General features: G+C 42.3%; 3 protein-coding genes across 4 annotated transcripts; all 3 read left to right on the plus strand.

The window, feature by feature from the left end:
* Positions 1-9,984: 9,984 nt before the first annotated feature.
* Positions 9,985-24,160, plus strand: LOC130200272 (peroxisome proliferator-activated receptor alpha-like). 2 transcript variants are annotated; one of them, XM_056424414.1, is made up of 8 exons: positions 9,985-10,511; positions 16,218-16,449; positions 17,666-17,820; positions 20,628-20,766; positions 21,603-21,802; positions 21,898-22,164; positions 22,358-22,601; positions 22,696-24,160. In XM_056424414.1, the coding sequence occupies exons 2-8, from the start codon at positions 16,266-16,268 to the stop codon at positions 22,938-22,940; spliced, it is 1,434 nt and encodes a 477-aa protein (XP_056280389.1). In that variant the 5' UTR covers positions 9,985-10,511; positions 16,218-16,265; the 3' UTR covers positions 22,941-24,160. The 2 variants fall into 2 exon arrangements, with proteins under 2 accessions (XP_056280389.1, XP_056280388.1); XM_056424413.1 differs by lacking the exon at positions 9,985-10,511 and adding an exon at positions 11,611-11,733.
* Positions 24,161-24,242: 82 nt separating this feature from the next.
* cdpf1 (cysteine rich DPF motif domain containing 1) lies at positions 24,243-28,683 on the plus strand. The gene is made up of 4 exons (XM_056424415.1): positions 24,243-24,829; positions 25,017-25,128; positions 25,482-25,623; positions 26,570-28,683. The coding sequence occupies exons 1-3, from the start codon at positions 24,717-24,719 to the stop codon at positions 25,608-25,610; spliced, it is 354 nt and encodes a 117-aa protein (XP_056280390.1). The 5' UTR covers positions 24,243-24,716; the 3' UTR covers positions 25,611-25,623; positions 26,570-28,683.
* Positions 28,684-28,890: 207 nt separating this feature from the next.
* cdkn1ba (cyclin dependent kinase inhibitor 1Ba) lies at positions 28,891-31,750 on the plus strand. The gene is given in 4 exon segments (XM_056424934.1): positions 28,891-29,075; positions 29,078-29,605; positions 30,022-30,180; positions 30,530-31,750. Coding segments are annotated over 3 exon segments (711 nt in total). The 5' UTR covers positions 28,891-29,038; the 3' UTR covers positions 30,168-30,180; positions 30,530-31,750.
* Positions 31,751-72,089: the final 40,339 nt, after the last annotated feature.

Consider the following 72,089-nt stretch of genomic DNA (forward strand, 5'->3'; position numbering starts at 1 on the left):
CGGGTGGAGTTTGGAAGGGGCAGTGGGAGGCGGAGCCCTGACTCCTCTCCTCCCTGTCGAGTCCTCTGCATTATTCATATGCCCAGGCCAGTGCTGCAATCTAACTGGCTGCCTGGCTTAGCATTCAGCCGACATTCAGTGGCTCTGTTTGCTAACATTCCTCATTCAAAGCCTTGTTAACTGCCAGACGGGAGGAACACGCGACTCCATGGGAAACCCACATGGCCTCCTTATTGTGGCGGGCCCTGACAGTCTCAGACTAGGAGGTGGCCGACAGGGGAGAGCAAGCAGAGCTGGTTTTTCTAATATTAGAAAGCAGTTTGCTGAGTAGACGGGAAGAGACCCGAGGCTTCGACACGGCTTCATTGTAAGGTGGGCAGATTGACGGGGTAAAAGCCAGACAGATGGGCAGACAGACACATAGACGAGGCGTTGGAGCAGACAGGGAGGCTGGCACTTTCCGCGACTCTGAATGGGTCTCTCGGTGGCGTGCCCGCCTACTCCTTGCAGGGAGTGCAAAGCTGTGTGACTGAATCCGAGCTCCTTCTCTGCCCTTCTCCACAGAGAGGATATGTGGACGTACTCGGAGCAGCCGCAGAGGGATCCGGCACAATGAACAGCAGCGATTTCAGTGCTTTACCCAGGATGACCACGGCGTGTGTGTGCCACTTGCCTCCAAAATCTCAGTGGTAAGTCTGTGTGTGTGTGTGCGTGTGCGTGTATGTGTGGTTATATATTGGCAAAACGATGACGCACAAAGACAAAACAAATGTCACAGTGCGACTTTGACTGACCTGATCTCCAAGTTTGAAGTCTTACGGAGCTAAACGACTATCCGGAGAGGGCAGGCTAAACTAAATATAGGGAGACCAGGGGGTAAACGTGGCATGGCCTTTGAATCTCAGACAAAACCGAGCTAATCTCTCCCCGTGTGCGTTTTCATACCTGTAGTTTTGCGCTCCAGGTCGGCCTCGTGTGAGTGTGTGTAAAAGAGTAAAGGTTTTTGGAGGGAGCAGAGAGGCACCCGTGCTGTAACTTTGGGCCGAGGGCCAGACGAGGCCTGCTGCACAAGGCCCAGCCCCACCATATCGCTCCCTCTCCCCCCCTCTCTCTCTCTCTCTTTCTCACTCTGTGTCTCTCTCCCTTTCTCTCTCCTGGTCAGCTATGAGAAAACTATTCACAGCTATTATCAAATTGAGTTCTCTCAATAAAAACTCACCCGAGTGAATTTGGGGCGAGCTTTCTGGTTTGTAATAGAAGGTTAAACATTTGAAAATGGGTCGTTGCTGACACGTGGCCACACGTAGCTTTGATATGGCTCCAACAGGCCTGTTGGACATACCTGTTAATGCTTTATGGCAAACGTGGCTCATATGTGAAGCGTTCATTTACATTTTTATTATTTTTCCTTTGAGTTAACAATAAATATGCTTCAAAGCATTAAGCCGTAGATATTCATCCGTCGTTCGATTGTACGGTTTGAAGATTCGATTAAATCCAAAGCCTTGCAACCTCTGAACAGCATTTACATTTGTTTAATTAAATCGGAAAAGAGTGGAACGCTATATAAATAATTAATTCAAGTTATATTGTCATTAATATTAGGATCACACCTGCTTCGTCCCTCAGGAAGAATATCATCTCTATTTTAGTCTGTATTATATTTTCCACATAATTAAAAACCTTAATGTGCCACACCCATCACCGATACCTTCCAGTAAGGCATATTTTAATTATCGCACATCAATCACTTTTTTTGGCACGAATGCTAATTGAAAATTCTTCATTATTTCTCGGCACCGCGTGTCGACACGGCTTCACGTCGAACAACTCGTTTGAACAACGTGCGAGCCGATAGGTCGGAGTGGAGGCCGCCGTGAGTCATCGCAGACGGTCCTCCCACCTGCAGCCCACGTTAGACAGGCCTCTTCACTCTGGCTCTACAGGGTCATCGCCAACTCGCCCCCCTCCCGCGTTCGGTGCGTCCGGCGCCCGTCTTCTGAGACCCCCGGGCCGGGGACGGGCTCACGGCGTGCAGCAGAATCAGACGAAGGACGCGTTTTGGATTGTCGTCTGCTCTTCTTGTCCGTGTCTTTCTTTTCTACTGTGTTGCCTCTAACACTCTACGACACAGAGAAATAAATGGTAATATTTTGCAGCGAAGAAGATCAAACGCTCGACAGGGAAACGGGGAGGAACGCGCTTTAATACACGTTTCAGTACTTGGAAGCTGTTGATACTCTCATTAACTTTTGGTTGGTTATCTTTTTCCCTCTATGTTTTAAAGTGTCCTGTGCATACTTACACTGATCGGTCAGGTCTATTTATGTCATGCAGTTTATTCTTTAAAATATTGGCAGACTATTTCACTCCGAGAAGACAAGAAATAACATGACGTTGGAATAAAAAAAAAATATATATATAATTTCACACAACAGTCAGCTGTGCTTTATAATGAACCACTGAGGAGCCCGGTAGTTCCCAGCCGGGTTTCGAAAGAAAATCATGATTTGTGACGAAATGTTTGAAAACCGATAACTGAAGGGAATGTGAAATCTAAGCTAAAGACCATCACACCTTGAACCAGACACACAGGATGCACACACACACACACACACACACACACACACACACACACACACACACACACACACACACACACACACACACACACACACACACACACATACACACAGAGAGAGGCAAATACCCAGACACATTAGAAGCTATGTACCCCACAATGAACCCTGGCTCCTAAGATGAATGGGGTTCCCACGCCTCTCCCAAGGAGTGCAGGGCACAGCCTCCTCCTCTGAGCATACACACACACACACACACACACACACACACACACACACACACACACACACACACACACACAATGCACAAACTACAGATGGCCACATAATCTTATCCAATCACACATAGGTGCATTAGAATATAATAAACACACAAAGGCACAAAAACAAATATAGATTATTATTCAGAGCACTCAGTTATGATGAGCACGTCAGTTTTAAAGTTGTAGACACAGCTCTTATCTTTATTTTTATTGCTAGTGCTTCAGCAATTTAGCAAGCATTTCAGTCGGTCCTTGTGTGTGTGTGTGGATGTGTGTGTGTGTGTGTGTGTTTGTGTCATAAGGGTTTGTTTTGCAGGGAGAATTTAAATGAAGCAGAAACAAAAGTTCTTGGGGGACTAACATTTCCATATCTAAGGGTTGAGCAACACAAAGTCCTTGAATGTGTGTATGTTTTTTCTTTTTCACAAACACACACAAACCCGTGTATATATATATTATACATCGTATTTATATATAATTGTATATATATATTATACATCGTATTTATATATATATATATAAATACGATGTATAATAACAGGTCCCAAGCCAAATATATATATATATATATATATAGTTTCTGAAATTAAATCTTTTGATTAAACGAGGGATTTAGTTTTGTATTGGTTTTTTAAATAATGTTCTCAAATAAACTAGTCTGTTAAAAATAATTGTACAATATATTTTATATATATTGATTGTTTAAATTACGCTTTCTAAAAGTGTGTGTGTGTGTGTGTGTGTGTGTGTATGTGTGTGTGTGTGTGTGTGTGTGTGTGTGAGAGAGATAGAGACCCTAACCCTATGTGTAACTTTGCATAGTTTATTTTAGATGATTTGTAAAACAAAAGCCCATTTTATTTTTAGCTTTATTTGATGCTTGTTCGATTTTTCCATTATTTTTATTTTATATTTTCAACGTATTTAACACTTGCAATTTTATCATTTTATTTTTAGAAACTAATTAAATACAATCTAGATAGAGCTAATAAATAACATTGAGGAATGTAATTCCTGCTGGTAATTTTCGGAAGACAATACTTTATCTTAAGCTCCCTCAATAGTGGCCATTATATTGTAATATAGTTATCCACATTCAGCTGCAGGATCCTGAGCCATGATCCCTCGAACACATGTTACATCAACTTAATGATACAGTCAAGTAGCTGCTTGGCAGGTTTAGGACCTGAGGGCTACATGGACACCTTGGTGTGTGGGTTCTGTGAATGTATCTGCACAGGATTGTGTGTGTGTGTGTGCGTGTGTGCGTGTAGATGTGGATGTGTGTAATTATAACTATATTTAAGTGTCTGTTTTCTTTCATTTACAGGCTCATTATTTTGGAATTTGTCTCCTTTATTCTCCTGCTCACACTTCCCTGTCAAGGTGAGTTTCAAGATAAAAAAACAAAATGCCTATTTTCTAAGTATATATTTCCGACATACGTTTACTTCACCTTACCCTAAACCCGTGTCCCGGCTCGTATAACTGCGCGTGTGCACGCCACCGCACCGCTGACGGCTCTGTCGAAATCTTTGCGGTCAGCTCGACCTCTGAGAGCATGCGTCTTACGGGTTCCTGTTCCAGCGACCTGCAGGCACACAACTAAACATACAGTTTGTCGTTAGTTTGTTAAACACAATCCCACTCGCATTGTTCCCAGCACACAGCGGCGACCGTGGCGGCGAGTGACGCGTCCCGTCAAAAAAATTGACTGTCGGGTTGTGTGTGTCACGTCATCTGAATCAGTAAGTCTCTGGTTCGGCTCCAAGATAATCTCCTCAAAGGAAATTAGTCGGGGGGGTGGGGGGGGAAAGGGGGAAAGAAAAGCCGTCGGCCTAAAGGGCAAATGAAGATTAGAGGGAAACAGTACACGAGGGCACACCGGCTGGCACCCGGAACTGCACAAAGGCCTCATTGTCACGGGAGTCCTCGGCTCTCACTCCCCGTGTACTTGGGCAGACATGACACCTGTTGGTGGTTCTGATCAACTGCAGGCGGAGGGACAGGAGGGTGGTGGTGCTCACATTGATATATTTCCTAACCTACTTCCAAGGGGCATGAATGTGTTGGATGACTTCCAGATACGGTCACAGGTTTGACTCTTGGCCAAGAGTTTTTGCGACATGTTGAATCGTTTTTATCTTCAATTTCGGTCCATTGTCCAAAAAAAGAAATAAAAAAGCTTTGCTGATGAGACGGTTTGTTGTCAATCCTGCAGATGCACTTACTTCTAAGAGTTGAGTGTTTAATCTTAAATTATTTTACGAACAGTTTCACACCGTTTTGGTTGATGCCGTCATGTGTCCAAAAGTTTGACGAGTGCTCTTTTTTAAAAGTTGTGCTTACGGTCACGGCTGCAGGGAGTTCCTCCGTTACACCCTGGGGCGGACTGGGAGAAAGTGGCCCACTCAATGCACAGTGTGTTTCGACCAGTCAGTGGTCGACTAGGAATATACTCACATAATACAAAAATACACATAATACTCATACACGTAACATTATTTTGGCTCACGCTCAAAAACAACTGTGTCTGTGTCAGCGAGTGACGCAACTTTTGTGTCGTTTAGAGTGATTGACTTTAATAACACCTTAAACAAAGTTAGTCTGATGGAAGAGATTAGAGTAAAGAAGTTGAAAAATCACGAGTGTGAATACAAATTGGGAGGAGCAGTATGAATGTCAGTCAGTGATGATTGACTTTAGGTATATATTTAGATATTATATTTTAAAAACTAACAAGATACGAAGAGCAAAATATTATTTTAACCCTCTCCTAGCTTGTAGGTTCACACAAGTTATTAGAAATATTAGTTCAAATTTGTCACTTATCTCTAGTAGTTTTTAGAGTACATGTACTTCTAGTAGAGTACAGAAGAGGCCTTTTCCACAGACAACATTTGGACCTCCTATAGAAGGAAAATTATTTCTTATTATAAATTCTAAAAAGAATGATGGCTGCTGTGAGGAAGTTCTATCTATATACTATTTATTTTGGACAAAGCCGTTCCCATTCAAGCAGTTCCCAGTGAGGTCTGTGATTTATCCAGAGAAACGGTGACACAAAAGAGAAAGAGAAGAACGAGAACATGTGTTTTCTGTAATTTCAAGCCTTGCCGCATGTGAACCCGACACTGAACTTCACTCGTTAGCGGAGTACGTGTCGGAGATGCAGGTCCACTGTTCACCTTACGAGCTCGGCCATTAAGTAGCTCGTGTAGAGATGTGTGTGGCATTTATGGGATAACCCCGCTGCAATAAAAACAGCCGCAAGCTGCTGCGTGCGTGCCTCTGAGGCGTTAAGGCAGTGACTCACTTTTATAGGTTTGGCCCCAGTTCGCCGCCTCGCAGCCTCTCCTTGTCACTCAGGGAAGTCTGAAACAGATTCATGCTCATTGGCACCCAGATTTCCTGTGACATACACATGTTTGCTGGAAATGAAGACTGACGGATTATTCAGAGAATTTATCTGACTCGTTTTCAGTTAACGGTGCAGTGTATCCACTGCGTGTCATCGGCGGTGATGCAGCGAGTCCTCCAACCGATTTCCGTGTTTGCCGCGTTTCACATGTGATCGCGCGGGTTCTCGTGCACAGTGGAGCGCAGTCGTAACGGATGTGTAAGACGAGAGGCGAAAGTTTGACCTTTTGACCCCGGGCAGCAGCTCACTCTCCTCTCATTTGTCTTCATCAGGCCGTGGAAACCCGAGAGGAGGAGAGCTGACAGACCAATGAGCCTGAAGCTGCTTAGAGGAGGCGACCTGTCACCTATAAGTCACATCCATGAAGTATTCTGATGAAGGCATGAAGGCATGAGCTCAGTTTATGACATACAGGTAGATATCACTGCTCGGCTCTCACATCAAACTGGACTACATTTAAATATTAAATGTAGTAAAAGTTAATTAAAAACATAATTTTAAAAAACTTTTCAATTGCATTAATGCAGTGAACACTACTTACATTAGGTTAAGCAATTTAGATGATGAATGTGTATATAGATTGTACATTACAAAATACTGCAGCAGTTAAGTTAATATTTATGTTCATGCTCGCAGGGACACATCACATCCTGACAGGATTTTTATTTATTATATTTTATTTCTAAAATATCAACTTACAATAGAATAATACTGTAATGACACACGAGCATGTGGGTTTGTTCTTCATAAGACAATCTTAACTCACTTCTTAGCTTTCTTGTGTGTTTACAACTGTGACTCAAAGTCTTCATCAGTTGCGTGTTTCCCATTTCAACCGTCAAAAAAAGAGAAAGTATGTTGATTAGAACTTATGCTGGAAGCTGTTTCCCTTTGTTCTTCTGAGTTTGTTCCCTCAGATCGACCATCGATCGGTCCATGAGAGGCACCCGCGGGAGACAAACTGTCCTTTCTGGTGAGGTAGTAGGTTGTATAGTTTTAGGGTCATTCCAAGCTGTCAGATGACTATACAACTTACTGTCTTTCCTGAAGCGACTGTGATGGCATCATCATCGTCTTCTTCACCATCGGCACAAAGAAAAATACAACTTCACCACTGCAGATCTTTTTTTTAAATAAAAGTGTATATATATATATATATGAGAGCAATGTAATAAAAGACATACTATTCACAGTTCCAGACAGTTCCGATGGAGATAATGTGTTAAATTGGTGCTGAACATAATATTAAGAATAATTTCCTACTTTTTTTGTTCTGTAACATTCAGCGTGTCGGTTTTCCGTTTTGATTACCTGGCGTTCTTTGGAGTATATTTCTGAAATGTAGAAGGTTATTGGAATTTCAAACCGAACCGTTTCAATACAATTCCTCCATTAGCTGACAGTTGCGTCATATTTTTTATCCGTACTGAAAAGTATCCCTTTCTCTCCAAGTTATCGTAGCTAACCATGCTGTACATCACAACAGCAACACAGTCGCTCTCTCCATTCACACCGCCCACCTGGCTGACCTGACGGTGTCCATCCAGGGTGAGGTAGTAGGTTGTGTGGTTTCAGGGTTGTTATTTTACCCCATCAGGAGCTAACTAGACAATCTACTACCTTCCCTGCAGGGCAACAATACATCACATGACTTTGTCATCTTTTTACAAAGGGAGAAATTAATCTGGCTTTTGATTTCAAATAGGTGAGTGCTGCCAAATTACAATAAGCATTGTAATCTTTGCTCATTTCATTTTCAGTATCGTGCATTTTTTGATGTACTGTTTCATTAATACTTAAATAAAGACTGCATTGGAAATAATATAACAAACAATGACTTTGTGATGCTTTCAATTTATACTGAGTACTGAGGTGGAATAGTAAACATATAGTTAATATTGGAATAGTTTCTGTAATTATTGCCTTCTGTAATTTGTTTATTATATTTAAGAATATGAATCTTAAAATGCTCTGTAACTCAGGCTTTAACATCTGGATGTTCGGTTTTCAATAGAATGTTCTAGTTATTATTTGTCTTTTTATATTTAATTGTTTTACTTGTTTATGAAATAAGTTAATTACCTGGATCAATATGGACATGGTTACATTTTTTAAATATTTATTTCCAGATAACAGATAGGAGCAAAGTCAAAATTCAAAGTATATAAAAAAGAGTGCATTTTATTTGACAAATGTTCAGCATTCTGTAACATGCACAATGTAGTCATAGGTTTTAAAATGTTAGAGTTGCATCTCAGACTTCTTCAAAGCTCATATCTCATATCTGTATTCCACTTGATTAAACTTCAGAGTGTGAACAACCCTCCAGATGGAACAAGAGACCAGGTGCTGAGGTTCCCACATGAATCATAAATGATAACCTCCCACTCGTCTCCCGTGTGAAGAGAGTTTGGTTGTCTCTTCGCTGTGGAAGGATTCTGTTCTCAGGACGGAGGATTGAAACATCGCTGAGCAGTAGATGGCGCTAGATATTTCATGTTGGCCAGAGCATTTTTTGACCATGGGCAAAATATTTTATGACTGATTATATCAGTTTCATTGTGATTTATGTACTCTTGTTTACACAGTGGTGGAATTAGTATATCTTGATCCTTTACTTAAATTAAACACTGATTTAAGAATACACCCACGTTGCAATTAAAATCCCAGTATTGAAATTGTACTTAAATTATCAAAAATAAACATACATTTGTATTCCAAACGCATTCATGAGTAAGAATACTTGCACATTAGCAGTGTGTCTCGTTTTATAAGCACTGGGTGAGTACAATCTTAATCAGCCAATAAAGCGGTTAGACACAGTTATTGTCGTGGAGTAAAACGTAAAATAATTTAAATGTGAAGTAAAAGTACAAAGAAAATGTCTTAATTTGAGCTCAAATAGAAAAGAAAATGTCTTAATTTGAGCTCAAATAGAAGTGCACACCTTGAGTGAACACTACAGCGCTACGTAAAGTATGTTCAACACTCCTATCGGGCTCTGAATTCATAAAACATGCTATTATATATAATATATGATATTCAACAGGTAGTGCTAAATAAAGTATGTTCAACACTCCTATGGGGCTCTGCATTATATTAAACATACTATTATATTTAATATATGATATTCAACAGGTAGTGCTACATAAAGGATGTTCAACACTCCTATGGGGCTCTGCATTCTATTGAACATATTATTATATATAATATATGATATTAAACAGGTAGTGCTACATAAAGTATGTTCAACACACCTATGGGGCTCTGCATTATATTAAACATACTATTATATATAATATATGATATTCAACAGGTAGTGCTACATAAAGTATGTTCAACACACCTATGGGGCTCTGCATTATATTAAACATACTATTATATATAATATATGATATTCAACAGGTAGTGCTAAATAAAGTATGTTCAACACTTCTATGGGGCTCTGCATTATATTAAACATACTATTATATATAATATATGATATTCAACAGGTAGTGCTACATAAAGTATGTTCAACACACCTATGGGGCTCTGCATTAGATAAAACTGCTATTATATATAATATATGATATTCAACAGGTAGTGCAAAATAAAGTATGTTCAACACTTCTATGGGGCTCTGCATTATATTAAACATACTATTATATATAATATATGATATTAAACAGGTAGTTACATTACATTACATGTCATTTAGCAGACGCTTTTATCCAAAGCGACTTACAATAAGTGCATTACAACCTAGAGTACAAACTAAGAACAACAAGAATACAGGAAGTAACATTTCCTCAACATAGTCGAACTACAAAAGTACCATAAGTAAGTGCTATCTAAGTGCCACTGAAGTGCTAATCTGTGTTTTAATCCAGATATAGTCGGAAAAGGTGTGTTTTCAGTCTCCGACGGAAGATGTAGAGACTTTCTGCTGTCCTGATGTCAGTGGGGAGCTCGTTCCACCACTGAGGAGCCAGGACAGCAAACAGTCTGGATTTCGAGTGATTAGCTCGAGGTGCAGTAGTCACAAGTCGATTGGCTGTTGCCGAGCGGAGCGAACGTGCCGGGGTGTACGGTGTGACCATATCCCGGATGTAGACGGGGCCCGATCCGTCTAGAGCACGGTACGCCAGGACCAGTGTTTTGAAGCGGATGCGAGCAGCCACCGGTAACCAGTGGAGAGAGCGGAGGAGCGGAGTGGTGTGGGTGAATTTCGGGAGGCTGAAGACCAGTCGAGCTGTGCTACATAAAGTATGTTCAACACACCTATGGGGCTCTGCATTATATTAAACATACTATTATATATAATATATGATATTCAACAGGTAGTGCTAAATAAAGTATGTTCAACACTTCTATGGGGCTCTGCATTATATTAAACATACTATTATATATAATATATGATATTAAACAGGTAGTGCTACATAAAGTATGTTCAACACACCTATGGGGCTCTGCATTCTATTGAACATATTATTATATATAATATATGATATTCAACAGGTAGTGCTAAATAAAGTATGTTCAACACTCCTATGGGGCTCTGCATTATATTAAACATACTATTATATATAATATATGATATTAAACAGGTAGTGCTAAATAAAGTATGTTCAACACTCCTATCGGGCTCTGCATTAGATAAAACATACTATTATATATAATATATGATATTCAACAGGTAGTGCTACATAAAGTATGTTCAACACACCTATAGGGCTCTGCATTGTATTAAACATATTATTATATATAATATATGATATTAAACAGGTAGTGCTACATAAAGTATGTTCAACACTCCTATCGGGCTCTGCATTAGATAAAACATACTATTATATATAATATATGATATTCAACAGGTAGTGCTACATAAAGTATGTTCAACACTCCTATGGGGCTCTGCATTATATTAAACATACTATTATATATAATATATGATATTAAACAGGTAGTGCTACATAAAGTATGTTCAACACTCCTATCGGGCTCTGCATTACATAAAACATGCTATTATATATAATATATGATATTCCACAGGCAGACCCGTCTATGTTGTTTGACATTGTGAAACATGGCCGCTTTATTGATTGTTTCTGTAATCAATCCGCCATAACACGTGATTTATGAGAGTGATTAGCAGTAAATCACTGTACATGATTTAGGGGACAGTTGTGACATGGGTGGCCGGTTCACAGGCTCGTGACGTCCGGTGACGTCTCGAGCCACCGGGAAGTAATTGCCCCCCCCCAAAAGATAGATGGTCCGTTTTTAATTCTCCGCGTGCTCATTGGTTGAAACCAGAGGTGTGTCAGTGTGCACGCCGTCCGCCGCGGCGCTACTTCCTGCGGAGCCTGAGCGGATGTTGACGCCGGGAGGCGACGCGTAGAGTCTTTCAGCGGCGGAGCGTCCCGGGACGGAGCGGGTTCATGTCGTCAAGCAGCTTCCGGAAATACTTCGCATCGCGTCCTCCGAGGTAATTAATAAACTATCCTTGAAACTGGGCCGTTACGCAAACGGGACGACGCTTACTTTGCTGCTGTCAGAGGGGATTTAACCAACTTGTGTTGTTCAGGTCCGGCAGATGGGGTACGGCTCCATTTCGCCTGAGCAGAAAGTAATGTTAAGTGGATTGGGCTTTCTTAAAAGATTATGTAGCCCACTGCTACATTCTAGCAGTGGGCTTGCTTCATTCCCTGCATGAAGAAGAGTGATTGTTCCCGGTATATGTGGTGAATGAGCCACACGTAAACTTCCTGACTATTCAAGCCCGCACCTGCTTTTGTAATTACCCCCGTCGTGTCAAGAAACTCCTCTTCCTGAGAGTAATACACCTTTCTGTCGGCCATGAATTCCCCTTTCAGCCCCCAATAGACCTCCATTCCACTGTCTGTGCAGAATGGTGACAGTGCACACGACCCTCTGGGAATGCACGACTTGGAAGTTTGTTTTGGCCTCTAGTTTTACGACATTTGAGGCACACGGATGACCTTTGTTGTTGCAGAGACTTTAAAGGTCTTTGAAAGGTCGAACCAGCTGATCCCGAATAAGTGGTACTGAAGGAGGAATTTGGGGTGTACATTTTTCTTCTTTTTCTTCTCTCTTGATTGGCTGCTCCGTTACTGCTTCCCCTTCTCCTGTGACCTAAAGATAGAGCCTCGCTGGCTGGAATTTTAGTTCCTGTGGGAATTAAAACACAAGGTTGTTTGATGTGATGGGGAAACATGGGCTTGGCCAGAGTCCTCTATGAAAGAGCCAACGAAGTCATATCAACCCAGTTCAGAGTTGGTTTCAGCAAGGCTCCAGTATATCATGTGAATGAAACCGGCTCTGGTTACAGAGCAGGTTTCATTTTCTTCCAAAACACCCATTGATTATTGGACTTTGGTTTTGGCTCTGGGCTGTTGTCGTCCCCGGGGTCCCAGCGCGAGTGTGACTGGTTCCTCATGTGGAGCCCGGACCCTCTCGCCCTACAATTGATCCCATTCCCGTTGGGATGTCTGCAGCTGTCGGTGCTTAACACTAAACCTCATACCTCTTCTCCAACTGTCCGCTATCTCCACACTACTTCTTGCCACTAAAAGCTGCATGGCGTCATGTGGGATCATTTTCAAATCAGTCATTACTAATAAATTACTTTTCATTTATGAATTTGATTTTATATTCATCACCCGGACATGGCTCTCATTGGATAGTAGAGCAGGTGTTTTACCAGAACCTTTTGGACGATGGCCAGAAAGGATGTGGTTCACTGTAGCCGAGCATCATCTTTAGTGTTTTTTACATTTGTACGTTATGACATGGCTCCATTGACCAAGCGGTGATTTGACCTCGCAGAAGACGGGAGTTGCTGATCTACTGCTGCCTCAATCGGTTAATTAATTTGTGTTGTTGTTGTTTGACTTTAGGGAATCTGAAATGACCAAAGTCACACAATAGGACAAACGGACCAACAACTAAACCTGTAAATGCAAATTATCCCTTTTTTAAAAAGTGGAACATTCTGTCACTTCTGCTTGGTGGCTGATTTGCTGAAAATAAGCAAAGAGTTCTTCCCTAAAGCTAGGACAACTGCAGGGATCAGGCTTCTTCTAAAAAGCCCAGCTTCACATCATTAGATTCCTTGGTCTGATTGGTTCTTGACTCGATGGAGAACCACTGGGCTCGATGTCTTCCGGGCTGGATTCTGACCTTGCAGCACTGAGACTGCTCCTAAAGTTTTTATTGACGTACGATGAAACACAGACTCACATTTCTGCTCTTGGAACTCTGCTGCTTCGTTAACACGACTCATCATCAAATATTGCTTGGCAGAGTAAAGAAACTGGGTCTGTCTTTCAGGTACCGTCCTAGAGCCCAACAAGATCCAGATCTGAGAGGTCGAGCATTACATTTAACTTCACTATGTTCCAATAGTCTTGAAGCTTCAATGTGTTTTCCATTCCAACAGCTGGATGAACAATTGAACCAAAACCCCACGAGTCATCTCGATCAGGTTTCCTACCTGTTCCCCGACTCGGGATAAAACACGGTGAAGCTGCGTTTAGATATTATTGCACTGTTGGAACAAACTGCCAGAAGATCTCAGATTGCCACCAACTGTCAACTACTTTAAAACATGTTCTTACTATCCTTATTCTTTTTATTTGTTTTCATCCTCTTGTATTCCTCCTAGCAGCTTATTCCTAAACTTCCTTATTTATTTATGCACTTTTCTCCTACCTGTCATTTTTCTTCTTTGATCTTCCTGTGAATGAAATGTGCTCTGCAAATAGACGTGCATTGCCTTGGGCACGCCACATTCAGATATATTACTGAGTAATTTGGATATAACCCAAATATTTCGTGAACACGACGATAAGAATACAAATAATGTAAAAACGGCGGTTTTCCTGTCCATGTGTAGGCGTACGATCAAACACTCAAACATCTCATTTCAAAGTTCCTAGTCATGTTAAAGTGACATCCATGGCTGGAGATGCAGTGGGAGCTTAACGGGTTTAAGGATGAACTCAATGCACTGGCGTATAAATGATAGTCAGTGCGCTGCAAAATGAAACGCATTTTCACAACCTGCCCCTTTTGATGAAGAATAATATTTTTGTTTTTATTGCAACGCAGCTCGACAGACCAGTCAGACATATGCTGGATGCTGCCGTCTGTATGGTCTCTGCAGTGAACTCGTACGGCACGACGTACTGTAGCGACGAGGGTTTTGACACTGTGATTTCCCCCCGAGGCCTAAACGACTGTGGCACACTGTCCAGACCTGTCCTCTGAGAAGCTGCCACCCTCAGACTGTAAACGTGAACAAACAGGCTTCGATCGTTCACCTCTTCGCGGCCTGTATGCACAGATTCGGAGAGCAAATTGTCGTGTTCAACCACTTAAAGTCTGAGTTCTCAACGGCGATAGTTTGAAGTTGCACAATCTCATGGCAGCCAGTGTTCTCTTTTTTTCTTCCCATGCCGGCCTTCCAGATGTAAGCAGCTGTGTAAACTGAGATTTGACTTTGAGGTCTGGGAGGCCGCCAGCCGGATAGCTCTGTACATTAGATCAGAGATCTATGTCTGCATAGATAGGATCACTTTGTTTGGATCAATGAACAATTAATCTGTCCTACTGCACAATCACCTCCGCGTGTGTGTGTGTGTGTGTGTGTGTGTGTATATACACACATGTATACGTGCAGTGTACATAGTAGCTAAATGTTTATGCTTACTTGTTCTACTTTAGTTTCTTACTGTCTTTTCTCTTTCTGTGTGTCTGTACATTGAGACAAATTCCTTATATGCAAATGGATAAATGGCCATAAAGCTGAAATCCTGTCTTTATTTTCTTTTTAAAAGGCAGATTCCAGTTAGTCTGTTTTTTTACCTTCACGTTCCCACCATTACCAAACCAGGGAGGATTTACAGCATGTGTTAAATCCTAGTCTATAATCTATCGAACAACATCTGCCGCGATGAGTTTCTAGAAGTTGGGGGAAGCGTTATTGAACACGAGCACTGGTGGTGGGACGGCTCAACCGGATGTCCTTCGCCCCGCTGTGAGCCCCCCCCCCCCCCCCCACACACACACACACACACATACTTTAAGAGATAGATGGACACTTAACTCTTTGTCAAAAGAAATGTAACGGAGAGGGAGAGTCCCTCAAAGCTTTGATGCACAGTATCTACTCGCTGAGTCTCTGGAGCACCTTATTCAGTTAATAAAACAGATCCAGAGCTTTGGACCGAACTGCAGATTGTGTACGTTGGCTGGAAAGGTTGGAATTTAATCTGTGAATAATGGGCCACTGCTGACTCTATGGGCATTGTTCACTTATTAAAAAAGCACCTTCACATGATGAACTTACCTCTTGCGTTAGATGCACAGTAGTTGTCCCCGTTGCATGACGGCCCGCGATTCGTGCTTTCATGACATTTAACTTCGATGCATTCATGTTTGTGATGTTTTATCTGAAAGAGGATAAACGAGGCCCAAGCAAGGCAAACGGATATGTTAAACCTCGTGATGCACATGCTGCTGGTGCTGAAATCTTTACACATGTTAAAGAACATCAGGCCGTCACACATAGGGAGTTTAGAGTTAAGTGTGTAGAAGTTACATGGCTTGTTCTCGGAAAAGCTCCCGACTGAGCAGACATATGTAATCATTTCCCAAAAGCATCATTAGCCTGGTCCACACGAGGAATGTGGATACGTTGGACACAGCCAGTGGTAAAAAAGGAACTGATGGTAAGACGAAATGTAAACCGTCCAGAGTTCTACATTTCAGGTCAACATTTGTTGGACTTTAATGATTTGCGTAGGAATTTTTCAACCAATCTCCGGGGTTTTCAGAGCTGGGCATTGTTCTTAAAAACATGCAGCCAATGTAATGGCTGCCTCAAGATCTCCAATCTCATTATCACCCATTGTCCTCGTCCTTATTCTCTCTCATTTCTGATCACAGTCCGGTGAGTGAGGGTCCGTTCCTCCCAGGTTTGGCCTGATCTCCACCATGGCCAGGGATCTCTTCAGCCCCCCGTCCCCTCTCGGGGATTCCCTGCTCGACAGTCCGCTGTGTGGAGACCTGATGGAGGATCTTCGTGACATCTCCCAGTCTATTGGAGGAGACACTCTGGAATTTGATTTCCCGGTGTACCAGAGCACTGACTCGGGGTCCGAGAGCTCCATTGCACTGGGTGAGTCGTCAAGTCGCCTCATGGGTGGAAGAAGGGGAAGACGTTGTCGCTGGGTACGTGATCAGTCATGTTAAAAAGTTCCAACACTGACCTTTTGAGCCTTTGGCTCCATTGTGCCTAAAGAGGCATTTTGTAAGAGACTGCATGTCTGATTACAGAAGATTGGATTCCTTTCTCTCCATGATGTCGTCTCCAAATTCCTGAGCAACATTCCTGTGATTTCATGGAGACACAAACTAAAAAGGCCTCATTACTTATTGCCCAATAGTCTCAAGTGGCCTGTTTGACACAAATCCTCAGTTTCCATCAAGGAAAACAAATGAATTCATCCTGATCTATTGAACAGATATTTGTTTTTTTGCCATCATTGTGATGGTTAATTTGGTTGTTAAGAGTCCAATATCAAAATAGTTCTGATTGGTTTTAAATGCCCGTTGTTATAATAATAATAATAATTTAGTCTTGTATAGTGCTTTTCTAGTACACAAAGACGCTTATAAGATGTTATAATGCTGTATGCAACAATAGATCAGTAGTTTGTGTCCTTTTTGTTGTTCAATATGTTTTCTTTGTATTACAAATGTTTGTAACGCAAATAAAATAGTTATTCTTAGAGCCACAGTAACTGTCATAGTTGCCGTCAAAAATAATCAAGGTAGACAAATCATGCTTGGCCTTTTTAATTTCGCAAGACCGTGATATTGAGACTTGTAAGAAAACAGTGCAGGTTGATTTAGTTTAGCTATAATATAGAAGAGTATCTTTAAGGAAATATTTGGCTTTTAGGGGAATACTCTTATTCACTTTCTTGCCACGTGTTTGAGGAGAAGTTTAAAGGCCACTTCTATATTCGTATGCTGCTACACGTATGAATCTAACCTGACAGCCGGTTAGTTTAGCTTAGTTTAGAGACTGGAAAAGCTAGCTGACAGTGAACACCTAAATCTAAAGTTCACTAACTAACATGTTATGTCTCTTTGAATCCATACAATACATTAGCTTCTGTTAAGCTAAGCTAACTGGTTGTTGGTTTGTTGCGAGTCATACTGAATGTGTGGTATCAATCTTCACATCTAATTATGTGATTAAGCACATTTCCCCAAAACTTCAACTATGCCTAAAGCAGAATATTTCACCAACATGTGTCAGCATTGATCTGTCTGACTGTGTTCAAAGGTTAGCCCAGTGAAGTCACTCTGTGTGTTGCTCTCTCTAGACACCTTGACCCCAGCCTCCAGTCCGTCGTCGGGGGTGTGCGCGGCAGCTCCGAGTTCAGAGGAGAGCTCCGGACCCCTCAACCTGGAGTGCCGGGTGTGCTCCGACAAGGCCTCGGGCTTCCACTACGGGGTGCACGCCTGTGAGGGCTGCAAGGTGAGACGTGTGGCACTAAAGCGGGCGTAGCGCTGCGTGTGCGTGTGTGTGTGTATATCAACGCGCACGCACCCAAAACAAGCTCGGCATGTGGAGGCGCCTGACCTGGCGCCAGTGGAAAGTTTCTGAGACACGCAGCCAGGTCATGTGAGGTCGGGGACGTTGTGCCGTGACTTTCCACCCCTGAGTGACGTTCGTGCGCACCAGCTCTGGCACACGGAGCCCCGCTGTGCTCGGTACTAAATCATTACTGTCGACTTTTGGATTTGATGAGAGATTTAGTTTGAGAAAATATGCAAACCAAAAAACATGTTTCAATCCTAGTAAAGGTATTGACCGACTGGACTTGAGATGTTATGGAGTACAGCGATGTCCGACTTGTAACTGAGACCACCGGGTGTGTTAAACGCATAAAGGATCATCACTGCCACGTCATGTGAGCTTGTGGCCGTCTCACACTTCTCTCAGCCGGCGGCAGGTTGCCGCTGCTAATCTGAGCCTTTGTTTGCTATTTATGTATGACTTTGTCGCATGTGACTGTGCCTGCTTGCGTTCTCCCTGGACAGGCAATGTGCCTTGATTTCACTCTAATCCTTCGGAGACCTTTTGGACGATCTGAAATGGTCCTTCCGTTGCACAATGCACACATGTTGTCTCCCTGCAGGCTTTGAGTTTTACGGGCCACAGATCGTTCATCAGAACCGACACAAACTACTGTAAATCCTGTCGGCCGCTCTAAAGTAGGGACACTGAAACTGTTGGACGCTGCACATGTGAGGAGAGTAGTTTGACACTCTGTTCCAAAAATGCTCTGACTGATGATATTGTGACGTCATGGAAAAATCTGCCTTCTGATGTGCAGCAGTCGCAGCGCACACTCCGCGTATCACTTCCAACACCTCGCGTCAAGAGGAGAATGTGGCTGGAATGTGCTGTCGTACGACGGTGCGAGGGCTTGAATCTGAAGGGATGGCGGTCGATCATTTGTATTGGGATGTCTAGAGGGCACGGGGGTGTAGTGGCTAGCACTGTTACCTCACAGCAAGAGGGCAATGGGTTCGGATCCCATTCTGGGCGGTCCTTCTGGGTGGAGTTTGCATCTTCTCCCCGTGTTGGCATGGCTTCCCTCCAGCTTCTTGAGCAGGACGATCAAAGAAAGCCTTCAGTGATGGGAAGGTTAATCACAACACCTCAACCTGCCTACTAGATGGAAGTTAGTTTTGAATTGGTGCGCCACAAAGATCCCTGAATTAACTTTTCTTTGTTTCACTAAAAGACATGTGCCCTAAAGAAAGCCTTGCACAAAACCTCTCTTTGCTTCTGTCTTTACTCGCAGCGATATATCAAAGCAAAGTACTGGTTGTGTCACCGTCTGTACACCCGTACACAGACGAGCAAAGACATGCACGCTGCACACATCTGGTTTCCCCTCCTTGTTGTTTTGTGAAGTATTTTTGATGACTATCAAATGCCGGGCCCTGCCCATTTCTTCCCTCTGCGTTTCCACGATTATCACATCCAGCGCTCGCCGCAAAACTAGATATTTCTTTCATGGTTTAAAACACCACAAACAGTGATGTGAGGCGTATAATAACCACGTGTCTTCAACATGAAGGCAGATGAGCCCTTTTTATAATGATGGCTGGCGTATTGCGTGACCATGTGCCTCCAGATATTTTGCCAGAACATCTGTATTGCCTTCTCGATGGAGGGGAGGAATGTTCTGACTGAAACTTTAGTGATGCACATAGGTGTGTGTGTGGGTCAAAGGATTATATGTTTTTGGCATGCGTCAGTTTGACATCTGTAAGCATCTGTTGGCCCACTGCCCTGTAGCCATCCCAGTGTGAGTCGCAGGGCTGCAAGATGTCTTGTCCTTTTAGAAAGGGAAGAGAATACTATACAACCTGAAGCATATCGCGCTTTAAATATCGATGTCATTCCACGACAGTCAACTCTAGATGTGGTGTAATGACACCCGTCCTACCAGGGTTTAAAATGTAAAGTGCACGTAGAGTAAGATGTAGGCTGGCTCCGATAACAACTGGTGGTGTACGTTGCTTAAACATTCTCCTTGCACTGTGAAGTAGAAAACCAGTTATTCTCCAACGTGATGTTTAAAGATGCTAAATTCCAAATTCAGAGCATAGCTATGATTGAAGGGGCTTGCCTCCACACGGTGTCGGCTCGCAGCAAACGGCGTCACCAGAATAACAGGTTTTACCTGACCGCAACGCTTCCACGACAACGGCCTGGGTCGGCATGGCGTGAACAGCGATAAGCGCCGTATGGGCTCAGTGCAGAGCGGTGACGGCCTCCCACGGGGACTCGCATGCACGCTCTGTGAGACTGAGAGTGACTTCATTCTCTGCTCAGGTAGACATTAACCATATCTTTACATCTCTCATAGTAGTTTGCTGCTATATTAATGCTCCTTTTTAATGTTGACAATAAAGCCAAAGGGGAGTGTACAAATCATAGATACTCATCAGGAGGGTTGACCTTATGGGCTGAAGTACCACAATAATTAGTTTTTGGGCTTTTTGTCGACTTGAATCTGATCATATCAGAATCAGGTTTTATTGGCCAAGTAAGTTTTCACAAACAAGGAATTTGACTTGGTAAAGTGACTCTGTGTGCTTACACAAAATATACATTACAACACAATACAATACAAAACAGTGCAAAACAGTGCAACGGTCTAAGAAGTTTAAGAAAGTGACTTAAGAAAGTATATGCAAGAGAAAGTGACTTAAGAAAGTATATACAATATCACCAAATGACCGCATGTGTTGTGTCTTCACCAGGGTTTCTTCCGGAGGACCATCAGGCTGAAGCTGGAGTACGATAAGTGTGAACGCAACTGCAAAATCCAAAAGAAGAACCGCAACAAGTGCCAGTACTGCCGCTTCCACAAGTGCCTCTCTGCGGGCATGTCCCACAATGGTAAACCTGCAACTTAGTTTCAAGCATCTCTGTGTAATGTTTGCTTAACAGCCTCAAGTGACAGTTGCAGGATGAGGATAGTGGCCCAGCAGAGGATGTACAGTAAATGTACTGCAACAGGAGCACAAGCAGCGTCATGAAGATTAGCTGCACAGCGTTATCTTGCTGCGGGTCATTAGTCATTAGTTATTATCTCGCAGAAAAACCACTGGGTATACATATTTGAGAAGTGTGTTTTTATTTCTTCTGAATGCAACTTTTAATTAAGAGATAGAAAAAATATATGTGTACATTATCTTTCAGAAAAGCCTTGCTTTTAAAGTGTGTGTTTGTGTAGAGGCTCAATTGACGATAGCCGATGAAGTTGCAAGTATGTGTCATGAGTGTAGTTCCATAAAACGCTGCTCACCACGTCTTCAGTCGACACCACGGTCCGTGTCCTAATGTGGTTTGGCTCCAATCAATGTGCTTCTACATTGAAGGCTTTTTTTTTCTTTTCTCGAACAATGTCCTGCTCCTGCTTGACACTGACAAAGCACAGGCCCCATAGCTCCACATCTGGCCAGTCAACTGCACTGACTGCCGAAGGGTCATCGGGTTTGATGCAATGGCCTCCCACCGCAGACCGAGCATTCAGAAACCTGAGAAGAGGACGACATGTTGTCCTCTATAGAGAGGAAAGAGAACGTAATGCACCAGATCTGTTGGAGGCAAATAGTTGTGCGTGTCAGAGCTGACATGCATGTTTGCCGTCATGTCAGATGTCTGAATTAGACGGCTGCTATTTTGAAAAATGTTCTACCCATTGCTAATAATGAATGTTTCTACGCACACAGCCATCCGGTTTGGTCGCATGCCTCAGGCGGAGAAGCTGAAGTTAAAGGCAGAATGCAAGATGGTGGAGAAAGAGGTGGCGAGCCCCATGCTGACCGACCACAAGACTCTGGTGGGGCAGATCCACGAAGCCTACATGAAGAACTTCAACATGAACAAGGCGAAAGCCCGGCTTATACTCACCGGGAAGACCAGCAAGCCGGTAAAGTAAAAACAAAAAAGTTATTTATTATGCATCTCCACTAGATGGAATAACCTCGCCGACTGGCATTTTCTCCTCTGGCTTCCCCCCCGCAGCCTTTCATCATTCACGACATGGAGACCTTCCAGCTGGCGGAGAGGACGCTAGCGGCCCAGGTGCTAAACGGTGACAGTCCGGAGCCCGAGAGCGGCCCTCAAGCTGGGGAGGTGGTTCTGGCCACCGGGTGTGTGGAACTCCAGCAGTGTGAGGATGAAGCCCGGCTCTTCCACTGCTGCCAGAGCACCTCGGTGGAGACGGTCACTGAGCTGACGGAGTTCGCCAAGGCGGTGCCGGGTTTCCAAAACCTGGATCTGAATGACCAGGTGAGTTCAGTGGTGCTGTATCTGTCTGCCAAGATTCCATGTGATAAGTGGGTTCAAAAAAGTCTTTACTGAACGTCAATCAAGGAGTTTCTATGTTTATGTTGGAATTTGATGTGGAAAAAGTAGTTGGACACAGAACCACTGTTGGAGGCACATCTGAGTCCTGCTGTGGCCTTCTTACCTGCACGTTTAGGTGACTCTCTTGAAGTATGGCGTTTATGAAGCACTCTTCACCCTCCTGGCCTCCTGCATGAACAAAGACGGCCTCCTGGTGGCCCGTGGAGGAGGCTTCATCACCCGAGAGTTCCTCAAGAGCCGCCGGCGGCCATTTAGCGACATGATGGAGCCCAAATTCCAGTTTGCTACACGCTTCAACTCCCTGGAGCTGGACGACAGTGACCTGGCCCTTTTCGTGGCTGCCATAATCTGCTGCGGAGGTAACTGACGATCATTTAGAAGTGCACAAAGGGTGTAAATTTGCACAAATCAATCTGAATCCTCCTCCACGTTTCTTTTATCCCTTCCCTCCAGATCGCCCAGGCCTGGTGGACGTGCCTCTTGTAGAGCAGCTGCAGGAAAGCATTGTTCAGGCACTCGGGCTCCACCTGCTGGCCAACCACCCGGACGACAACTTCCTCTTCCCTAGACTGCTGCAGAAACTGGCCGACCTCCGGGAGCTGGTCACCGAGCATGCTCAGTTGGTGCAGCAAATCAAGATGACGGAGGACACGTCGCTGCACCCGCTCCTGCAAGAGATATACAGGGACATGTACTGAGTACATGGTACAGGGTCATAAATGGGGACATGTATTTGAATATTTATGTACGCCACTCAAAACTGGGTGTCCATAAATATTTACTGATACTATCTTGGACATCACTGTCCTGTAAATAGCATATTGTGCAGCTCCTGAGGGTGCACACGGCTGTGATCTGCAGTGAAAAGGCAGCTTTTGTAGGTGGCGTGGCTGTTTCGATGAGGACACTGGGGAACTAACTTTTTGATCTTACGCCATAGCTGTGTAGAGATATTTTTTTATTGCATTGATTTGAGAATGCACAATTGCTACGGATTGGGTCCTGGATGCCAGTTTTTATTTTTTTCAGACTAATCAAAGGCTAAATAGCACTTTTCAAGTTTGCATAACATTTAAAATGGATGTACACATATTCTAGATACCTGGACATGGCTGCTGCAGTCATGCTAAATATTAATATTGAACATAAGTTTAATTGTGGCAAAAGTTAAAAGTTGTACCAATTTAATCCTTTAGGTAACTGAAATGTTGCATAATATTTCTGTTTTGGATAATTAGTGCATGTGATGTGTTAATTCAACTCTATTGGATTAGGTTCAGCTTTGTTATGTACTTTCATTGTGTAAAAGTACCTTTTTTAAATCAGCCAAGTAGCTGTTTAAGAAACACCTGCATCAGTATTCACAATGTGCCATAATGTTTCAATGCTGGATTTTGATATTTCCTCTACGCTGAACACAACTTATACATTTACACAACTAAACAAACATCTGTTTAGTGTTGGATCAGGGAATGTTCTCACATCATGAATCATGAACAAGGATGCATTTAAAGCCTGGAATTTACTAAAATCACCTGTATTCTACTCAAAGCAGACATCATTTGAAAATATTATAATTTCATGTGTATTATATTTATTGTAATCCTTAACCTACTGCTAAAAAACATGATAGCACAGCACTCCTTACCTAGGGGGTTTCTTGTACAAATCGTGCAGTTAAGACTCATTGGCCAGTGAATATTTTGACAAACACAATCATGTTCAACTGGTTTCTGTGCTATTTTGTAAATATCAAAAAATTGTAGTTGCCACAATGAAAGTGTCTGCTGACAGTAAAACAGGCCTCAAGAGGAGCTAATTGCCTCATTTTCTGTGTTACACTTCACCTCCCGATGTAGTATTGAAAGACTTGTTTCTTGTCAGAATAAAAATATATTTGCTGGTTCTATTAAATTAATTATTTGATGTGGTTTATTATTATATATGTGTATGTTTACATATATATATACACACTAATTTGTTTGTAATACCCTGGTTTATTGACCAACCTAATATTTGTTCAACTTCATTAGCTAAACATATTCTGAGACGTCATTGCAGGAAAAGCACAGGTGAAACTAATAATACTAATGACAGCTTTAAGTGTCCTAATAGCCAGTAATGTAATTATTACACCTGTGCGTTTTCCTTTAACGGCACCTTGAGGTCTGCTGTAAAAATCGGGTTATCTAAGGATAATATTGTACCTATGCAAACAACGCATGCTACTAATTTCGGCTGGTTCACTACACTTTCATATGTTCAATAAGAATATATATCAACCCAAGTTCGTTTGACGCATCCCAATACTGTGATGTGATCAATTGAATTGATATGCAGTATCCACCTGAAGCAGTCTCGACATGTTGCAGCCCCGGTCCACTAGATGGCGCTAAAACGTCATAAAACAACATGGCCGGACGCCACACCAAAACCCGGAAGTGACCCTTTTTTCCGTTCCTCTGCGTTGAAAAATGGATCGAGCTACAAGCGAGCCGTGTCAAAAAACATTCACATGCCAGCTGTGTGATTTAAGCAGCCCGTTTACTTACTACGGCCAGAAACCACCAAACACCAGAGCCATTGTGTGAGTGGACATGTAGCACGCGCTCCTCGTCGTGCTCTGGAGCTAGCTGTGCTAAACCTAACGCTGCTAGCTCGTTGACACGTTTCCTACGACGTTACACTCACTAACCTACAGCTATTCCCCCCGTTACAAGTTTAGCACGTGAGGTGTGCGTCCATTTCAATGTCTGCCTGTCTCGTCCAAACAGGTTGCTCGAGGAGTGTTTCGTGACTCAGGACCCCTTCAGTCCGGACCGGGAGAAGTTCCTTGTTTTGGGCTCTACCTGCAGCCTGTGCAACAGGTGTGTTTGTGTCGGATCGGTAAGTTGTTTTCTCATTGAGTTACTTCGGTCTGTTTTTGCACCATTATGTGATCAAATGTGCGTCCTCATCTACAGCGTGCTCATTATTTAGAGTTGCATGTGCATTTCGGATTTGACACCCACACTGAGCTCCCGTGACTGCCTGCCACTTGTAGGCCACTGGCTGTATGTTCTCCTCAAATGACTCTCCAATCTTGTGACATGTATACGTGCTGGGTGAACTTCATGACCCATGTCGCTGAAATCCGCTGCTCCAGCTTCTCTAATAGTCTTTCCATCGTGCATTAAATGTGACTAAACCTCCATTGTGCAATCCGAGCGTTGATGCTGGCCTCTTGTCTCTTCGCTCAGGACTGCAGCATCTTCTACACCAAGAGGTTCTGCATGCACTGTGTGAACAAGCACTTGCAGCAGTTCCCACCTCAGATCCAGTCTGAGCTGTCGAAGAAGAAGCAGAACTGCAAGTCTGCCACCTCGTGACATCGACAACAAGGTCAGAAAGCTTTGTTGGTAGAGAGCAGATTAATGCTGTGTTGTTTTTCTGCAATTAAACTTATTTTTTGTGTCTCGTTGTGATTTAATAGCCTTACAGTTGTAATTGAATATTTTCAAAAACTCAGGAGCGTGCTTATTGGTTAGAACTGCATGTGCATTTCAGTTTTGAACCCCACGGTATAGCCCTGCACAAGGAGAGCTTACTATTAGCTGACTATTGAAAATGCATCATTCAGTTATCTCGGATTCCTATGCAGCTCTGTTTCTGGCAAATGCTGCAGAGGAATGCAGAGCGACATTCGCCGTAGAGTTCGAGTTGGGACATCGTGAACTCCTGGGCACGAGGAGCGCTTACTATTGAAGATGCATTCACTCAGTTAGCTCACATTCATATGCAGCTCTGGGATGCAAAGGAAATCAATTTGATAACTGAAGTGTTGGAAAGAACACAGAATACACTCTGAAGTCAATAATTGTTACGATGCAAACTTGAAACCCCACAAGAGGGAAATGGTGGCGCACTTCAAGGTGTATTTTTTTTTTTCTTTTGTAGCTGCACCACTCTTTGTTCTCCTTTTTTAGTCTAAGCGTGCACACACAAGTAATTACAAGCAGTGATGCACACAAATCACCTCTGGCACCACTTGCAGTCTGACAGCGATAGGCACCGTGCCAACGATGACGGGAGGCTTTCTGCTAAAGAGCTGATGTCATTGGATGCCAGGAGGCAGATGTGTGCCTTTATGTGTTTTCTTGCGTAAGACCTCATTTGATTGTTGTTGTCCTTCAATAGCCTTGAAAGTTTAACAATGTATTTACAAGCGTCATGTGCATTCGGCCTCGAAACACAAACTTTATACGTGCCGGGTGAACGTCATGTGACTAAACGGCCATTGCTTCTGTGGAAATCGAGTGTTGATGGACTCTGATGTCTCTTCTCTCAGGACTGCAGCCTTTTCTACGCCGTGAGGTTCTGCATGCACTGTGTGAACAAGCACTTGCAGCAGTTCCCACCTCAGCTCCAGTCTGAGCCGGCCAAGAAGAAGCAGGTCTGCAAGTCTGCCACCTCGTGACATCGGACAAGAAGAGGTCCATAATGCGCTTCACCGGCACTGTTCATCAAACTCATCCTGAACGACGCTGCAGAGACAGCATATGGAGAAGAAGAAAAAGACCAGCACCCATTGGAACAATACAAGTTAATGCTTTTGTCCAGTAAAATGAGGTTGCTGTTTTAGCCTCCAAGGTGTTATCATTTATTTCCAAGTCTTTTTATTCAGCAAGTGAAAAAGGCTAAGAATTTAAACTTTAGTTCTCATGTACAAGCACAGTTTCCCCGACAGTAGCTCTAAATGTCCTGTTAAACCCCCAAAACTGTTAAAATGTTTGCTAATGATCACGGATGTATATGATGTTCCTTTTGGCCCAATGGTTGCTGAGCCCAATTCACCCTACAAACGTTTAAACCTCCCATTAAAGCTCAAGATGAGATGTGGAAGTAATTGCATTATCCAAGACCAGTTTCCGGGTAGATTAAAAAACGATTCATTTCTCCACTGCTCTTGCAATGTGAAAAATTAATTAAGTCACCTAGAATTTATCTTTTGACTTGATGAATAATTCCTATTTTGCAATATTCAAACACCTATTTGTTTTTACGGACAATACATGTGTATTACTTTTCAGCATATGGTAACATCCACAGGACAAATGATCTCCCTGTTCTCCCTCTCTGTGTCCATGGTCAGATGGTGCACTGCTAACTTCTGTGAAGTCAAAAAATAGTTTGTCTGTGTAATCTTAAACATTATTTTTCAGAAGATACACACAATGACCTCTCTTTCTCTGTTATTTGTGACTGTTAATTCTTGGATCAAAGTCAATGTGTAACTAATGTTCGCTTTAGTGACAGAATCTGCTACAGTTGCATAATTTGCTGTGTTAAACAGTTACTCCCAATTGGTCGTTTAAAAAAAAAATAAGCACACCGTATGCTGACCCAAGTGGTCTCTCTCGTGCCCCCTCTTCTACACTGGTCATTGAATCGTTTGGGTCAAACTCAGTTTTAATCCCCGGGATGCCTCATGAGCACCGTGCACAGTTTGCAGCAGCATAAACACATTATGGAATAAGTGTGATCCGGGCGATAACATTGCTATAACGGATGGCCTCGCGGTTTTCATCATGAGATGTTTGACGTTTCGAGGCCTAATTGAAACAGCGTGGCCTTTAAGGCCCAGTGATTTTCTGTTTCTGGCAAATGGTGCAGAGGAATGCAGAGCGACGTTCGCCGTAGAGTTTAAGTTGGGACATCGTGAACTCCTGGGCACGAGGAGGGCTTTCTATTGAAGATGCATTCACTCAGTTTGTTAGCTCGGATTCTTATGCAGCTCTGGGATGCACAGGAAACCAATTTGATAAGTCAATATTTGTGAGGATGCAAACCCCACCAGAAGGTGTATTTGTTCTTCCTTTAAAGCTGCACTAATTTGTTCCTCTTTATATTCCCACCGCACACAAGCAAGTACAAACAGTGATGCACACAAACTGGCCCCGCTGGCAAAGTCTGACAGCGATAGGCACCGTGCCAACGATGACCGGAGGCTTTCTGCTCTGGCGCCGACGTCATTGGATGCCAGGAGGCAGATGTGGGCCTTTTCTTTCTGTTGTGGGTTTCTTGCATAAGACCTCATTTTAGTTTCTCATTGTGCTCCAATGGCCTTGAAAGTGTTACTGAATGTATTCACACTCCATTCATGTTGCTATGATGTGACACTAAATGGGATCATGCAGTGATATCTGTCTGCGCTCTCACGATCATTTGACGACGAATTCCTGTGATAGTGTTACCAGCCTGGAGCAAGACCTCCCAGTAAACTCCTGCAGTGAGATGAAGCTGTTTCCACCATTGTCAGTTTAAAAAAAAGTGTTTTTATCCATGATAAGTTACGCTGCATTAACACATACAAACAAATGACTGGAATCCAATGATGTGTTTGACCTGTAGGTGTGCAGTTATTGTCTAACCTAATGAAAATAAACACATTTACAACTACAACCTCTGCTATTTCTCTTCTTTAAGTATTTAACTAATCAAACTGATTAATTGGGTCATGTTCATGTGCAGAGGTAATGTAATCCAGCGCCGTGTTGCCCCTGTTTGATTTGAAGAGATCTCAGTGGGCGGTCCTTGTGCGCAGACCAATGAATCGCCTCCTCTGTTTAAATAGTCCTTGATGTTAACTTTTCTTCTTCACTCATTGCTCCCATCTAACGCCATGTTGGTTGTTATGACTTGACTTGTTGTTTTCATCAGCGTTACTACGGACTTGACAGGAGTGGCTCTCTTAAACGCCCCTGCGCCCTTGGAGACGCTCTATATCCATTTTCTGTTTTGCGCGGACGTGTTTTGGATGATACGCGCGGACTATGCACGCATCACCCCCGTGACTGCGATTTAAAGGATTACTACTTAGGAAATAGTAGTTTTTTTTTAAAGGGGCTTTGCTTGTTGTCTGTGTATCACCCCCCACCCCCTCACCCCCCACCCACCCTCCCCTTGTCATATATGTGCAACAAAATGTCAGAAGTTCGCCTTTCCAACGCGAGCCCGACGGTGGAGAGGGTGGAGGCGCGGCAGCCGGACGCCGCCAGACCGGCGGTCCGCAGAAACCTTTTCGGCCGACCCGACCCGGAGGAGATACGGAGTTATGCGGAGGCTTTGATACGGGAGGATGTGCAGGGTTTTAAGGACACGTATAACTTCGACCCCGTCGCCGAAAGACCGCTCTCTCCGCGCAATTACGACTGGCAGGAGGACCGCGACGCACCGGAGTTTTACGTCAGACCGCCGCACGGGAGACTGCGGCCCCGGCGAGAGGACGGTGACGACCGGCAGGATGCCGCCGGGGAGAGGCGCGAACGGCGGGCGGCTCAACCAAACCGCGACGGGACGAGGAAAAGGGGCTCGGGAGCTTCAGGTATTTATTTTTATTTGTTGTTGTTGCCTCGACTCACTGGGGCTGCGACGCACGGGTCGTGTCAGGGGTTCAACCGCGGCGACGACCGGTGGAACCCCCAAATATAAGTGTGCAGGAGCACAGTGTGTGTGAGTGTGTGGGGTGGGGAGGGAGGGGGTGATTTCATTACAGACGTTAAAGTCATTTAATGTCGTTAATACGGAGGCTGGCAATGCACGTCGCGCTCAGTAATGACACTGTTGTTGTCACTTATTATTGTTGAACTCGGGCTGCTGTGCTATAATTCTGTCTGCAGAGGATATCAGGTGCTTTTTTTTAAAGGGCACGTGCAGCTCTACATACACAACAGCCCGACGACCTTTTTCTATTTGCTTATTTTTTTAATATGTATCTATGTGTGTGTTATTGTCCGCCAGGATCCTGCTCCAGCGAGTCTCAGAGTAAAAGGTCGCATGCCAGCGATGATGGTGATGATGATGAAGACCACGGTGCAGGAAGTCAGGCGGTAAAAGCCGCGGAGGAGAGTCCCAGCAGGCCGGACAAGGGCGCGGAGGTCCAGTGAAAAACAGTGCTAGGTTAGAAAATCACTACTTTCTCACTTCTCCACCAGCCGCTGCTAGGAAGTCATCTGAATGGCTAGTGATGACGTTTCCAACGTGTTATTTTGGACACGCATAGTGTGTGTTGCAATAACACACTGCTGCCCGTGCATGGCACTTACACGTCATCAGCCCTTCAAGCTTGTATCTCGTATTTTAAAATACTAAAGCCCTTCGTGCTATGACTGTTCACCCTCTGTGTGTGTGCGCGCGTGTGTGTGCGTGTGTGTGCGCGTGTGTGTGTCTGCATGAGGGATATCAAGCATGAGCAACTGCTTTTTCAATTGCACCATTCAACAGCCTGTTTCCTCTTCATGTCCCACAGAGCGGGGAGACCTGTTGCTGGTGGAATACTGTAGCCGTTCTCGCCGTCTGACAGATGGGAGAGAACATATAAAAGCAGTCTTTTCCTCTAGAAGGGAGGAGGAGAGGCTGCACAAGCACTGAATATGTACACTATCAAGTTTTGGCACTCATTTTTAATTAAATTGCCTCAGAAGCAGCAGACAATGTAGCAGTGTGCAAATGGATTTTTGCTCATTTTTCTTTCTTCTTTTTATCTACTACCTATGTTTCAGATGTAGCACATAAACAACAAAGCATAATATGCTTTTCATACTTTTGTTAAATGTATTTTGATAAGTGTGTGAATTTGACTCGGGAACTTGCAGTGCAATTTCCGACAGAGAAATATTATTTTGTTAAAGTGGTCATATTGTGTCATTCATTCAGGTAATTGATGTAAGTTAAAAATGCAGATTTCAGAAGTCAGGGTTGTGTGGAAACAAAATGTCTTTTTCTACGGCTTTATTTGTCCCAGTGTTATATATCTGGTTTTTGAAGGCTCAGATGGCCACACTGTAAGTTGAGGCTCCATCTAACTGCGAACAGCCATGACAGATAAAGTTTACATGCACATCCCCCTCCCAATTTGTATTTGACTATTTTTATAATTTTTTAGTAAAAAAGAAGAAGCTCGTTTTGTTTTTTTTAACCAAAGTGTTTGCCTTTTGTTCGGGGGTTAGGGGAAGGAGGTGGGTGGCAAAACTGCTGAGCAATATCCAACCAAATTTTAACAGTATTTGCTAATAATCCTAAGAATTAGCTTTTATTTTTTGAATTAGGTAAATTCCTATTTGTGTGCCTTTTGGGTCACATAATCTGCCCCATGTAATAAATGGTGTAGCCCAGGTTAACATAGATAAAAAAATAATGTTAAAACTACAGGGCTACTTATTATGCAAATATGTGAATCAAAGATGTGTGGTGTGGAATTCATGTGGAACATGTAATTGCACTATTTTTAATTTCTCCTTTTTGAGGGCAGAAAAAAGAAAGTGACACTGCCTCATTTGGTGTAAAACGTTGAAGTGTACCTGTGTGCCTTTTTTCCCTCTTTTTTTTTCAAAAACACTGAAAAAATTATACTAACTTATTTATGTTGTGCTTTTTGTTGTGGGTGTATGTATAGCTTCCCAAAGCAACATTTTTGTAAATATATATTTTCATTATTGTTTTTAAGAGAAATAAACTGTTGCAAAACTGAGCCTAATAATCAATTTTATATCCTGTGTTTTGTACTTTTTCTCTTCAATGGGCAAGTTGATTGATTAAAGGCAACGCTGGTGTAATAAATGCATGAGCTCACTATTTTTCATAGTAAGAGCACACAACCACTCCACTCTTACCAAACACATAGGTTTAAAGTGATCCGCCCATGTAAACTGGTAGACGGCAAAAATAATCTCTATGATCATGGAGTGATTATTACTGCTTACACAAAGAGCTGATGGAGATACACCACCTTTATTAAAGCGTTTTAATGACTTCTTCAGTCTGAGGAATGACACAGCACCGATAAGACCGGTAACTAGTCCATAACTTATCCACAGTCTAATCGCACACATAATATAATTAAAGAAAACATAATGTCTGTCATGTTTTACATTGAGGTTCAAGTGAGGTTCATTTTAAAAAGTGATACATTTAAAAAAATTCAATCCAGCTGAGAATTTATTACTGAAAACCAAACTACCAAAAGCATTTATACACCACTCCCATACGTTGTGAATAGGAACTATATTTCCTACTAATATTTCCTACTTAGTATTATTTATTCAAATAATAAAATGATGTATGTGTGTGGCTGGACTAATTGTACGTCTTGAGTGCAAACACAGCAGCAGAGAGCAGGCTTTGACTGTGCTGGTTGGTCTCAGCCAGCTCTGCCTCCAAAGTTGAAAACAACAAGAGTATGTCCTGAGGAAAAAGATGGGGGGGGGGGAGTTTTTAGTTATTGGCTTTCCCTGGATCCAATCACAGCAGATAGAAGAAAAGCAGACCACGCAGGAGCCAGCCAGTCAGAGAGTAGTGGGAGGGAGCTCGGCTCAGTACAGGCTGTTCTTTTCATAAACCACACACCACCCAATTAGTTTCATTGGCTGCCTCTTTCCTGTTGATACCGATGTGTAGGAGTCAAATACAGAGTGAGGAGGGAGAGGGAGCTATTCCTATAATATCTCATACTGGCTTTGACTCCATCTGCAGTAATTAACAGTGAGCTCATGCCCTTTTTATACACTTTAAGAGAGGATTGCAAAAAAATGTGTAACACATCATTGGTCTCTTTAAAAAAAAACATGCATTACATGTATGACCTTTCAACACAGGACGTGTGCATAGTGCTGACATGTGTCACCATTAGCATAACGCTATCTTGGAAGATACTGCACATGTGTGTTGTCAGATGTTGTATCTCATCTCTTCCTCTTAAATGTGCCTTGTTTTGTGCACTGCTTCATGAAAGAGTTTAATCAAATTTAGAGGAAACAAATCCTTAATTTTTTTTGCTGATCTGAATGCAATAGCGCCACCATGTGGGATTTTATGAAGCACTTTAGTGATCTTGGAAAGGTAGAAGCCCCCACACTTCTACTCTGTCAAGCTCTTAGATCCACCATGGAGCCCTAACTGCACTCCCTGCATCAATATGATATTCATTTTGGAAAAATCAAAAACAACAACAATAAAAAGAGACAGAAGTGTTTACAATATGATTCTGAAGGATTTATCCATGATGTCAAACGGATTCAGCAGCGAAAACAGATCCCAGTCACCTGGCGGTCGAGGTGGAAGTCAATGAAATTAAGGAACAACACTGTTCCTGTAAAGTCGTGAAACTAAATGTCTGTTCACTCAATAACAATTTCCAAATAAGCGACACCAATGGGATCGCTGGGAAGTGAGGTTTAAAAACGTATACCTGCAATTACCGGTTATCGGAAAAGAGAGAAAAATGTAAAGCTTCGCGTTTGTAACTTTTAAATATACTTACATCGTCGATTTCGATTTTAACCAAATGTTATATTACAAGAACAAAATGTGGGAAAAATGCATGTTTGCTTTTTTTCTCGGCCCGAAAAAACAGGAAATCCTGGAGTCTCCACTGGTTGCCATCAGGCGAACTCAGATGGCGACAAGGAAGTCTAGGAAGTCACTGCCACAAGCCCAAAAACCTTCCGGCACGTACCCTCCTGTAACACACTCAGCATGTGGTTTTTACACTGTAATTTGTAATTAAACAGATACAACCTGTTATTTAGTGAACTGTCCAGGTGTTGGGAGGCAGCTGTTGTTACCTTTGTATGGAGCCAGCTTTCCCAACCTCTCTTTCACACCATGGGCATACGTCTAATTTCAGTAGAGACTATAATTAAGAGGCATAAAACTGCCTACATGTGCTGTCATCATCTCTCACATGATATTTGTTTAACAGGCTTGGGCAGGGTCAGCACACACTGAAGCAATCGATACTACGCTACCGGGAATCTGGAGCGACATCCTTGTCACGCAAAGCAACACACCCTGTGTGACTCGACCATATCTTTACATAAATCATTAGCACAGTTGTTTACTGATATAATAATGTTTTGATTCCTTTATAAAGAAACTTTTAGAAATGAAACTGTTTTATTGCAACGTGTCCATCGTTGCCATTCTTCATGACCCGTTGGTAAAAGCAATAGCTCACTTCAGGTCGTGATATGTTGATATTACATCAGAGCCACCTGCACATCACATGCATGTGATGCCAATTTAGAGTTAGAGTTGTAGAGTTAGCCGAAAGTGTTCTTTATTTAAATGTTTACAAATCTATTAAAACTAGCCTCTTGGTTCACTACATTTACAGCAAGCACACTAACCCTGCAAACCAAATAAACAAAAAGGTAAAAGGAAAGCCTCCGGATACATTTCCATTCAGTCACACAGGTCAGGAATCAGACACAGTAAAATGGCCTGTAGAGTATATTAAATTAACAAATTATGAGCCTCTCTTGTCCAGTTAAAGAAAGGCTTTCTCTCAAAGGAGAAGTCTTCCACGATTAACGGACTTAGTTGATGTTTGTTGCAAGTGACAGTAAGTTCTGGTCATTGAAATGCCAATTTCCTCTGAATATTCTCCGGTTACCAGCTCCACTATAATGAAAACAAAAGCAAAAACAGTTTCACAAAGTCAAACCAGCTGAGTGGCTACAAAGATGCAACTACCAAGAATAATATCACCAATGTCAGATGTTGTTTTGTTTGGTAACACTCACGTATGTTTGTGATAAAACGATCTTTTCTGAATCCTGTACCGCAGCAAAAAAATGGGACAATGGCGTCCAGCTGGCCGTTTGTGTCTGATGGGGCTCAAAATGTTCATGTGGTTACAATCACAGCTCGTGATTGGTGTTCAGGTGAAGGCCAACGTCCTGGTCAACAGTCCTAGTTACACAGAATGGCACAGCTCAGCTGATGTGTTTATGGTTAATAAGGTGCTGAAAAGATGGAAGAAGCAATGCTGGGTGTTCATTAAAAGAAGGAACAAGATAATAACCTCTCACTGTCTGTGAAATGTCTGAAATAATCCTTAATTCAGGAGTTATGACCCCATTTAAACTGCCTCCATACTATTGGTTCACCCACACAGCTGTGTTTACTCAGTCTACCCAATGAGACCTCTTGGTGCAGACATGATTGACATCTCCCTGATTAGGGAGAAGGCAGATTACAAGTGTGAATGAGCAGAGGCTTTAAAAAAAGGAACACCACGTGCTTTATTTGTCGCCCATTGCGAACCACTTTTCCAAAGTTCCCACTTTGGAAAAGTCTTCCATGACACATGCATGTTCTGGACGGATATTAAGCGTTTCACCAACATCAGTAGATGATTTAGAGAAGGAGAGATCCATCAGGGTTTTATTTTTTTAAACTTTGACATCAAGGTAACTCAAGCGGCAGTAACTCTAACCAAATGTGAAAACGCCACTTTCAGAGAGCTGTGCCAGTCGTGACCTCAGAACCACCGACAATAGACAGTGTGCGTTACCCCAGGATGACCTGTTCATCATTATCATCTAGCTTGGTGTGAAAAGCACAACCACCCACGTACGCATGCACACATACACGCATTCACGCGAAGCCGCAGCCACATGTTGACTTTTAATTATTGTATTCTACATTTCAAGGCGTATGAAGCATTATCCCCCCGTACACACGGGTTCATTTTGAGCCGACCCAAGTTTTCCTTCCAAGTCAGGAAAACACTTCAATGTTTCCAGCGTTAATTTCGCGGGCCCCCGAAATGTTGCTGCAGATAACGAGAGGAGAAATGGGTCATAAAAGTCAGACATCTTGGAGCTGACGCTATGAATAGATATTCAACAGAGGGCCTGCAAAGTATGAGCTCATAGCTTGGCAAAATCCAACGGGGGTGGAAAGTTTTTTTTTTTGCGCTTGTCTTGTTTTATTTTGGAAATACAACTTCCCCATCTGTTTGGTGTTGTAATTAATGTTTCTGATTCTTTTAAACTTCATTTACATTTTCTTTACAGGGGCAGGGCTGCGATATTTTTCCACTTCGCTCTGCCTCATGGTCATGCGCTCTTGGCAGCGGTGAGAGATGAAGTGGAGATAGTCAGGAGGAGGGGAAAAGAAAGAAAACAAAGGAAAGAGGCAGCGAAGGGCCGAGTTAAAGGGAGGAAAGAGAAGACGGGCTTGTTGGCTGTGTTCTGCTGCAGCGTGGCCAAATCACATCGAGTGCCGGATGTAAACAAACTAATCTGCCAACGTGAAGTTTTTACACGTTTGGGTTTTTTGCTCGGTGTGACTCATGCGGCCTCAGATGCCGACTGGCCTGCTGCTACGGCGCTGGACTGTTTAGTTGGTCTTGCAGAAGGGGTCACCAACACATTACAGGCCCGCTGTGTGTTCTACCAACGCAGACTCAGAACATTACTTTCAAAAGATGTTGAAAATGACGATGTGAGTTGTCTCTGCAGACGGACAGAGGTGAACATGCAGTTTAAAGATGTTATTGTTCTACATTGAGAGGATTTTGCAACGGCTGAGTCTGCTGCTTGCAGCTAACAGCGACCAAAATACAGAGAAGCCCGAAACACACCCAGAGGGAGTGTGGCTTCATTCTCTGCTCAGGTTCGACATTACTGAGGTGGCACCTGTGGTGAGTGTTGGTAACAGCAAGGTGGGGGTGGGGGGGTTACAGCAAACCCTCCTTCGGCAGCTACTTTGTCAGAAATACAAGACATGAGCAGCAAGTGTATCCGATGATTGATGACCCCACTGTATTAATGTAATGGAAACAAGCTGTTTCATGAACTCAGGGCCAATTGAATATTCCCTGGAGTTTAAAGACCTATACACACACACACACACACACACACACACGCACGGACACACCATCGCCGCCCCTTTTCCATCCCTCTGCAGATCACATGCCTTTGATTTCTTTCCTCCGGCCCTGAGGGTTCATGGAACGTGTGCCTGAAGGGAGAGGCGGAAGAACAACCCGGTTGAATTAAGTCAACGATCATCCGCTGAGGTGACTCGTGACTCTTGTCTTTCGACTTTATTCATCCAGGTTCACAGCAGCTGTGAGACGGATGTTGAGCCTCGGGCAGATAGCAACACAGCCACAGTATTACTCACGCGTGTGTGTGTGTGTGTGTTTTTGTGCAAACAGGCTCGTATTTGTCAAAGTATGAAGTGGGATTCACTGACGTCCATACTTGCTGCTTATTCTCTGGCTATGGTAAGAGATAGTTGTATTTGGAGGGCTATTAAATGCTGCCAAGATAGATGTGTAGGTGAATATTATGCAATATATCTGTCAGTGTATCGCCTCAACGACATATTAACAAGAGTGTTTGCAACTTGCGAAAAAAGTCAACCGCTTTAAAATTAAATCTGTCTGTGGATGATCTCTGAGCAGTTGACCCCAAAGCTGTTTTTATTTTCAATGAGTAATGTTTGACCTGAGAGCAGACGTGTGGCTACAGGAAGTATCAGCACTCACAGGTCAGGGCGAGGGCACAGCAAACGCCTCTAATGTGTGTGTGTGTTGGTGTGATTGGTGCTGTGATAGGGTGAGTTTGGGTCACGACCTTCTGCCGGGGCACTTGTTAAAGGCTGAATCCCGACATGAAGGCTGCAGGGAGTTTTCTTCTTCAAGAGAGTTTGGGAGGCTCAAAAATCAGTCGACAGATATAGTATGTTTTTTAAGTTGAATATGCTTCTTTCTTTTCACCAAATTGTTCATTTTTACCTTCGCATTGAAAATGCGGAAGGTTATGTTTTGATCGCCGTGTATTTATTTATTAATTTATTTGTATGCGTGTTATTCGCGTAACAAAAAAAGATTTAAACCGAATCGCATGAAATTTGGTGGGATGATTGGTTATTATCCGGGGACCATTTGATTCGATTTTGGGATCGATCGGGTCAAAGGTCAAGGTCATGAAAAGGTCAACATCTTCTTTTTACCATAGCTCGGTCAATTTGTATCCAATTGGCATGCAACTAATGCCAACATGTTCATAATTCAATGCCCAATCTTGTGATATGCGAAGGTATGCACTCTACCGAGTGCCCGTTCTAGTTTAACATGTTTTGAGTCATCTCAGAGCAGCTTAAAATATGCAAACACTTGACCCGGTCCCGTCAAATCACTTATGTTTCATATTAGGCTACTAACCATTGTCCAAAGCCTCTAGTGTGAAAATACATCACAATATACACCGATATTTTTGTTTCGAGCCCAGTTAGTAGAATGGGCCTGCTGAAAAACGATAAAAGTCATCCATGATGTTGGAGTGAATGTGTGAAAAGACGTGTTTGAATGGAGTACTTTCTCACATGGGGTTGTCGGCCTACTGGCCTAAACTGGTGCTTGGAGCTAAATGCTAACGTTTGTCAATCTTAGTTTAGTGTGCTAGCATGCTAACATGAGCTCATTCCCACTAAACGCAACACAAGGGCAGCTGAGGCTCATGGGAATGCCGTTCGTTTGGCAGATCAAACCACGAAGGTGTTCCTTGTTAAGCTAAAGGATCCCATAAGTTGCCACAACTTTAATCTCCAGTTGAGGATCTAACAGCATTGTGAACAGAAAATAACTCAGTAAATGTTCATACTTGCAACTCTATTGCTTCTAAGAAAAGTTACGCCTCCCATGAAGAACTTCCTTTGACTGTAAAGGCTTAGCAGTCCGTAAGCACAACCCCGGCCTTAGCGTGTAACCTTTACCCATCTGAACACTCTGTTGTTGATGGGATGGAACCTGCAGGTTGTATAATTACCGGGCTGTCCCGCTGTGCCTCGTGTATAGCACAGTGTATGAAGAGAGATTTTTAGCATGTGGCTGTGATCATCACAGCTTCTGCCGAGGTGGTGAATAAATAATAAACAGGCAGCAGATAACAAAATGTCATGTGTGGTACATTTCTTGACATTTCATCCAATAGTCGGCGAGGCAGTTAAATTATTTAAGAAACTAATTTTCCAGCTAAAAAAGTGAAAACATTGACCATCATATTTGGCGACTCATTCAGAGTAGATATCTTACACTGTCAACGAGACAGTAGCTTAAAACACAACCATATCTCAAACAACATATTGATGGTAAACAACTTCTCACTCTTTGTGGGACTTTCTTTTTCTCTGGAAAATGTTTTCACTCCCTCAACCAAGAATACTCTCTGACCTTCGTTTAGTTAGGCCTATACACAGACACACACACACACACACACACACACACACACACAACTGGGAGCTGCCCAGTGCCACCGCAACCACAGTTGGGAGTCCAGTTCGGCGAGAGGGAATCGCATCCCGTTCACTTCCACTGCCCACATTCATCCTGGCTGTCTCAGTTTACCCGTAGAGATGATTTACAGATGTGAAAAGCCCACATTTGCAGCTTCAGCTTCATGCTGCTGTTGATTTTTGTCAGCATTTTTCTGAGAGAGATGATAAGCATTAGTCATTGTGACTGGTTGGCTAAGGTGAACATAGACATTGTAGGCCATTCTCTTGAAGTCTAATAAACCGCAGCAGGAGGTGAGATGAGGGAGACTAAGGTAGTTTTTACTGAAACTTTATCTGATGCTTTTAAAATATATTTGTTATCAATTATTATCAGATGATGGCTGAGCAAATCTGTCTGTTGCAGGAATTAGACGTGAAACATTGTATTAAAAGTGTAGTCCTGGCCACCTTGCAATCTACAGGTTATTAGCTCATCATGCCTTGCTGTGTGCCACGAGTCGACTGCAAGTTGAGAGATGAACAGACGGATATGAAGTCTTCTGAGGGTGTGAGACAAATACAGAGAGAACTAGAACGGGCACTCGGTAGAGCGCATACCTTCACATATCACAAGATTGGGCATTGAATTATGAACGTTTTGGCATTAGTTGCATGCAAATTGGATAAAAATTGACCGCGCTATGGTAAAAAGAAGATTTTGACCTTTTCATGACCTTGACCTTTGACCCGATCGATCCCAAAATCGAATCAAATGGTCCCCGGATAATAACCAATCATCCCACAAAATTTCATGCGATTCGGTTTAATACTTTTTTAGTTATGCGAGTAACACGCATACAAATAAATAAATAAATAAATAAATAAATACACTGCGATCAAAACATAACCTTCCGCATTTTCAATGCGAAGGTAAATAGTGAAGTCAGTGTCCATAAACTGTTTTTAAAATTTATTTCTGTGGCAGGGTCACTGATGGCCCACACAGGCCTGTGCACTTTCATGTTCATGCACAAACACACACACACACACACACACACACACACACGCACACACACACACACACACACACACGGCCTAAACCTACTACCTCCCACACACTTTCACTCTTGAAGCAGCTCTTTTATCTGGTTTGTAGTTCATAACTAACATTTAGAACCATGCAACACATACAAAGGGGACATCCAACGAATTTTGGCATCACTCAACAAAGCAAAACCAGCACTAGGCCTTGCACCAGTGAAGCACTGTGTGTGTGTGTGTTTGTGTGTATGAGTGCGAGAGAGAGAGAGATAGAGGAAACAACAAGTTCTAACAGAAAACAACATGTCTGTCTCCTGCAAAACCACAAGTGAATGTCACATCACGTACATCACGGTGGAAAGGAAAACCACTGAACCAAGATCTCTTTCTCACAAATAAACAGATATCTTTCACTCATTGGAAATTCATAATTTCTGGTTCCCTGAAAAAAAAAGGGTGAGATAAATATATTTTCAGTAAGCATTGTTTTATATTATATCACTATCAAACCAGCCACCTATCTGCCCTCTGCACATCAACCACCTGTTCACACAGTCCACAGTGAAACAACCTGTTTGCATTTGAGCCCGATCCAAAAGCATGACCCCATTTCTTTTATGACTGATGATCATGCATCTAGACCGATAAGCTGTAATGTGGCTGGATTGGTCGATCATTAACTGTAATTAAACTGTAGGGTCACACGTAGGCAAATGTACTTTGGGTTTGCTTCAAGTGCACCGGCACAAAGGTCACACTGCTGAGCACAATCAACTGACAGATGGACCACGAATCCCACTGCACGCTATTTTGGGCAAGTTCAAGGTTCATGTATAAATTGCAGCAAACTGTTTCTCTGCTTGAATTTGCCTTTTCATTTCCATTAAATCCAAGATACTCTTCAATGTGTAATCATTGTTTTTGGTTTGTATGTGATTGATATCTTATTATATCTAAAAATATATATTTATGTCGGAAAATGTTTCAAATGAAACTCTTCATGTATGACTCTATGTTTATTTATGTCTTCACACATTCTGCATCACGATATCCAATGTTGATTTATTACCACTGACTACACTTTTGGTGTTTTTTTCTACTTTCAGCTGCAAATGTTCACAGTGTGTTCTTTTGCAGAAGCGAGTATATGGACTTATCAGTAGCAATGACCATTCGTAATCTAACTATATAAAATTTGCTATAATTTATCGACATTCAATAACAATTTGTTGAGCAATTATGATAGTTGCTTGTGAAGTAGTTATCATATTCATTTTAAATGGCTTTTGATTGTAGCCTGAGTGACGTGTTCTGTATTGTTCTAGTCGTAACTCGAGCTGTGTTTGTACCGCTCAAGATAAAAGCAACCGTTTTCAGTTCTGATGCTGTTTTAAATTCCTTTAACTTATATTTGCTCACTCTTTGGAAGATCTCTCTGACAGATCTCTTATCTGTTCTCTGTGAGTAGGCCTGTTGTTTTTAGAGGGAAGCTTACTTGACTACTAAAAGCAACGCGGTCAGATGGGTTACAGCTGTCACTCACCAAATGTTGTTTCTGGCAGTTTTCTTTGCCTAAATGATAAACATCTTACAATATTATTTATTTGTCGTATTGTCCACCAATCCCACCAATCATCAAAACAAACAATGTGTTAGTCTGATCTTCTTAATCCAGACTCTGTAACCTCCCAAATCCGTCCAAGCCCATTTATTTCTAATCTGGTTCCAAATATTGAATTTATTTTAAAGAAAGATTTTCAAATGCATTAGTCCACTGTAATTTTCAGCCAGCTCAATCGTCAGTACAAATGTTGGAATGGTCCATTTTAGCAATAAACAGATGTGTTAAATGTGGAGGTATTTATAAAAGCATTCAGGCAGAGCAAGTGACATATTCTATGATCAATATTATAGTTATTATACGTGGTATAATAATGAGTATCAAGAGTGAGAAACTCCTCAAAGGCTGGGTTCAACAAACACAGGACTTTCACCCAGTAGACCATGTTGAGCCATGTGAAACCAAAAGTAAACGTTGACTTTACGCTTGTTACATAATGGTGTTGCGCTTGTTACGTATACATAACGACGTCCACTAAGGCAGTTGTTATTGATTTAAGCTATTTACACATTGTTACACTACGCTGCTGATTTTGCACAAACCGTCACATTCTTTCTAATCTTATAAAAGTAGTTTGACGCCTAAACCAAAATTATCAAATTGTGTGTTTCTGACAGCGTGATTCGAGGCTGATATGAAACGTATTCATGAACCAAATGTTTTGCTTCATACACGTCAACGTTCAACCTCTCCGTGGTTTGCAGCAACGTACAATGCCAACATATTTTTCTGATGACTGGGCTGTTTTTAGAACATATTGCACTGGACTTGTGACGTGTGTAATTAGCGGGGGGGGGGGGGGGCATTACTATAAAGAAAGCGTTGCTCCTATATGAGTTAAGTGTTTTGCTGATGGACGATGACTGTTGTAGGCATCAGACCTCTGATTTGGCTTGTGTCTAAATACCTTAGTTGTCACTGACATTGGTATTGGAGACAATAGTAAGACATTGTTTTGTCTCCAGTCGACAGTGGTTGGTGAATCTTAAAGTGTTACAGACACTATTTTCCAAGCTAACCAATCAGACCAATATCTGATATTCAGTATGTATATATTTGAAAAAGGGATCGGGGCAAAACTTACAGGCCACATCAACAATTTCACCATCATTTCCCAACCTGTCTGTCACTTAGGCCATTTCTGCAACAGAGTGAATTCTGATCTTCCTCTACGGCTCCAAAGAGGCCCATAAAACGAGCCATAATTGTTATGGAGATGAGCGATGAGGTTATGTCCTCGGGTGTATAAATATATCTTTATATGAGAGCATGGTAGGTAATGAGCAGTCATTATGATAGGGGGCTGTCTTAGACTGCACACTGAGTCACATCCCAAGCGACACACACACACACACACACACACACACACACACACACACACACACACACACACACACACACACACACACACACACACACACACACAGACACACAGTGCTGGCAGTTTTTCTCTCTGGCTCACAAATGAATGGAAGTAAAAGCAAGAGAGGCTGGAGCTTGTCACTGGTCGGACACAGAAAGGGAGATAAATGGAGAGGAGCGAGACACAGACAGAAAGAAAAGGCAGAGGAAGAAATAGAGAAATCCTACCACACAACTACAGGAATGTCTTGGCTTTTAAGCGAGAGAGAGGGAGGGCTGGTGCGTTTGGCAGCAACAGCCTCTAAATCAAACACGAGCTAGAGAGAGGGGAAACCACAGCGAGGAAACCGTGAATTAGATTCTGCTGTTATCGGTGTCAGCTCTCCTATCTTGTGCTCCACTACTGGAGTTTCTGTGCCAGTGATCTTACATTTACACACTTCTCTGGAGCCTGATAAAACCAGAAGGCCACAGTTATAATTTCCACCACCACCACCACAGCACACACACACACACACACACACACACACACAAACGCAGATTAACAGAGCAGTCGCGCCTCTACTCACGAAAACTCACAGCAAGCAGACACCACAGAGCACACTCTGAACCCTCAACCACATTCACTCTTCTACCAAAAATAGTTAGAAGAACAAATAATCCAAGTTGGTCTGTTTCTGTAAATTGTGTTTTCCTGCATTTTGCCGTCTTTGCATAAGTGTTGCATAACCACTGTACATGCAAAGTCTGCAACAAGAAAAGGGTTGCAATTAAAAGTGCATTCGTCAATTTGTTCACAATAACGATCGTTTAAATTTGAAGTGATTATCATGGTAATGATTTGGCTTCCAGCCACAGAAGGGAGCTTTCTCTAAACTCTGATCAACTGTAGAGACCCAGTTAGCGGCGAACGAACAAAGCGGAGCATTTAGCTGCTGCCGAGCCAGATCTCTCCCTCAGGAGTTGATGGAGGCCAACATTATGTCAACTAGCGTGTTACATGTGATTAAATTAAGACTACAACACAGCTACCATTGAATTGAACAGTACTTTTGTTGTGTTACGCTTTGTTACAATTTTCATGTGTTTAAACCACGGGTTTAAAACTGAAACTTTAATCCGGGCAAAAATATGATTCCCTGGAAATGTAATCAAGAATGCAGTGTAGTTGTACGTGCACTTTCTTTTGTAATTTCTTTTGGACAGGGTTGGGTTTGGAGGGCACGTTTCCTTCAGCAAGTAATGCAGATGAGTAATTTGTGCAAGCCATAAAACACAAAGAAAAACAGGAGACATTATGACATTTTTCCTGACTAGAAACATCTAATCAGTCGTGTGCGTCAATTGCTCAACTTAATGGTAAATAATTAACTGACATTTACAGCATAGACTAGCCATATCTGTGAAATGGCATGATTTAAAAGCTTGTCTCAACTTCACTTTACTTTCAGTCATATTTTGGACTGTGTCGTCGTTCAAGATTTAAAGAAAAGCCACAAAAACATGACATATAGGAGGACTACGAATGCCTTATTGGTATATACTCATGGTCAGTCATCTGAGACGTTTTCTCATGAAGCCACCTTTTCATCACGTTCTTCGCCCTAAGGGAGGCCGTTCTCTCATCTGGGTCAATCCATAAAAGGAGGGAGTAGTTTTATCACTGCCCTCTCTAATGTCCAGTGTTGTTAAAAAAAAAACTATCCACCTCTCGGGGGATTATTGGTCCACTTCAAAGGTCTTGGAGTAGCGCGAGGTCAGTGGTCAACCTGTTAGTCTTTCTCTCATCACGGGTGCAGTCAGTGGTCCGTGGAGAAGGTAGATGGAGGGGGGAGATAGGTGGAGATCGTATCAGGGCTGTGCTTGTTTTGTTAAAGGGGAAACTCAATCTACACTCTCGCATGTGACCATGCGGAGACAATATGGCACACGTTTGTGAAAGAGACTTGCTGTGTGTGTGTGTGACATCTGGTGACCTGTTTCTATTAAATAATTAACACTGGACTAGATTACTGATTGGGTTCTTGTTAGAAGGGAGAAAGATGTGCCATTGATTGCTAAATTCGATATTCAGAGCATTTCTATTGCCACCACATGGCTAAGGACATGGTGACGCCCCCAGTCGGCCTAACAGTGAAAACATTGCAGTTCAACAGTTCAAACGACTGTCAGAGTTTACAGTGTTTACCTGAGGGGGAGCCGGAGGTTGGGCGCCAAGCTTCAGCCGACGCCGTCGCCGGCATCAGTCGGGACGGCGCTATTAGCACAGTACCCGCTACGTAGACGCCATGAGCCATTAGCCATTAACCATGAGCTAGCCAAAGGTCAGCAACACACATGGACGCTCAGATTATAACACACAGAGGGAGAGCAACTTCATGATGCTCAGGCGGACATTACTTCACTATATCTTCACATAGTTGTTTGCTTCCAAATTAACGCTCTGAATATTGTACAGAGAAGCTCTGTTTTGGTCTCCACCAACTCATGAGGACAATGTCTGGCTCTTTCACTATGTTCACCAACTAGTCGCTAACTTCGAACGTCTGTCGTTTGTTTCTGAGCTAGTATTGCGCAATGGGCGTTTGGAGCGTCTTGAGTGAAACACAGCTGCAAGAGACGCAGTGGGAGTGAACCGAAGCAGGGAAGTTGCAGGTTGGAAAATCCACAGATGTTTCGCCTCTTCGGGTTCATCACTACGAGCAACCACTTTCACATTATGCATCGTAATTTGATCCATTGTTGTTTTTAAAATATTTATTATAGCTTTAGGGATACATCTTGATGACTTGCAGAATTCATGTCTTACCAGCTGTCGAGATGTGTTTCATGAATCCATACATTTAACCTTGACTGCACTTTATGACTCCACACGTGTCTTCTATGTTTTTTATGTCCAATGTGTATTTTTTATTCAGCACTTTCGGGGACTCTCAAGGTGAATGCAGAAAACAGAGCTGAGGACACAAACAAGGCATCTATCCTAAGCTGACAATCATATTCATCCAGGGTCAAACAAGGGGAAATGAAAAACAACAGATGGAACCTGTCGTGCACTGCATTAACAAACGCTGAATAACCATGAAGTTTTCTTTATTCTTATTTTTCAACTCAAGCTAAAGTGGAACTGAACCGCTTGTCAGGCTGCTGTGAGATTATCTCCAAATAGTTGAATATGTCTTTCAAAAGGTCATCACAACTTAAAATACAAACAAAAACACGTGAACTAGTTCACCACATGTTGATGATTGCTTGACAAAATGATCATTGGATGGTTTAAAAAAAAATCTTGGGATGACTGATGAGCATCAAGGTAATGTTTCAACCCTAAATCTGAGACCCGAACATTTTTGGGAGTGAGCCCCTCGTATGCTCCGACCACCATAAGTCATCGAATGGAAGGAAATCGTGGAGAGTATTGGGGCCCAAATTCATTTCTTGTCAAAACAGGACATACTACAGCGGCCATTAAATTGGGAGGAATGTTGGGAGCGCGTCTCGTAATTTTTCTCTCTGTCTCTCTTGGCATCCACCTCTCTCGTTTGCTTTTGGAAAGGCAAAATGAAAGACAGGCGCTGGTTTGCGTGCTTCCCGCACTGATCCCTGAGGGCAAAAGTGTGTGCGTGTCTATGTGTGTGTGTGTGTGTGTGTGTGTGTGTGAGTGTTCTTGAAGGGCATTTGGAGGGGGCAATATATTTCACAGGCGAAACAGATCAAAGAGTGACATTATGGCTCTCTCTCTTTACATTTGTCTATGTACCTTTAATTGCTGTTTGTTTGGGGCGACTAATAAAGTCTACTAATCCAATTAAGGCCTGCTTAGAGAGATGCAGTGGAGCCTCATGAAAAGAAAGAGCCAGAAAATAAGGCAAGGCTGGACAATATCCAGCTTTAAGTGTGGAATAAAGAGCTTTTTTTCGGTCATTGTTTCTCCTCTCACCTCTCATCTTCGCTGTTTGACAGGCGCCCCCGGCATGAGGACAAGATCTCTGACAGCTGTCTCTTCTCGGTCTGCAAGGTTTGCCATAAAAATAATTCAACGTGAAGTCGAACAGGCACGAGACGAAGACAGCCGGAGATAAGGGGTGAGACGAAAGATGAGACTTCAACCTGAGATTCAAATTAAAAGGATGAGGAATAATCCACATTTTGAGTTTCATGACAATCTTTGGATAGGCAGTGGACTTTTTTTTTGCACAAAGGGAGACGTGCGAGCTATTTGATTTCCTGCCAGAAAATATGCAAACGCCTGAATATTTTCCACACTGAGCAGCCACATATGGCTGATTAATAATGGAGCCGGGGTTGGCACGCACGTTCGCTCCACATGTATGCAATATGTTCAACATTCAGCCAATTTCTCCATCACTCTTAACTTCTTCTTGACACTTTTCACTTGAAGCCAGAGCCGGCCTAAGGCATATAAGGTGATGATAGGAGTGCCATCCAAACTATACGTAAAAAGGTATCATTTTTTAAATATTAGTGACTTTTTTTAAAACTATGAGCAAAAACTCACAACCACACAACTATATAGCCTATTTAATATTCCATAATAATAGCTAATCAATAGCTAGCATGACTCAGTTACTTCCAACTTACATTCTTCAAGTGGAAGTCGGACTGTTTAGGTGTTATAACCTTCGACATATCACCGTTTTTCTTTAAAGTGTGATCTGCAATGCTCAATCCCAAATTGAGAAAGCTAAACTCCGCGAGTGTGTGAACACAATGATTGGTGGTGGAATTGACTGCATTGGAAAGCTAAAATATTGTCTTGGGCACAAAACTGGTCGGGGCCAGTTCTGCTCAAAGCCCTTGACTGTATCTAAACTGTGTGAGCTATTAAATTACCACGTGAGCGAAGGCGTGAAAATGACTCAAACCCAAAAGCTGATAATGTGGGACACATTGTCATCTTTCCACCGCAGGTTCGCTGGAGCAGTTGGCTTTTGTTTGGGTTGCGCTATAATGATGTGTGTGATTTTACTACGACAAGGGTGTGGCTGTGTTTAACTTCACCACACATGCTCACGCACACACCGAGCAGTGCCATTCGGCTCCAGAGAGCCAGTCTAGTCATGAAAATGTGGAACTCACGAAAGCAGATCCTGCTCTGTGCTCCTCTTTAATCTGCGTAGCAGCTGGCGACTGACAGAGTAAAAAAATAGATTTCACAATTACTGCATAATTAGGAATAAAACAGAGATGATTAGTGAGAATGTTTTCTTATAAAACTCCTGCTTGTTGCACCACAGTATATTAATCAATGAAATACATTTTATTATGTATATATATTGTTATAGAGTTCTGTTTTTGCATTTCTCGTAACAAAAACAGCTGTTGTCTTAGATATCAGCATGTTATTTATATGCATTATTAAACACGTTTCTTTTAGTCCTCTTTGCTGACCAAATGAGGCCTAATACCATTATGTCGACCATTTAACAGATTAAGTTTTACTAGATTTATTTTTGGCTTTGGTTTGTGGAATCTAGAAATGTGGGTCTTTAAATGAGAGAACACATGTACACCAACACATCACGGGAACACATTTCACAACTCACTAACACCCAAACTGGTCCAACCAGCAACTCCACTACTTCCAAACCTGCTGGGCGGAGACGCAGGTGCAAAGGCTGTTGGCCCTTTGCCCGCTCTGCAGTCAGGGAACATTTCAAAACAGACAGAGGTACTTTTCCAACCCGACTGCGAGCTTTGTCCGGGAGGCTAAACCACTACTGGAATCTGTGCCAGTGTTTTCTTCGCATTCCTCGAGAAGACGTATGGCATAGAGAAGCTGTAGCAGAGAGGCACTAATGAGAAACAGTGCTTCAGGCTTTTATTACTGCCTGACTGGATGCAAATTGAAATAAATGAATAAAAATAAAAAAACAGACCTGCACCCACTCAACAGGAGCCTGGAGTGTGTATGCACAAGTATGTGTATAGTGCAAGTGCATGGTAAACGGGGTGTACTGTGTAACTACAGTATGTGAGTGTAAGAAAATGATTATGTATAGAGGTGGTGCTTAAAGGGTGTGCCATCGCTCTCACCCTCAGAAAGTGTAAGCTCAATATGCATATAACCTGTGCGTGCTAGAAGTGTAAAGTTTACAGCAATACCCATAAATCAAGCCCTGCAGGTAGTGATTAAATCTGCATTATGGTCAATAAACTACAGCCCTCAGTCGGAATTTTCCTCAGTCAGCAGCGATACCACGAACACAGATTACCTTATTACTTATTCATGTATTTTATGAATTTACTGCTAAACTGATATAATGATTACTCTTTAACTCGGTGTTGTTAATAAGTGAGACTTCCCTCTTGTGTTAATCTACCTGAAAGTCAACTTCCTTTTTAGTGTAGATATATTGTATTTCTCTTTGTTCACACACATTTTCTGAAACAATTAATCTGCAATCATTTGCTTCAAATATTAAATTTGTGTTTAATTCAGAAATAATCCTCCCAGTGGGATCACTTTAACACAAATTAAATGTTGCTTTATACTTCAAGACAACCAAAAGTGTACAGATTTGTGTCAGTAAGACATTGCAATAAAATTGTTTCACTCATTCATTTAAAGCTGCACCAATCGATATTTTATATCAACAGTGGATCAAATGTCTGCGTGTAAAGAGAAAAGAGTCGCTCGAAGTAAAGAGTCCTCACTCTGCAGTTCCCCTCCGCTCAAGTGCGTTAGCATCTTTCCGCTCATTGTTTTGTTTCACTCTGCCTGCACTGATGAATGTTGTATAGTTAGCTTTCATTGGGTTAATTAACACACTGAAAGCTAGCTATTTTTTCAAAAAGGACCAGTACATGTTGACAAATGAATGCTAATGTTGCTTTGCTCAAGGCAATGAGAGTTAATGTCATAAGTAGGGCTTGTTCTTCTGCCCCCTAGTGGCCACACATGTATTGCTGCCTAACTCTATACCGTCCACCAGGTTCAACAATCATTTTTAATTACTTCACGTATATAAAACCCATAGGAGTCAGCTTGACTATTCCTGGCTTACGATAAAGAACTCCACCTCCCACATGTGCATGCTAGCTGGCCACTGCGATACACAAGCCGAGATAAGATGACCCCCTCACACTCGCTGCCTGTCCTCCCTTGCTCCTCTGCACTTTACGCGGCCTTCCTCCATTCTCTCTATATACCTCACCTTACCGCCTCCGTCTACTGTAACTCCCCCGTACACACACACACACACACACACACACACACGTACGCACGTACACCCTCCCCCCTTGAACATAAACTGCAGAGTGCTCCGGTTCTCCCCGCCTGGTCATCAGGAACACCATACCTCATCATACTGTACTTCTCCTTATCTTTTTCTTTCTGTTCTTACTCTCTCGTCACACCTCTTTTATCTCGCTCGGTCTGGTTCATGCAGGGTTAATGCATGAATTCCACAGCCCCATTTAAGGCACACATGATCATGGATGTCCTGTGCATAATAAAGGTCCGTCTTTGGGTATTCAGAAAAGCGCTATATAAGTTAGAATTATTATTATTATTAGTATATTTTATTTTCACTATCAATTTATTACTATTTGACAAAGAAAGTAGATTGTAGCCTACGTGTGATCTAGAACATGCGACAGAGTATGCGATGAAATCTGCAGTAAATGCATAACATGTCAGGAATGAACTAGATAACCTTGATTCTGATTAGTCATCCAACAAATCCCTGATGTTACTGTGAAGTATGTGGGGCATTTAGGTGGCATGAAGGATTGCTGGGTTGGAAGAGATGATGTTTGACCATCTGGCACAGTGCCATGGAAACCATGGGTGTTGGTTTTGGATGTTGGTTATATATATTATGATATGAAGGTGTTTATGACTCCCTTGATATTAAAAGTCCCGGTGGAGATATGCAATTGGCTATATCTCTGGGTCTCAAGAACAGCATGTACTATATTTGCATGACCTACAATACATGACGTGCGTTGTAGTATCTCGCAATTGGCTGAAGCTGAGTTGCTTTTTCTAAATGGCTAACTAAACAGACGCAACACTTATAAAACTGCACATTTGCATGAAGATACATTTAAGAATCAGACATGTAATTATCATTTATATAACTAAACAGCCCGATGCCCCGATCAGCTTCCTGTTGTTTCTATGTCCTCACTCACTGGCACAACCAGTCTGTCCAATCAGAGTGAATTCGGATAAGATGTCCTAACCCTCACACATTTGATAAACACCTCTTCAACCAGTGTAAGCCATCCCTAATGCAGCTGAGATAAAACTCTTCTGATCGGTCTATAAATGCAGCAGAATGTTTCTTATTGTTTAAATCAGTAGTTACATATTTAAAACAGCTGATGTGGTGATATGAGGGGAGAGAAAATTAAGGGAGAGGACAGCTTGGACATCTTTTGGGTCCCCGTTCTACATCATAGGAAACAAATTAGCTATCTTCCTTATACTGTCATTGGTAATTGCAGGAGGCGCACATTTAATAGCAGCTGAAAATATCTGTGGAAAACCAGCATCCCTCTGACTTAATGACACACGGCTCTTAGATTCCGTGGAGATAAAGGGATGGTGGTCATTTGTGATTGTGGGCTATACAAAATAAACTGAATTGAGGAAAAGTGAAGCCGAAGCTCAAGTGTCTTAAACTTGCAGGGGGCGACTCCTCCGGTTGCAAAAATGAATCTGATTTTTGAAAATGACCCTACTTCTCATTTGATTTATTGCCTCAGTGAACATTGTAAACATGGGTTTATGTTCTCAATTGAAAGTTTAAATTCCTCTTTAAAAAAAACATGATGTTAATTGAGTACATTATCGTCCCATTTATATAGTAAAATAGACAAGTAGGGCGTGGCTACCTTGTGATTGACAGGTCACTACCACAGCGATGTTCGGCCTGAGACTTCTCCATCTTTTAAAGGTCTAACTTTGACCCTCTCAGTGTGTTTTCAGTTCATGGGAGTTCATTGTAGCATTACATGTTATTCAATGCCCAGTTGTGTTTAGCTGCACCCTCTCGTGTCACTTCTGGTAGCTTAAAAAAAAAAAAATTAACGGCAGACTCAAGGCTTCCAAACTGTTTTCAAAAACCATGATGATGTCATGGTGACTGTACAGTCTCTGGGATTTCCCCGGTGTGGTAACCACCCACGCTCTATTCCTCTCCTTAAGAAGTAGCCTACTGCCAGGTCAGATGAAACCAGAGGGTCAGTCTATCTTTTGTAATAATCGTTTTGGCCCCGCTAGCTGCATAGCGGGTGGCAGCGTCGGCCGGTCGACCTCTTTTGACTACACTGAAATATCCCAACAACCGTTGGAAGCCATGAGACAGAAAACATCACTATGTTAGCATATTGACTTTAACAGAGCTTCACAAAGCTGCCAGCATTTCCCTTGAACACACCAACAAAGAGGTTTAAATTAACATTTTACAAACAACGCTAGTGGCCTTCATAGTGTACTGAACAATGGAGGCCTGAAAAGCAATGTAAAACACATTGTTAGCGTTGGATGATTGTCAGCTGAAATGTAGAACATTGGTGATTTTTCTGTGTCAGCTAAACCTAAAAGTCTCTTTCGTCGATCTTTACTCAGCAAGATCTCTTCTGCTCTCCAGGGGAAGCCGACTTTATGAGTAGAAGTCAGCAGGAGACCATCCATTCCTCAGACAGACTTGATAGCTCAGCTTTGCCAAGTCGGCCAAAAAAAGGGCAAACTCCAGAATATTTTTAAGTGCTCATGACTCCGGGGTAAGTCGGCCGACAAATGTATCCCTCATTAATGATAATAATACCCTTTTAGGGCTATTTTCAGCCAACGGTGGTTGCCATCAGATACATTTTTAGCCTGCTTCAATGCTTTTTTCCAACTCTTAGTTTTCTGAGGGAAAATAGATACTGGTTGAGAGACCTCAGACCGCAGCATGGAACTACGTCAGGCTTATTAAAACGCCAGAAGTTCACTAAGTATAGGGAGCACTCCTCACGTCACACGCCGTTCCTTCCCCCCCCCCCCCCCCCCTCCTCTCTCTCTCTTCTTCCTGTGTGAGTGGTGGTTATGAAGTCCAGGTTAAATTGACAAGTCAAGGGGAGGCCAAAGGTTTAGTATCACGATGGAGATTGACTGTTATTTAGTTGGTTGGTCGTCACTCTACTGCTCCCAAACTTTATATTTTGCGGCCGGTCTTTGAAGTTATTAATGTCCTGCTTCTGCATCACTGCATTGCTGTGTTTGGACACAGGATGCCTGGACCTGCTAACGCTCCACACAGTATGTCTGTCTTAACAACCTTTTTCCTCAATAATCAGATCACCTGTCTCAAAGTAAAGTCTTGCAGAATGAATCAAACAGGAGACTCTCTCCTGAGTGTGTCTCTGGCCACCAGGACAGGACAAAACTTCTGGTATATTTATAAAGAAGGATATGGATATTTTACACAAGCCACAAGCCACAAGGACACAAATATTGAGGAAAAAAATGCTATTTTGACCCACACCCTTTTTACATGGAGGCCCAGTGAAATGACATCAGGGAGATCCTCTGACCACAGAGCACTACACAGTAATGAGTGGTAGTGAGTCCGTTTCACCACTAGTCTACACTACAATTATAACAAAATTATATAATAATATTAATACATGTATCGAATAGTGATACTCAACCTATCATGTCTCAATGTGTTCAGTGAACTGAGTGAACATGTGGTTGGACACATGTGATGTCGGCTGTTAAAGCCATAACTGTGTTACTCTCATTTCAAAAGGCCCTTCCCTGAATTGTTAACCAGCAGTGACATGCACCTCTATTGTCATAACTAATGTAACATTTGTTATCAAAGCCACACATATTTCAATTAATAACTAATAACCAGTACAAACAGCTCTTTAAAGGTGAAAATACATTGATAAAAGATGCCCACTAAAAGGACAATATAGAGAGTATGACCATATGTTTGAAAATGCTATACATATTTATTGTTGCATACAGTTCATGGTCATTTTTACAGCGTCATATCATATAGTAATAACATTTACACACACATGACTTGCAAGTTTATTATAAAAGGATTGATGAAATGAGGAAATGAAAGGAAAACTAACTTCTAATTGACGAGAAATGAATCATTGGCGTGCTTTCTTTGTCAAAAAGGTGTGGCAGACATTTTTCTTTTTAAAAGGCCAACAGCTGACTTCACCCACACCCTCTGACAATCCTCTGGAAGGGTCACACCTTGTGGATGTCAGCAGCTCCGAATAGGTTTTAATTCTGCGGTTATACGTGGCCAATTTACCGGCTCTGTTTTTAATGATGGAATTTGTGTTGAGATTGTTTTAGCTGCTCATATTAGCCTTTTTTTTAAACATAATTTTTACTCTGTCCCACACATATATTATGTCCCCTCCCAGGTTTGAATATATTTAAGTATTTATGTACACAACGAGAGGTATGAATGAATGTCCACTGAAGTTACTATCATGTGTGTACTGTACTTTCAAACACATGCAAGATAAAGTTCACAGGTCAGCGCTGGAGGCCTTTGCATGGCACAACAACCTGCGAGAAACAAGAGCCCTTTGCTCACGTCACCCTTTGGCTACGGTTGCTGGCCCGGTGCAGTGCAAGCAGGAAGACGCTAGTTTACTTCTTCCTCTTATTTTTACACATGTTTTACACATTTCACATGTCTGCTCTGACATACTAATGTGTCATTCACACAGTTCAAAGAATAAGACTTGATCTGTGTGACTGCAGCTATTTCAGTGTGATGAGTTAAGATTTTTTTTAAAGGGCTGGGCTTGGGAACTTTTCGAGATGAGAGCTTCTGATATCTTGGGAGGGAGGGAAAGGGATGGGTATCAAAGGAAATGAAAGAAAAATACTTGCCAAGTGACAGAACCAACGTGACAAACAAGAACTTCTGCATGGAGACTGAGGATGACAAAGATGTTTCTTTGTCTGAGCAAGTGTGGCAGCTATTTTTCATCTCTCAGCCATCGACTGACACACCTTCTTCTACCCACACACCTCAGATGCCATTTATTAAAACGTTTCCTCTGGAATAAATTATTTAAATGGCCATCTTACCACATCAAGTCAGTGATTTATTTCTGTGCTCTTTTCACCTCTGAAATCTATTTGAAAATGATTATAACACCAAACTGAAGGAGCCCAGTATCTCCAAGAATTAAATTAATATTGGATAAGTCTGTAGATTGAGAGTTACATACAAAGCCTCCAGCAAACATAAACTCCAGCTATCCGTACCGTAATCTGATTACATTTTTGGCCACTTGGGAGAATTAAAAATTAACAAACACAACCCAACCCTACTATTGGATGATGTACTTACATACTTATTACTGTTTATACTGTAAATATTGCATACATACACATTACCACACTATGTACAGTGTTTTTTGTACGGTGTTTTTTTTTGGAGATATGTTTCATATTTCTATTATTGTTACTGTTATTATAGTGTGTTGTTTTGTACCTCTTGACTCGGAGAACCCTGCAAAAATAATTCCGATGTGTCTGGACTGCTGGTCTAGGCACAGATGGCAAATAAAAAACCTTAAACCTTAAACCTTAAAGTCATCAGCCACGGTTGCTACGTGTGTAACATTACTCAGCAGTGTACTCAGTTTAATTGGGCTGCAGGTTTATCTCGTTCATCTGCAATGCTATTCGACAGCTTAAGTTTTATCATGGGACATATCCAAATCCACACAACATTGATGACAATGAAAGAAACTAGGGCGACGTCCTGCCTTTATAATTTCTACGACTCTAATGAGACTCATCAGCGGAAAGAGCTTGTGTAACCGGGTTGTTCTATGGCACCAGGGAGGGTGCACTTCAGTTGGTTGATCACGTGTATCTATTGTTTGACAGGAAGTTACTCCGATGTCGTGTCGTGAGAAGAGTGTCCACACGATGTATTCAGGCTACCAGACTCCACTTAGCGTTTGCACATTTTCTCTCTCAATACGTTAATCTTTATCACATGTCCATTTCTACGGGATACTGTGAGACTGAGGCATTCCTTCATCTCATCCTATTTATCTCACTCGGCTTCCATGGCAATCGTCACAATATTGTGGTGTTATCTGTTTATTCAAGCCAAACAAGGAACACAAAAATAAAAAGCCACACAGCGAGGGCATTAACCTTCATGCAGTTACTTGAGTCCACTGACATTGCATATATGATCAGAGGTCAGGTTTACCACGATTCATTACATATGTTCCCCTGCCTTTTACACTTTTTTTTAGAAGAAAACTCCTTAGTTACTCCAAAGTACACATTTGTTTGCATGCTGCTAAAAGTAAAAATGATCTGGGGGGAAAACATTACACATATATATATTTATCCCGTATACGGTCCGGGCTGTTGGGACCTTTATGGTTGCATATAAAAATAAACAAGCACACTGTCGTCACATCGGCTGGTAGATTCTAAAGCCAGGCAATTAAAAATGTGCTGATAGTAGCTGACACGGTGCCAGGGCTCCATATGTGCGAGAGGAAGAATGAACTTGCAGCTGAGGTCACGAGAAAGAACAGCGCGCATGGACATATTTGGATGGTATTGTGCAGCGTGTGCACGTAGCTGTTTGTATGCAGACGATGTGCATGTGTGCATATTTACCTTATGTGTCAGTATGTAAACACTGTGTACTGTTTGCTCACTGTGTGTGTGTGTGTGTGTGTGTGTGTGTGTGTGTGTGTGTGTGTGTGTGTGTTTCTGTGAGTGTTAGCAGCACATCAATTGATGTTAAAAAAAAGACTCCCATTAGAGTAAATGTTATAAGGTTAGTTCAATGGTTGCATGATTAGAGTAAAGATTATAAGGTAAATTCAATAGTTGCATTAGACTCTAATGCAACTATTGAATTAACCTTATAAGTTGTACTCTAATGATTAGAGTAAATATATTAAAGTTAGTTCAATGGTTGCATTAGAGTAAAGATTATAAGGTAAGTTCAATAGTTGCATTAGACTCTAATGCAACTATTGAATTAACTTATAAGTTGTACTCTAATGATTAGAGTAAATATATTAAAGTTAGTTCAATGGTTGCATTAGAGTAAAGATTATAAGGTAAGTTCAATAGTTGCATTAGACTCTAATGCAACTATTGAATTAACCTTATAAGTTGTACTCTAATGATTAGAGTAAATATATTAAAGTTAGTTCAATGGTTGCATTAGAGTAAAGATTATAAGGTAAGTTTAATGGTAATGGTTGCATTAGAGTAAAGATTATAAGATAAGTTCAATAGCTTTACAGGGTGTGAGCAGGGCTGCAGAGTGCAGAGTTACTCAGTCAGAATGAATGGCATTTAACACACATATAAGTGCAGTCCTGTTTGAGTTGTGGCGTGTGAGCCGTCGTATGTGCTTCATCACTCATGAGCGCTAATGATGACAGGTTTCACAAACACAAGCACAGGCTCAGAGGCTCCTCACACAAGAGCCAGGAATCTGCAGCAGCCTCTCCCAGGAGGGCGACCCACACGCCACAGACACCTGCCACACTCAGCATGTAGATAAACAACAGGAGGAGGATTCATATGCAGGATGTGTCCTTCCACTGTTGTGCCTACAACTGTTTTAAAACTCAAATTAGTTTGGGAATTGCTGCACATGAATTGTGGTTTAACTGATTTGCAGCATAGGCGGTTGGAATTGCAATAGACACAAACCGGCAGTGTTTCATGTTTATACTGTGATCAGAACTGAGCTGCGAAAGCAACAAAAAATGCACCATGTGCGTTTTTACCACAAAGAAAAAGGGTCACTTTTCTGTTATGTGGGTGTTTTTTCTCACACTGATGCTTCTTTGGTAATGCCGTGACAGCAAGTACTGAGAGGAACGGCATGATGTATAGAGCAGAATGATGATTGTTCAGATAACTGATGATGTTTTCAACTTGTCATAAATTATCTACAATGATCACAATTACTAACGGGGGGGGGGGGTGGTCAGTTCAAGCCTTCAAATCGATAAATTAACTATTTCTCAGGATGGCACAGTGATATAATAACCTGTGATAATAACCTGCATAACACCATACCTTTTTTTGTTTTTATTTTATTGATTTGTTATATTATGATGATATACAATTTATCATTGATGATCATTGTTTACAACAGCCTAAAGTTGTCATAATATGTTTAACCCTTGTGTTGCCTTAGGGTCATTTTGACCCGAATCAATATTACACCCTCCCCCCGCCTTAGGATTAATTTGACCCCATTCAATGTTTAATGTCGGTGTTCTTTCGGTAGTCAACAAACAAAGATAAAGTGCCTCACACTTAAACTTGGAAAACAATATTAATTCTAATAATTTTCTGGAGGTTTTAATTGCTGGCGTCAAATTGAAACCAAAGGGTAAAATATGTTAGTAAATATAAAGGTAACAGGAGGGTGAAACATTGAATCGGGTCAAAATGACCCAAAGGCGGGGGGAGGGTGTAATATTGATTCGGGTCAAAATGACCCTAAGGCAACACAAGGGTTAAATACATTTGTAAATTTAGCTTTGTCAATTTTTTATTTATTTATTTGACTATTTGGACAAATCTGACATTTAAAAGGAACAATAAACTGGTAATATTGCACGAAACTGTACAAAAGATACTGAAACCCTCAAGGTAACCCAAAGGCCTACCCAAGAACAGCTGAAATAACTACATATGCACATATAAGTGAGTCATGAGTCTCCAGATCTACAAGGCTGTCCCCCGTATTCAGCTATAGACGGGAAGTGAACTCCTCCCACCGCAAATACCGACCAGCGGGCAAAATACAAACCCAACACACATCTGAGTCCTGCAGTCTAAGCAAGCAAGAGTCCTGTTTGACAAATGATATCACCGAAACTCAGCCTGAAGGAAGAAACGCGAGCAAACAGGGCCTTCGAGCTGAGTCATAAGCACACACAACCCCACGCAGACCGGTGCCCTCTTTGGCGTCCACGCTGAGCTTACGTCACCAGGATAAGGAAACACTCCTCTTTGAACTATGTCTCACCTGCGCTCATATTCAAGCAATTCAAGCTTCACTCATTTCGTTAAGCTTCAACTTGTTGTTTTACATTTCTTGCGTCAGGTTTATTTTCTCCTGAAACTCTGTGATGTCGCGACGGTTCGGCATAAAATAAGGAGGAAAGTGGGCAGTTAGCAGCAAAAGCCACGAAGCCCAAACATACACAGAAAGGAGCCTCACCTCCAGAAACCGTGGGAAATAAATAAAGACATACTCAATACAACTTTTACATTGACAATATAAAAGCGAGATAAAGTCAAGAACATGACAGAGACGGTGAGCTGAGGAAGATATTTCGGACAAGGCCTCATGTTTGGTATTGTAGCAGCTCGAAGCTTCTTGACCCTTTATTCTATAGGGCAGTGGTCACCAACCTTTTTGAGCCCAAGATCCCTGACCTCCGCCTTCATGACCGGCAAGATCTACCTTTGAGGCGTTGAGAGAAAACGACTGTCCAGACTGGACTTATGACTTTTTATTTGGCCTAATTGTCATTTTGGTCCAGCGTTCAAATTGATGTGACCAGGTACACAGAATTTAAGTGTAATATAACAAATACGATATTTGTTAACCGCACACAATATGAACAAGAAAAAACACATTTGCAATGAGCAGCTGGATGAACTACCAATATAAATGTTGTATTTGTTTACATTACAACACGACACTGACAACATGATCAGTCAGTGCAACTCATGTAAGTTCAGCTCTCATCATAATGCCATCAAGCCATGTGACTCCAGTCAGTGTGATGGCTGTGACTGAACTCTGTCTGTGAGCTTGTAGTTAGTTCATAAGCACAGACAGCCAGTCTGAGGCAGTCTGTCAGCTGTCTGTCAGTAATCCAGCTCCTGGTCTTTGATTTGGTGATTTTCTCAACTCCACTGACGAGTTTTTCGGGCAAAATTGGTATTCATGAAAGTTTTCTCATCTGGGATTGGTTCTGAACACAGACCGTTGGTGATTACGTTCACATCAGCTCTACAGACATCCTCAGATTTAAATAATTTTCATAATAATAAATATGAGAATCACCATTTGTGACTCCTGCATCTGTCCTTTTTCAAATAATAGAATAAATGCAATTGCAATCACTTTCAAGTAAACCAGATTGCTCTATCAGACAAGAAAAAAAAAGCTCAATGTTGAGCTTTTGTTTTGAAGGACAACAGCAGAAAAACCCAACTCACGGAGGTAAGACCTGGCAAGTCGCCAAGAATCTCGGCTTTCGCGCATACGCAGGCGTAACCTGTTAATGCCGTCACGTAAACATGTACACCAGGGGTTCCCAAACTTTTTAGACCACGCACCCCCTTCTACATCCCGACCGGGTTCACGCACCCCCAATCCCCCACACCGTTAAAAAAAAAACGCAACAGAGAGCAAGAGTTGTTGACGGACGGACGGGGGGGTGCGAGTGACTTTTTCTTTGCTCCGTCCCGATGCGCGCAGACCGGCGTCGGAGCTCTGCGGCGACCATGATCGACGTATTGAGCACCCCTGCATTCAAACATTAGAAAGCCGAGAGTTGTTTTCAGCGTAAGAAATACGATGTGTGGCGGGAGTGCGTGAGTTAAGACCGAAATGACACTTGAGAGCCCTGAGAATGTTTAATATTAATTATTACACCATTAGACCACCATTACATTTTTCCTCTCGCGCACCCCCTAGAGGCAGCTCGCGCACCCCCAGGGGTGCGCGCACCACACTTTGGGAATCCCTGATGTACACGAAGGTACAGGCATTTCAACATGTATTTATTGATGACTTAGTTTTATGTCGGTGTACTTTGAGCTTGTGTAATATGTGAAGTTATCAATAAAGGTATTTCTGCATTTCCCCTGCGCCTCACCTGTAGTGGTACGTACGTTCCCCTCTATCGGGGCGCACAGCTGACAACACGGCTGTCCGATAATCTGTTTTCAGGCGTTCATGAATCAGGCGGAGATCTTTTCTGACATCAATCTTCCAGTCAGAAAGAAAACATTTCAGAAGACACCTCAGAAAATGTTCGAAAACAAGGAACAATGTGTTTCTGAATTTATTTTCATTTTATTTTGGAGATCGACAGGGAACGTCTCCGAGATCGACGGTCGATCGCGATCGACGGGTTGGCGACCACTGCTATAGGGTGTCAGAGTCAGAGGCTTTAACCAAAGGCCTTTGTCCTGTTTGGTTATTTGATTAAAATGCAAACAAACAGAGATGACAAAGAAAAATAAGGAGGGATGATTTCTTATCACTTGGGGCTAAAACAGCTTTGAGAGTAGCTACAACTCTAAAATGCACGATACGCACATATTGTACACAAATAGGACAAGTCTGGTGATATTCCTGTTTTCCTTGTTTCCTACAAATCCGATAAAAACAAGAAAATCCAACAATAAAAACAATTAAGTAGCCAAAAGCCCGACATAGTTTACTCCTTCATTGTCCCAAAGCTGTTAAATACACATCGGTGAGCCACACTGTGACAAGATCCATCATTAAAATAAGCTGTTTGTAGTTTATTTTGAATAAATACTCACCAAGACCCCAAGTGTGTATTCATCTGCAGCGAAGACGGTCCAACCAAATGCAATGTTTACTCTTGTTTGAGTAATGTTTGCTGAATACTAAGTGCCTTTATTTTTTTTAAACAAGGGGATGTTTTTACGGCCATGACCTTCATGACCTCTTAAGGTAAAGTCGATATACGTGGGACTGTTGGGTCAGGAAGCATGAAGAGAATGTAAACTATAGTGCATTGTTCATGTAGATCTATTCATGGCATAAGCTTGAATGGCCTGTTAACTGATGGAAAACCTTCCTCCGTCACTCTACCTTTCATCTGTACACCATCACACACATCCTTGCCTCTCCCCTTCTCATGTCGTGCCTCGACCTGTTTTATGTGCCTGAGGAGAGGAGAATACGCCAATACCATGTCTGCACCGCAGGCAGCACACGCGACTTCCACCCGTCCATTAATGCCTCCATGAAGTGGAAAAAATGTATTCTGCTTCTTGTACTGATTGTGTGTGCAAACATTTAAACCCATAAGAGCCTATTATGGGATTAAGAGTATGTTTAAAGGCGTGTTGCTCTTGTACACATGGGTGTGCCACGCACACGCCCGGATAACGTGATTCTCTCCTCGCCACACAAGTCCGACGTGAATCTTGTTTATTTTACGACAATAACATGCCTTGGCTTCAATCTGTTGTCCTGCAAAACAAACGCTCTTTTATCGTTGTGGCGTTGTATATGAATCAATAAGTAGACTGCATATCTTCCACACCCAACTGTGAACAATGTATAGTGTGCAGTGAGTGTAAATAAAGGGCAGCAGGTGATCGTCACAGCCTCACCATGATCACTGCAGAAGAATGCTGTGGAAGGAGTTTTATTTGTTTGCCACATCGTTATGGTGATGGTGAAACTGAGGTTCACGGCAAAAGGCCAGAACATTGTTTCATACTAGATTTACATTTCTGGCTATATGTTACTGTGATGATGGGAAGTGAGAATGTTATAAGACCAGCATCTGTTTGCCCAGATTGAGCTGCTGGATGGCTTTTCAGCACCCTTAAACATAGAAAAGCACATTACAGTGTTATAAAAGAAGATTATAGTGATGGAAGATTACATCATACATTAGTTATTAATTTAATGAATCGGTCAGTAAGAGTCTACCATGTCATAAAAGGGGCAAGGCCTCTGTCAGCAAACCAACCAGAACTCACTGCAAATTCAATCAATATGACTTATAAGAAATGAATGATTTCTACAGAAGCATTAATGAGCTGTACGTAATCCATAAATTAAAGACTAAATATGAAAAAGACATCGATGGGTGAGGAAAACTTTTTCTCTTTCCAGTGTGAGTCCATGTTGGCTTCAACGAGGGTGAATTAATGCCAATTACTGTACAATGCTGCTAATATAATAACCAATAGAGTGTGACTGCTTCATTTACAAAAAAGAGGAACAACATAATTTCTTTATTTTACAATGTGTGCAAAAAACAAAGCTCGACTGGTCAATTCGTCATCAAAAGAAGCCGCATTTCCATTTTTGTTTTGACAATATTTCAACGATTTGCCTTCTTTTCATCCCACATGTTTTCAATTATTACTGTATGACCACATATTGACCTCCTGGACGGGACAGAGATAAATGAGGCCCACGGCAGATCCAAATAGTGAAGTGATAGTGATGGAAATGTGAGGGGAGCCAGTAAAAAGGGGCCTGTGCTTTAGTTGGAGGCCGACCAAAACTCTGAGCAGAGAAAACACGAGCAGGGGAGCCGCTGCAAAGACAGTTGGGATATTATCCACACAGGACATGTATGCTTAGGCTGATTTATAACAGAAATGTGGAGCTTGGCAAACTTTGTTTTGAATGGAAATCTGTTTTCTACCTCTCAGAGTTGTGGTGCTGGATTGCACTGGCTGCTTGGACACTTTCTGGCACAGGTTTTTTATAAAAATATGTTTTTACTTGAACTGTTTGTTCTCTTTCCACTCTGAAGAAAATTAATAATTCATCACAGAGACATTTGTTCAGCATTAGTAAGATGACGGTCAGATCACTCATCTGAAAGCTCCTCCTCCTTCTTTATTGGGTTTTGAAGACGTGAACTGAGATAGCCACAAATTGAGGAAAGACAGGTGCTGCTGGCAGAGCATGTCAGACCACAATGTAGCGACAGACAGTGGTCACAGGTCACTGTCTCATCTTTATGCATCAATGTGTCAATGAATGCATTCCTGAAGATTCAAAGGATTCAAGGATTTTTGAGATTTTAATTTGTGTGTCCTTCAGCTCATTGTATTAGTTTTACTCAATGCAACTTCTCTGGTTCATTCTCACAGCTCTCTACAGCATCCTTTCAGACAGACAGAGCTACCAGAGTGAAGCATTTCATGACCAAGATACATTTCAATCAGGAGAGACGAGTCAGATGAAGAAACGATCATTGTTTATAATTAACAGATGATATGTGATGATAGAGATATGTCATGACTCTACAGGGAGGTTTGTAATCGAGGGGCGTCTGCCCTCAGCAGCAACATGAATCCCCCCGTGGAGTCCAGATCTGGTGGTGCTGATGAGGTTGATGGATCGGTGAAGAGATGGAGGTGGAGGTGGAGGGGTGCGTAACAGCAACACGAAAGCATTGAGATAGAGAGACGATCATATTTACAAAGAGACAGCAACAAGGCGAGAGGCTAACCATGGCATTCTTTTGTTGTGCTATTGGATAAAAGAGACCAGCTGATCCAAGCAGCTGATTTCATGATTGACAGCCCCGAACAATGACAGCAAGGAAATGATGAGTGAGCATGCGGTGATGAACTACAAGCCACAGCATGTAAAAGTGACTGAACTACGATGAAGACCAAAACAGAGCTAAGAGGAGAATGAAGATTGGACTGAATACTGGAGAATGAAACAAGACTCCAAATAAATACTGAAAAAAATCTACGAAGAGGATTCAACAATTACTTAATTAATTGAGTGTGTGTGTGTGTGGGGGGGGGGGGGTGTTTGAGGGAGTAACATTAAAAAAGTCAGCGAGGCCAAACAATAGTTTCTAAAACTCTTGGTTAAATAGACAGTTTTTTAGGCCTTTCTTGGAGTATTGATTTGTAACACCTGTCATATTTCATTTAAATGCCATGACAGATAGTTTGTCGATCTTTACGCAGATTCAAACCAAACTCAATTCAGATTCCATCTGCTTTTAGTCTCGTCTCTGATGTTCATATCTGTTAAGAGCAGGATAAGAAATCGCTCCATTTCCAAGTGTTTTCTTCATCTTTCCTTACATACTATTTTAGCCGCGTCCCTTTACCAATAACCATATGTATGTCATTGCACAGCACTTAGGAGTGTCTGGCTTCCTTTTCTTTTAAAATGTATTTGTTGACATAACTATGTGAAACACCAGACTTTGACAAATGAAGTTCAAGAAACATTGATCAGGGATGCGATAACTTGAGATTAATTGGGTCCAAGAGCTCAAGACAGTTTCCAAAAACAGTAATTTCTTTTTAGATTTAGCTTTCTCCCTCTCCTCTTTCAAAAGGTACAGCAATTGGTTTACCTTGGAAAACCGAGTGCTGTAATTTAATCACCAGATTTCCTTCACAGTCAGAGAGGCCAACCAGGATAATCATATAAAGTCCCAGGTTGGTGAAAGTAATTGGTCACGTAGAGTGATGTGTGCAGCATATGAGCCAAAGCAATGACTAACAGCTGATGAGTGGAAATGTCTCCAACATAAAAGCAGAGTCCGGTGCCGTGTCTCGCCTCCCCTGCTCCTCCCTTTACTCCCATCTGCTCCCCTCCCCTCCTGCTCTCCCGCCAACTGAACGTTTCTCAACTCAATTTCACAGGCTCTCTTTTGGCCTTTATCTTTCACTGTCTCTATCTCCCCTGTGACAAATAAACAGGTCTCACGTGAGCTCCTCTCCCACTCAGTCTGAGTGTGCTCAGAGAGAGGCCACCGCCCTGTCTGGCCTCTGTGGTGAACCTGAGCCGCACCGTGATTGGTCGAGACAGAGGAACTGCAGCCAGAGGAGCTGCGAGTGGCAGACAGGCATAGCGTGTCTGAGACAAAAACACGGGGCGTCCTGCCAGCCTCCGTCCCTGAGGGGTGAGGACTGAGATGGAGAGCTCTGAGTGAGTGCTTGGCTGGCTGCAGTGTGAAGGGTTTCACTGGAACACACTGTGCATCTGTTTTGCGTGCACATTGTCACCACATGATGAATACTTCCACAGTGCAGAAGATTATGTTTCTTAAAATTAAAGTATATTATCCGTGACAGTCCACTTAAATATCACAGAGTAATATTAATTCCAGCAGTCATATTTTGTGAGAGTTTTTTTTTTTCACCGGATATCACATTTTGGAATGAAACCCTTCCCTTGTGGACCGGCTGAGGGATGACATGACTTGAAGCTTCAACAGATGACATTCGCTTGAAACACCTCGTGGAAAAACTGAACTAAATCACAGTTGTAGTCGGATCAGAGGTCTGGCAATCGTGTTTTCACAGCAACATGAGACTGCGGAGCTCTATTTTTATCTCATATAATCTGTTCGCAAATTGCAGCTGCATTTAATCAAAAGAGCTGCGAAATGATTTGACACGAAAATTGGAATTTAATCAACACGGATGTTATGAACAGTAAGTTGCCTGGAAGACTGCGACGCTTCCTCACTGCTGACTGATTAAGGCTCTAATTAACTGTGTAATTTCCCTGCTATGACAGGTGGGCGGTAACAGCAGTAACTGATGTGCTGAGCATGAAAACTTAGCAGTATATTGTGAATGTGACGGAGCTATAATATGCAGAAAAAATGTCATCAATTGACCAGTATAGAGATAATGATTTGGCATTTAAGTGACCCAACAGGCCTAACCACCATGTCATCACAGCAGTGAAGGCAGTGGAGCATTATGACATGACCACGCGTTACATTCGACAAGTTTGAAATGATATATTTTGTCATCTCTTTTTCTCATTTGGTAAAAGACAAATTATGTCAAAAGACAGCGCCAGCTTTCAATAACAACCACACAAAAAGAGACGATCATCACTTTTCTTCCCCTAAATGTGAGGACAGGATTTACTCGAATAACTTAAGGAGAGTTTCTTAAGTTACCTTATAAATCATGTCTCTCTGTGTCTGTCTGTGTGTGTGTGTGTGTGTGTCATCATGGTTAATTGTGGTTCTGGAGTCACATCAGGAACTTCCCCAGACACGGTTATGAGTACTTTACCAGGTGTTATATATGTCTTCATGTCCGTGGACAGATGTTGTCAACGCAATAGCGTCACAACTTCACGTCACACCCATGGACACATTTGGCGTTGTGGCTGCTGTGATCCCATCTCAAGATAGTCGCCTGAGGTGCCAAAGATGGTTCTTCAGATGTGTATAAAGTTTGTATTAACACAGAAAAGAAAAGCTGTAATATGTTTTGAGGAAATAGACGAATGCAAAAACATATGAAACAAAGGCAAAAAGTATATTCAATCACAAATTGGGTCATCAGAGAAACCTGGAGAACAGAGAAAGAAAGGTAGAATTGATGAGCCGGACAGCCATAACGGGATAAAACTGAGAGTCAGCAGAGAGAAAGATATTTGCTCCAAGGAGTTTTCCGACATCCCCTTTGTGTCAGCCAGCCTCTCACCACCACACCCTAAATCTCCCTCCTATTTGACTTGCAATTAACATGTTGTGTTATGTGTCTGAACCTGCCGTGATGGAGCTGCACCACCCCTGGTAGAAGCCCCTGTGTGTGTCAAAGAAATACTCATCACTGAGTGTGTCTTAATCTGGACTAATAATAGGGTTTGACTTGGTTGCACGTATAGGTGAAGAGGTTCGGGGCGCAGTGCTTTTCTTCTATTTACAGGGATAGAAAACTTCCTGTTTCTCAACCTGGCCCTGCACCAACTTCCTGCCACAGCCTCATCACTTGATCATATAAGATCTAGTAAATCACACGTCTTCATCTCCTAAAGTAATACAGTGTTACAAAACCTTGTCTGGGTTTGACGCGTGTAAGCCGTTGAATTGAAGGGGATTTAGGGATGAGATTATAGTTCTATGTGTAAGTGTATGAGTGTCTGGTTATGTCATAGCATTATTATGCCAAAAATAAGACCTGAACTTCATAATTTAGCATCATCAAAATGGACCATTTCGTAATAGTTTTCTTCTTTGTTCAAATGTCATGTTAATTTATTAACTTATCTGGATTTTGGACAGAGGGTTACAAAAGCATCTTTTACTAATTATTGTATTATTATGAATGATAAAATCTAACATAACCCTGTTTTACTGCTTTGCTTACACGTGCATAGACCCGAGTTGTATGTTTTCACTTTTAACATTAACTTTGAAGTGTTAACGAAACAGTCTCAATTTAATACTGAAGTCTCTTTATGACCCACATATGTAAATTAAACCATCAACGTGAGTAGCACCCAGACCACCACGGACAGATCCAGAACCGGCATCGTTTGCCCTTCGACCTGCAGTGGGAGCTCCTGCGGGAGGTGGAGAGCTCAGCGCCCGGCAGCAGCACCTCCTCCTCAGGCAGGAGCAACACTGACACCACGGAGCTGGAGGCCCGGGCCATATTCATGGGACGACTGGAGGTAAGGGAGGCACGGCAGAACCAGAAACAGGCCTGAGTGTGTGACTGGGAGGTTTTTTTAACACTAGAAAAATGGTGCTCGGAAACACTACCGCTCTTGTCCACAGGGGCCGCCAAACATTGGCTCTGGAGAGTCAAAGCTGCTAGCATGTCCTCTTTACACTCTGATATAGCAGCAGTTTTTTTTTACCAACCTGTAATAAACTAATATATATAATAATGTGCACAATGGCTTTTTAATTAATGCTGGATTAGGTTACTACTTGATGTGAAATCCAAATGGCCACGTCTCTGGAACAGATAAACATGCAGTTTAATGGCGACCAATGTAAGTGTTTGGCTTTAAGAAAGGGTGAAAAAAACACCACCATTCATACTCTTTAAATGTCGAGTATAACTCTTACACGGTACAATTGCACGCTGCCTCAGCAGGTGGAGTAATTAAAAGTAACGGTTGCTAAGTTGGACTCGATCACTTTTCACAATTCTCTTTTTTTTTTCAAAGCCAAGGAAAACTGCTTTCAGATAAGGGTCAGCAGAAACCATTACATACATCAGCAAGTTCATTCACAGTGTGTTTGTGTGGGATGGATCATCACAATGACCTTTGCTCGGAAACTTCCTGCTTTTTTTGGACTTCAAGGGAACCCTAAGGAGGAGACTTTGAGTCCGCCACCAGGATATGATGCATTATGATGTCACCAGATCCCATAATGTCTGAAAACTGAACATTCCCTGCAGCAGGAATGTGAAGAACGCTCACTGTCCTTTGGGCCCCATGGGGTTATCATGCAGCAGTAGGAACATAACAATGTCTGCCCAACAAAATAGAAAAACATGCATCCATCTGTCAACAGCATGTCTCTTTCAAAAGACCGCCAGGGTCAAAGGGTGCCGGGGTCAGGTGTGATGGACATGACAAACGGCAGGCATAGACAATAGGAGGATGTTTAGAAATGAAGGCTTTATTTCCTAAGTGTGGAAGGCAGATGAAAGTGACAGTTGACCCGGGCCGAATATCAAGCAGCTCAGTCATCTGGTCTCATATTGCCCGCGTGTTTTTGGTTTCTTTGATGGTGTAAAGTTAATACAGAAAAGATAGGTGCCTAAAATGTTCCCTCAAGCTGCATGTTTTCATCTGGATGTTTCCAAAATATGTTTGAAGCCACCAATGTTACTAAGTACGAAAAACAAATTAAAATCTGTGTGGTGCTTCATGGCAATGCTTCTGCTATCAACCACAAGAAGAAGACAGAGGGACTGACATGCTGTTTTCACAACTCCTCGCATGACTCACCAGCAAATATGAGCCTTACTGATGCCCTTCTTCCCGCTTCTTCTTCTCTTTGTTCTAATTTTAAAAGCCCGACGTTGACAAATAAACAACCTCTCCGCGGGATTTCAAATGAGTCAGCAAAACCCTTCATCACACGCCGATGTGTCAGTGGGTTCAGACGGCGGTAATTCGATCGCAGCTCAGAGAGAGCGCAGCGCCGGCCTTTGACCTCTGGCTAGGAGCTGCATCCTCTCATCTCTCGTGAGACGAGATGCAAAGCTACAGAGTTTAAATGCTGCCAGGCCTCCTGCACATCTGAGCACAGTTTCCGCTGTCCTCGGTGTGCACCCCGGGGACACGACACACAATGTGTCCCTCGGACTAGTGTGAGTGGTCGTGATGCAGCTGCTGTGATGTTATCTATTTAACATGTTTAAGATTAAGACGTAAACTCAATCTGAGAAACTCAATCAGTGCTATTTTTCCAAACTGCTGTCTTTGAGGAGCACTCTTTGTGTTCAGTACCACTTGAACCCACTGGATTTTTGAATGGGCTGCTGATGGACTCTATTGTTCCAAAATGCAATGCACAACAGAAATGGGAAAACAAGTCTCACAACAGCATGTGGCAGTAATTAAGACAAATCATGGACAGTGGTGAGAGAGCTCCGGGAAGATCTTGGAAAACAAAAAATATGTTATTGCATCTTTGGTTTTTGGTTTGGTGTATTGATACGTTTCCAAAATTTGAAATTTACAGTATCTCTCCGACGTTGCAGTTCCTATCGATGATGTCATGTTAGCTAACTGCAGCTGCAGTACGCCATGAAGATTAGCGCACAGTATTTAGGATGTATATATGTTGCCTGAAAATGGGACAAACCATTTGCACACATACAAGCATCTAGATACACAAACACACACACACATTGATGAGTTACACACAAGAGGGGGACAGAGAGGAGTGACTAAGTCCAGCTTTGAGAGATTAATTCTGCCAATACAGTAACCTAGGTTACCCAATGAGCTGATAGCCAACCCGCTAACCCGCTGAAACCGTGACATATAAATTCTGTTATTCACAGCCGGTTTATATGTGGCCTTACGATTCATTTATCTGATAAAGCAGTGCTGATAACCATTTTAAACTTAACCACACCATCACTAAATATTCCACGTGAAAAATCTTATTATCTAAAACAACATTTGCTGATATGTGAACACTTGTTTGCATCTTGAGTGGGTTGTGTTTGCACGGCAGGGGGGATGTGGGAGGGGGGGGGGAGGTGTGACAGAGAGAGAGATATAGACTGTTGATAACTGCTGTCTGGTGGAGAAAACCACACAGGGCTCTGAAACCACTGCTGAGGTCGAAATAATGAGGAACTATAACTGTCATGTTCAGACCCCCCAACACAAACACACACACACACACACACACACACACGCACACGCACACAACATCCAAAACCCTAACCAGCGAAGAACACATGAAATATTTCAACAGTTAGTTTTAAAAGTTAGTTAAAAGTTCAAAACTTATCCTCACCAGTCCTTTCTATAGCAACCTCAGACACCTGATCAATACTGCACACACACACACACACCTACACACACACACACACACACACACACACACACACACACACACACACACACACACACACACACACACACACACACACACACACACACACACACACACACACACACACACACACACACACACACGTCCTGCATGCATGCCTCTTAACCCGTGACTCACATGCTCAGGCCTATTATTAAAAGTGGCTACATGATAGCCATGTGGTGAAAGAAATGGCGGGAGCGCGAATAGAAGAAGAAGGATGTCAATGGGTTCCTCCACGCTCCGCTGACTGGTCACAGGTTGACTCCTCTTTCTGTCTCTTCCCGACAGACACGCAGCCCGACCGCACACTAACGGCCTGAGTCAGAGAGCGGGGGCCTCTTATGAAATCCAGGTTTGCCACATCGCCCCTCCATCGGATAGATAACAAAAAAGACTCATCCTCAGTGCAGCACTAAACCCATTCACCGCCATTAAGTCCGTCCCTGCAGGACAGAAAACCGACACAGGTGCTGTGTGTACTTGTTGATACACGGACCATATTATGTTCATGGTTCAGCTTGGTCACAAGAAGCCGGTTGAACAACTTGAAGCGTTTGGCGGATGTTCAAAAGCAATATGGGCTGACCCGTGGTGTAAACATAAATGTGGCAGCACGTACGACTGCTTGGATCAAATGTTAAAC

Source organism: Pseudoliparis swirei, chromosome 10 (assembly GCF_029220125.1).
Source record: "Pseudoliparis swirei isolate HS2019 ecotype Mariana Trench chromosome 10, NWPU_hadal_v1, whole genome shotgun sequence".
NCBI classification, from domain to species: Eukaryota; Metazoa; Chordata; class Actinopteri; order Perciformes; family Liparidae; genus Pseudoliparis; species Pseudoliparis swirei.

Coding starts and splice junctions, on each gene's coding strand:
- LOC130200272 (XM_056424414.1), top strand. CDS start 16,266: ATGGCCAGGGATCTCTTCAGCCCCCCGTCCCCTCTCGGGGATTCCCTG. Junction 17,821..20,627: donor ACGCCTGTGAGGGCTGCAAG/GTGAGACGTGTG, acceptor TGTCTTCACCAG/GGTTTCTTCCGGAGGACCAT. Junction 22,165..22,357: donor ACCTGGATCTGAATGACCAG/GTGAGTTCAGTG, acceptor CTGCACGTTTAG/GTGACTCTCTTGAAGTATGG.
- cdpf1 (XM_056424415.1), top strand. CDS start 24,717: ATGGATCGAGCTACAAGCGAGCCGTGTCAAAAAACATTCACATGCCAG. Junction 24,830..25,016: donor CCAAACACCAGAGCCATTGT/GTGAGTGGACAT, acceptor TCGTCCAAACAG/GTTGCTCGAGGAGTGTTTCG. Junction 25,129..25,481: donor GGTGTGTTTGTGTCGGATCG/GTAAGTTGTTTT, acceptor CTCTTCGCTCAG/GACTGCAGCATCTTCTACAC.